This window comes from Lemur catta, chromosome 1, assembly GCF_020740605.2.
Source record: "Lemur catta isolate mLemCat1 chromosome 1, mLemCat1.pri, whole genome shotgun sequence".
Taxonomy (NCBI): domain Eukaryota; kingdom Metazoa; phylum Chordata; class Mammalia; order Primates; family Lemuridae; genus Lemur; species Lemur catta.
Window position 1 is genome coordinate 275,274,846 of NC_059128.1, and position 72,089 is coordinate 275,346,934.

Genomic DNA, 72,089 nt, shown 5'->3' on the forward strand with positions numbered 1-72,089 from the left:
GTCCCCTACGGAGCCCACCGCCCAGAAGCCGTCGCGGTTCTCGCCAAGGCCCGGGTCGCCGGGGATCGAGCGGCTGCTCCGGGCGGCCGCGCCGCTCGGCTCCCAGGTCTCTTCACACGGGAAACGCTCTGGCTCGCTCGGCCCCGGGGCGCTGGGGATTCCCAACGCCGTGCTGCGCGGCGCGTGGTTCAGCGGGCTACGGGGGCCGGAAAGGGCGAGGCCCGAGGCCGCCCAACCACGACGCCGGCGGAGGAGGCGAAGAGGTGGGGCACCCTGGCACCGCGCCGCGCCCCAACCCCCTTCAAGGCCGCCTGGTGGACGCCGTCTTCCCGAAGGGAGGGGGCGGGCCGCGCCTGCGCAGTCACTAGGCGGAAGGAGGGGGCGCCAGGAGGAGGCCAGGCGGCGTGCGGACGCCCAAGGCGCGTACGCACGCCCAAGGCGCGTACGCACGCCCAAGGCGCGTACGCACGGCAGGCACGGCGCGTGCGCGGATGGCGTGCGCGTGCGCGGCGGCGCAGACGTGCGTCCCGGTCCCGCCGCGCAACAAGACTATCTGAGGATGTGACTGGCGGGGCCCGCGGCGGCTGGCGGACGATGCTCGCTCTCCTGGGTGCGACAGCCCTGGTGCTGGTCGCCGGGACGCCATGGGTGTTGCCCGCAGCCGCAGGTAAGACACGCGGGGAAGGGCTGCGGCGCGGCTTCGGAAACCTCGCCAGCTGGGAGGTGGCGGGGAGGAGGACGGACGTCCTCTCTGGGACACCTCCGGCCCTCTGTGCCCTGGGGGTTTGAGGTCCGTAGCTGCGGCGCTTAGATTAAAACCGACTTGGGCTCGGAAATCAAGCTGGAGAAAGTGGCGTTCAGCCTCCCTCCACGCCGCTTGCGTGGGAGCCGGCGCACCCGTCCCCGGGCTGGGGGCATCCTCCCGGCCGAGGGTCCTCGGGCCCGCCCCGGGCCCCCACCCCCGGCCAGCGATGCGAGAGCGCCCCGGGTCTTGAGTTTGCTGATTTCTGGGAAAAAATCTAGCACCTCCGCTCACGTGTTTGATAACAAACAAGGCAGTTCCTGAAACGCATTTCCTCAATTTAGTAAACAGTTGCCCAGTCCTACGTGGGAATGAGGTAAGTGTTGCAAGAATTTCTCCGCCCTCAGGATTCTTACGGTCTAATAAAAACTAATAATAAAGGAAAAATACGAAGGCCACCAGGCTAGTTTGCTGCAATTCTTAATACTCAGCCAGGATGCGTAGGGAATGGCAACTATAATAAGGTGGAAAGAGTGAGAGGTACTTTTATAGTGAGGAGGTATATGTACCCAAAGACAGAGCTAGCATCTCAGTGCGGCAGTGCAGGAGGTCCGCGAGGCTGCTGATTGGTTCAAAATACTTAACTGTTTGCTTAGAAAATGTTAGACCTATGTGTTTATGTGGTACATGATACCCTATTTCTCAAACTTTTCCACAAACATAGTATGTAGTTTGTGGATACTAGGGTCCTGTTGCAACCGACAGTGATTTCCTTGAAGTCTTTTGTTAATGAAAAATTTGCATTAAACTCATGTTTGCTTTGATGTAAAGAGAATTTCCCCAGAATTTTCGTGTAAAGTTGATATTCCAGGAGGGTATGCATTAAGAAATTAATTTTAAATTAGGTTAGAAGAGAGCTGCTAAAATATAATTCATAGGCATTTAGCATTTACTGAGCTATGTGCCAGGCACTAATCAAAGTGTTTTAAAGGTATAAACTCAGATAGCTTTCAGAACTATGTAGATTCTATTATCATTTTACAAATGGGGAAACTGAGACACTGAGAGATTAAGTAACTTGCCTAAGGCCATACAGCCAGCCAGTGGCTGAGTGGGAAATCAAACCCTCAGAGTCTGGCCTGATACCCCTGGGGCTAGACTGTTTTCCTAAAGGCCAAATAATTTAAATTCCTGATTATCCTCCTATATATATATTAAGGGTCTAATTATCAGTATCTTTCAATGACCTAATCTACTTTTTCCCCAAAGAAATAATGTTAAAGACTAAGTGAAATGTTAACTCAAACTTGAGATCGTAATGTTGCTCTGTCTTTTGGGAGTTATAAAAATATTCATACTTTTTAACCTAGTAAATGCAATTCTGGGACCCGAGACTAAGAAAACTATCTGAAATATATATTTTATTTATATTTGAATGGATGTGTGTATTTGGATTTTAAAAAATAGTAAATCATTCTGGTCATCAAAGTGAAATGTTGAAGCAACTAAAATATAAATATATGCATATATATACACATATTTATGATTAAATACCCATTTATACCTTTTACATGCTGAAAGGGTGAAATAAATTATTATGAAAAGGAGATTGCTAATACTACTAGAGTGAAATCTGTGAAAGCTAAAATCCTGTTAAATAACTTTATTTCCAAGTCCGTATCCATTTACCAGTCAGTTATTTCTTAGTCTCCCAAATGCCAAGATGCCTCTAACTCCAGGGTCTCCTTCCTTCCTTCCTTTAGCAGTAAAAGAAATTTTTTTCCCTAAGAAAATTCCCAGCTCTACCCCATCAGATCGTCCATTCCCATCTCGAGGCCCAGAATCACCAGAATTAGAATATTCTGGACAGGATACTGTAAATTCTACAAATGCCATCAGATCTTTTGTTAATCCCTATAAACTCAATCGCTGCCCTTTGGCTGCATAGAATCTATAAATTCCAACAAATAGGACAGGAATCAAGAAGAGTGGGATAAGGGGATGTATTCTGTTCAGGGATGAAGTTTCAGAGAATCTGAGTGTGAATCAGAAAATTGAGGGTGGTGAGACCTCCTTAAATTAAAATTTTTTTTTTCGGAAAGTGTTTTCTCTGATGTCTCTCCTTTTGACCCCATATTATAGTATTTAAGTGGAAAGTAGAGGAAGCAGTCCCAATTAAGAAAGTTCTATACAAAGACCCCCATGGTAGAAAAAGTCTGCAAGGAGATAACATGATTGCCCAAAGGCAGAAGTAAAAGCTAGAAATATTGTAGGAACCAGAAGTAAATTTAAAAGCTGGTCTTTAAAAAATTATAGCTCAGCAAAATGATAGATTAGTCCTTTGTGATATTTAAGGAGTTCCTGTGAACCCACCATTATGCTGAGTACTCTGAAAAATGCAAATTAAGTATGAAGTTATGCAGACTCTGCCTTTGAGGAACTTGCACTCTGATTGGAGATTTGTGTTTAATACAAAGAAGCAGTTTTTAAAAATATGTCTTTTGAAGATTCTGAAAAGATGGCAGAGGAGAAAGCACCCGGAATCTGTCTCCCCACCTAGGTAACAATTGCATTGGCAGAATCTGTCTGATGTAACTATTCTGAAACTCTGGAGTCTATTGAAAGTTTGTAACTTCAGGGGGTAAGTTTGGATGGTAAATTGCAGTTAATTTTGGTTAATTTCAGCTCTTAGCACAGTAGCAGCTACCCATCTCCCACATCCCAGCCCTTGCCTGGCAGCTGGGCACATGTTACTGGAGCAACCTGCACACAACTTACAGGAGCCAAGTGGGCAAAAAGAAACCCATCACCAAATATCAGATATCTGAGCTCTGATTGCTGCTTCTGATCACAAAAGTGTGCAGGCCAAGAAGTGGGCAGTCATTGTTTTTACACCTTCCCCCACTGTCACATGCCCTCCCCCATCACGTCATGTTCCTCTTTTTTCACTTTTGGGAGCCAAACATTGAAGACTAGTACATTGAAAAACAACTGCATATATGGGGAAAATTAGAGAGCAGCCACACATACCCAGGGAAAGGCTCAGAAAAGACTTTAAGTTTATACCTCAGGATGATCTTTGGTACAGAAACAGCCTACAACAATAAAAAAAACAAAAACAACATAGTCTGGGAGAGTGATGTCAGCAAGATAGCCAACTAGAAGCCACTAGTGTTTGTCCCTCTCACAAAGAGAGCCAGAACAACTAATAACAACTGCATTTTAACAAAAATAACAGAAAGAGTGCCAGAGTGCATCAGAGGAGTAACAAAAACCCTGGTGAACAGAAAAATGTGAGATGGCCATCTAAAGAACTGAAGGAACCACCAGGTCTCCACCACCCCATGCCCCCACTGGGATCAGCTGGGAACCAGGAGTAACTTCCTCCCTATGGTGAGGAGGTAAGCAAGAGGATCCCAGCAACCCCTGTCAATACCTTGGGCACCTACAGATCTCACCACTGGGGTTCCCTGCAGTCCTCACAGGCACTAAGCCCAGCTGAGGGAGCTGCCTGGAGTCTACATAACTGTGATCCTCCCAGAGAAGAGTGAGCACTGTGCCCCACCCTCTGTGGGCCACCCAGCTATTGTGCTATGCCATCTTGGAATTGGAACTATTGCTGGAGAGTTTCTTGCTTCCAGGTCTTGTAGCCACAGCTCCTCTTCATCCCTAAGGCTAAGCCACCACCAAACCACCCCACATCCCAAAGCTGAGCTACGAGCAGCTGTTATACCCTTCCCTGTAGGGCCAATCAGAAGTAGAGCCACTCTGCCTACCAACCTCCCTACCCCTGGGCTGGAACTGTAGCAGTACCCTGTCTCCTGGAAAAACAGCACCTTGGCCACCTAAAGCAATCATGCACCCCAGTGCCTAAGATGAAGTGGCACCCTGTATTCCAGGGAAACAATGCCTGGGCCGCCCCAAAACAGTCATGCCTCTTCCCAGGTCTGAGCTAAAGGAGCACATTGCCCCCTGGGGAATAAGTGCCCTGGCCAAGCTGAGCAGCTGTGTATTCCAGGGCTGAGTTGATGTAGTACCCCAAGTCCCAGGGAAGCAGAGCAGTGGCTGAGTTGAGACATTCTAGTCTATAGCCCCAAAATCTCTAGTATCCTCCTTCCCTATAGCTGGACTAGTGTCCTAAAGTCTGAGCTGCTGAGACACTCCTCTCCCTGGGGAGTGAAGTCATCACTGTGCTGCTCCTTCTCCCCCCTCCCCTGACCTAAACTAAAGTTGTGCTTCACCATCCTGGAGTACTTGCTGTCACTGCACATGGCCTCACAGTCCGGGATATTGCTGAGCCCCTCTATCCCATGGTCTATAGTCACTATTACTTGGTTTTTCATCCCCTGGGATCTGAGTTGCCACTAAGCCCTATTGGCTCAGGGTACCACATACAAGTGTAGCCTGCTCTTCAGGTCCAAACCTCCAGAGTGCCCTTTCTTCCCTGGAGTCAGGCCAGTGCTATGCCCTAACCCCAGGGGTGGAATCACAGCTACAGCCTGGACCCCTGGGTCTGAGCTACAGAGGGTGCATCAGAGTCACAGATCCTGGCTCTGTGGGCAACCAACATCTAACCCTGCCACAGAGAGCAAATTTGCACCTCAAGAACCAGGTGCCACAATAAGTTTGTGAGACCCTGAGCCTAGGATCCCAGCCTTATAGGCACTCCAAGCACCTGCCCCTGGAATCCAGAGCCACTGCAACTGCTTATAGCCAGTGTCAGATCTAATACCAAGAGAGATCCCTTTGGCTAAGTCTCCTTATTGTGGGGAAAATTAGAATAGGAGGACCCCAAAAGCCGTTGACACTGAGGACATTAACAGCTTATGCCACGGCTGCCACAAACTTCTACAGCCTAGGCAACTGAGGTGCCCATTTACTACTGACATTGAATGCAACTGAAGAAGCTATGTGGCTACTATACCACTGCACATGTTGGGAAATGTCACCATACCCTTCAAAAATCACACTAAAACCTAACTGCCAGTAAAAGTCTTCTCTTTGAAACCCACTCCATATAGTCAGGAAGAGGTGATTGGTCCACTAGATAGATGCACAGACATCAATGCAGAGACACAAGAAACATGAAAAACCAAGGAAATATGACACCACCAAAGGAAGCATAAGAACTCTCTGGTAACAGACCCCAATGAAAAGGAAATCAATGAATTGCTGAAAAAGGAATTCAAACTAGTGATCTTAAGGAAATTCAACAAGATACAAGAAAATACGTACAGATAATTCAACAAAATCAGGAAAATAATTTACAATATGAATGAAAAATTAAGCTGATAAAAACGGAACAGGAATCCTGCAGCTGAATTCGATGAATGAATGAATGCAATGAATAAAATTTAAAAAATGTAACTGAGAGCTTCAACAGCAGACTTGCTCAAGCAGAAGAAAGAATCTCTGAACTTGAAGATAGGTCATTTGAAATTACCCAGTTCCAAACCACAGTAGAGTCCATAAAACAAAATAATAACATAATAACATAGAATATAAAATTAAAATAAAAAAATAAATTACCTACAGAAAAAAATGAAAAAGAGGAAAGAAGGCCTACAAGACTTATGGGACACCATTAAGCGAACAAATGTTAATATTTTGGAAGTTACAGAAAGAGAAGAGAAGGTAAAAGGCACAGAAACCTATTTAATGAGTAATAGCTGAAAACCCCCCAAGGCTAGGGAGAGATGTGGGCATCTAGATCCTGAAAGCTCAATGGTCCCCGTATAGATTTAACCCAAAAAGGTCCTCCTCGAGGCACATTATAGTCAATTGTCAAAGGTCAAAGAATTCTAAAAACAGCAAGAGAAAAGTGTGAAGTCACATATAAGGAATCCCTATTAGCTTAACAGCACATTTCTCCAGAGAAACGTTACAGGTTAGAAGAGAATGTGATTATGTAGTCAAAGTATTCAGAAAAAAAATTGTCAGCCAAGAATACTATACCCAGCAGAGATATCCTTCAGAAATGAGGGAGAAATAATCCCAGGTAAACAAAAACTGAGGGAATTCATCACCACTAGACTGGCCTTACAAGAAATGCTTAAGGGAGTTCTATATCCAGAAATGAAAAGACAATAGTCACTACCATGAAAACATGCAAAAATATAAAACTCACTGGTACAGCAGATACACAAAGGAGAAAGAGAAAAGAATTAAACCTTACCACTACAGAAAACCACCAAACTACAATGATAAACAATGAGAGGAAGAAAGAAACAAAGGATATACAAAATAACCAGAAAACAATTAACAAGGTAACAGGAGTAAGTCATCATCTATCGATAATAACCTTGAATGTAAACAGATTATATTCCAGTTAAAAGATACAGACTGGCTGAATGGATTTTTTTAAAATGACCCAACTATATGCTACCTGCAGGAAACCCACTTCAGCTGCAAAGACAAATACAGACTGAAAGTGAAGGGATGGAAAAAGTTATTCCATGCAAATGGAAACCAAAAGCTAGCACTAGTCATATTTATATCAGATAAAACAGACTTTAAGTTAAAAACTGTAAAAAAAAGACAAAGAAGGTGATTATATAATGATAAAGGAATCAATTCACCAAGAGGATATAACAATTCTAAACATTATATATGCAGCCAACACTGGAGCACCCATATATATACGGCAAATATTATGATATCTAAAAGGAGAGATAGACTTCAATACATAGATAGTTGGGGACTTCAGCGCCTAGCTGTCAGCATTGGACAGATCAACAAACTCCAAGTAAAATGAGCTCAGAAACAACCACACCAAGACACATTATAATCAAACTTATGAAAGCCAAAGACAGAGAAGTGACTTATCACATACAAGAGATCCTCAATAAGATAATCAACAGATTTCTCATCAGCAACTTTGGAGACCAGAAGACAGTGAGTTGATATATTCAGTGTTCTAAAAGAAAAAATAACTGTCAACCAAAAATCTCATATCCAGCAGAATTGTCCTCCAAAACTGAAGAGAAGTTAAGATGTTCCCGTTTAAACAAAAGCTGAGGAAGTTCATTACCGCTAGACCTACCTTGCAAGAACTGCTTGAAGGAGTTCTGAAAGGGGAAGTGAAAGGACACTAGACAGTAATTCAAGGCCATATGAAGAAATAAAAATCTCAATACAGGTAAATACGTGGGCAATTATAAAAACTGGTATCATTGTAACAACAGTTTGTAGCTCCACTTTTTTGCTTTGTACATGCTTTAAGAGAATAATACATTTAAAAAGAGCAATTATTAGTTTAAAAGCTAGTATTGTAGCATTGGCTTGTAATTCCACATTTTTTCTCCGTAATTTAAGAGACTAATTCATTTAATTATGTTTCAGGGCATACAATATATAAAGATATGATTCTGGGACATCAACTGAAAAGGGTGGGTACAGCTGTAAAGGAGCAGAGTTTTTGGATATTGTTGAAGTTAAGCTGGTATAAATTCAAATTAGAGTGTGAAAACTTTAGGGTGTTGAATGTAATACCTATGGCAACCACAAAGAAAATAGCTATGGAATATACACAGAGAAAATGACAAAGAAATTCAAACATTTTACTACAAAAAAATCAGCTGAACACAAAAGAAGATAGTAATCAGCAAATGAGGGGTAAAAAAGCTATAAGGTATATAGAGAGTAGCAAAATGACAGAAGTAAGTCGCTCATTATCAGCAATTACTTTAAATGGATTAAACTCCAGTCAAGAGACAGATTGGCAAGATAAGTAAAAGCACATGGTCCAACTATATTCTCTCTACAAGAAATTCATTTTCAATCCAGAGACACAGCTTGAAAGTGAAAGGATGGAAGAAGGTATTCTATGCAAATAGTAATGATATGATAGCAGGGGTGTCTATACTAACATTAGACAAAATAGACTTTAAATCAAAAAAGGTTATAAGAAACACAGAAGGATGTTATATATTAATAGAAGTTTCAATACAGCAAGAAGTTACAACAGTTATAAACATTTATGCTCCTAATGGCAAATTATCAAAACATGTAAAGCTAAAACTAACAAAATTAAACGGAGAAATAGTTCTATAACAATTGGAGACTTCAATGACCTCTCTCAAAAATGAACAACTAAACAGAAGATAAGGAAATAGAGGATACTGTCAACAAAATAAAAAGGCAACCATAGAATGGGAGAAAATATCTGCAAATCATGTATCTGATAAGATATTAATGTTTGGAATATATACATAACTCCTAAAGGTTAACAATTTTTAAAAATCCTGATTCAAAAATAGGCAAAGAACTTGAATAGACTTTTTCCAAAGAATATATACAAATAACCAGAAAGTACATGAAAACATGCTCAACATTGCTAATCATTAGAGAAATGCAAATTAAAACTATAATGTGGTACCACCTCACTCCCATTAGAATGGCTACTATCAGAAAAAATAAGTGCTGATGAGGATGTAGAGAAATTGGAACCCTTGTGTATTGTTAGTAGAAATGTAAAAGAGTATAGCTGCTGTGGAAAGTGGTATAGTGGTTCCTCAGAAAATTAAACAGAATTACTATGTGATCCAGCAATTCCACTTCTGGGTTTGTACCCAAAATAATTGAAAATGGAGTCTCAAAGAGATATTTGGACATCTACGTTCATAGCAACTTTATTCACAATAGCTAAAATACAGAAGCAACCCACATGTCCATGGACCAATGAATGAGCAAAATTTGGTATATATAGACAATGAAATATTATTCAGCCTTAAAAAGGAAGGAAATTCTGACATTTGCTACAATATAAATGAACCATGAGAAATTATGCTAAGTGAAATAAGCCAGTCCCAAGAAGATTGTATGATTCCACTTTTGTGAAGTAGTTAATACAGTCAAAATCATACAAATAGAAAGTACAGGGTGTCCCAAAAGTCTCCATATGAAGGAAAAATTTTGTAAAATTTTGTAATGAATATTTTGTAAATCAAGGTACGTTTAGCTACAATTTCCCATTTTCCCTGTGTGGCGACTTTTGGGATACCCTGTAGAATAGTGGTTGCCCAGGGCTAGAGGGAGGAAGGAAGGAATGGGGAGTTATTGTTTTAATGAGTATAGAGTTTCAGTTTGACAAGATAAAAAGAGTTATGAAGATAAGATGGCGGTGATGGTTGCACAACATTATTACTATATTTAATAGCACTGAACTGTACACTTAAAAATGGTTAAGATGGTAAATTTTGTGTTTTGTATATTTTATCACGAAACACATAAAAAATGAAAAACATCTTGAGGGAGCCGACGTCAGGTGGAGCCGCGGGAGGCCAGCCTTGACCAGCCACCAGCAGCTTCTACAGGCTGCCTGCACTCCTTGGCTTGAGGCCCCTTCCGCCATCTCCAAAATCAGTGAATAGAGTCTTCGTCACATCACATGGCTCTGATTTCTTCAGTAGTCACGTCTCCCTCTGAATCTTCTATTCCTCTTTCACTCTTGAAGACCTTTGTGATTATGCTGAGCCCATCCAAGTAATCCAGGATAATTTCCTGAGCTGCAGAGTCCCTTTGTCCTGTAAGGTCACACAGGCAGTCCTTCTTAGATTGGCTACCTGACTCCATTTTGGAGCCCTGAACCAGAGTGATGCCATTTTGCATATCATGTTTCACATTTCCATCTCTTGACATGAGGAAGCACTGATGATCAATCATCAGTTGGTCAGCCACAGATGTGGTTGCACTGCCGTGATCCATCACCTTCCAAAGATGCATCCTGACTTATCTCCACACTTGCACACTGAAGAATGCAACATCTTGATTAACTTGCTTAAGGAATGTCACAAAAATCACAACATTCTGAAATTTTTTGGTCATTGCAACGATCTTGATCGGAAGATGAGAAAATGCTTGAACAAAGAGTACATGGAAAAGAGGACCAAGAGCAGGGAGCTTGGTGAAGCGATGCGAAAGAGACTTGTTAAGCCTCCAGAGGAATCTGAAAAATAAATTATATTTCCATTGGATGCCTTGGCTAAGAGAAGATTCTTGGTTGATAGCTGAAAGAATCCTGTCTTATTTGGTCTCTAGAATCCTTTGAATGGAAAGTGACCCATGAGAAACTGGACTATGGAGAAATATGAAAACCCTGGATTCTGAATATCTGTTGGGAAGAGCCTTTAGTACCATCCCTCCTCTGCCAGCAAACCTGACTTCTACCATGTTTCTTCCCTTTGTTTACAACCAGTTAACATTTAAGTAACTTATCTCCCTCAATAAAATAATTTATTTAAATATTTTTTTCCCTTTTCTCTTAGACTCTTTTGGAATTAGGGCAAAATGGTGCCTTTTGGCTTCCCTTTTTGACAATGTGATGATTCTAAAGCTTAGACATTGAAGACATACACTAGGGCAAAAAAGATTTCTGGGGAAATCCCAGGAGTATTAATTAACTATATGAAAATGTTCTAATGTTACTGTTTTTAAGGAATGATTTTCTAAAAGATTAAATATTTAATATTGATAAAAAAAAAAAAAAAAGAAAAACATCTTGCATTCAGTAAGTATTGGAGAGCTGAGTGCATCTACTTAAGTGTGAAATTGAGCGGTACAGATTACATGATACAGAGTGTAAGAGAACAGGATCAACATGAGCTGCAGTATTCAGGGAAGGTTTTCCATAGGGGGTCAAACTTCAGCTGGATCTTGGGAGGATTTGGGTGGTCAGAGAGGAAGAGGAGTGCATTGCAGGTTGGAGGGGCCAGAAAAGAAAAATGAGAAGGGAAGTAATTTAACTGGTAGAAGATTTGTGTTAGTAGTAGTAGTAAGAAATAAGGTAGGTACATAAATGGAAGTCCTTAAAAATAAACAGAAGGGTCCAGACTTGGTACGTTTGGCAATCAAGATCTTTTTAGGTTCCTAAAGGGCTTGGCTGACACAAATATTTATACATCTGTGTCTCTATTTTGTTATGTGAATATTCCATTCCTGTAAACAGCTGTCACCTTTGAAATCACATCTGTTCAGTTCTCCATCAGAGTATATGAAGTATAGATGGTCCCCAGTTGATGATGGTTCAACTTAACAGTTTTTGACTTTACAATGGATTTATTGGGGTATTAAATGGATTTTTGATTTGTGATTTTTTTTCTTATGATAGGTTTATTGGTATGTAACACCTCGTAAGTCAAGGAGCACCTATTTCTGTCTCTGAAGGTAGAGTGTGAAACCAAATTGAGGCTGTTAAACTGTTGAACCTAATATCCTTTACACCAGTATCACTTCTGAGACTAAAGAAAAATTGTATTTTTATACAGAGAGACAGTTTGGTTTTCAGATAAAAGACAACTCTTTTTATAGATGAAAAAACTCAACCTTTCTTCCAGCTCTCTCAGATGCAGAAACATAGTTAGCATCCTCCCTGTGCTGATCATTACATTTTTTGGATTTTAAAATATACTTCATTATATTTGAATGTATTCATTCTTTAATCGGGGATATATGAGGAAGTATAACATTTTTTTTTTTTTTTTGAGACAGAGTCTCGCTCTGTTGCCCAGGCTAGAGTGAGTGCCGTGGCGTCAGCCTAGCTCACAGCAACCTCAAACTCCTGGGCTTAAGCGATCCTACTGCCTCAACCTCCCAAGTAGCTGGGACTACAGGCATGCGCCACCATGCCCGGCTTATTTTTTCTATATATATTTTTAGTTGTCCAGATAATTTCTTTCTATTTTTAGTAGAGACGGGGTCTCGCTCTTGCTCAGGCTGGTCTCGAACTCCTGAGCTCCAGCGATCTGCCCGTCTCGGCCTCCCAGAGTGCTAGGATTACAGGCGTGAGCCACTGCGCCCGGCCAACATTTTTTAAAATATCTATACAGTGTTTATATAATTATCTTTTTTGTTGCCTTTATAGGTGGAAAAAATCTAAACTCTTCTCGAAATGTAGAGATCGACATCATAGATGACAATTTTATCCTAAGGTGGAACAGGAACAGTGAGTCTATGGGGAACATGACTTATTCAGCAGATTATCAAAGGTATGTGACTTTGCTTATTGATTTGCCAGAATAACCTAAATGATTTTTATAATTTTAACACCATAATTTCTTTTTAGATTTGGGGAGCATTTGGTTTTTCCATTTTTTAGACGTTTTATGTCTACTTTATATAACATTAGTAACTTTATTTCTTTAAACAGAGAATCAAATTCATCTTTGGGTGTTGAAGCAAAAGTGATTTGCGGATGAGGGTGATACACAGCTCTAATCCACAGCCATACCTTCTCTGCTCTGGATATTCCAGCTTCATTAAATATAAATTGGGAATCGGGATCTGAACTAGAGCATATCTTTTTTTTTTTTTTTTTGAGACAGGGTCTCTCTCACTCTGTTGACTGAGCTAGAGTGCAGTGGTGTCATCATAGCTCACTGCAGCCTCAAACCCCTGGGCTCAAGAGATCCACGTGCCTTAGCCTCCCAAGTAGCTGGGACTACAGGCACGCACCTCTACAGCCAGCTAATTTTCCTATTTTTTTGTAGAAACAGGATCTCGTTATGTTGTTCAGGCTGGTCTCCAACTCCTGGCCTCAAACAATCCTCCCTGCCTCAGCCTCCCAAAGTGTTGGGATTACAGACATGAGCCACCATGCCCAGCCCTGAGCATAACTTAAAGATATGGGAAAGTATCCCAAAAGCCCTATCCAAGGTCTTGGAATAGGCCACCAGGCCTCCTGTGCTTGAGCTTTCCTATTATCTCCATCACAGGAAACATTTTAATTTTAGATACAATTTATAAACATCAATATATTGGACCCTGCATTTCCACACACTCAGTCAATGTTTCTAGAGTTTCAATGCCTCCTCCTTAGTACTAACTTAGTAGTTAATAGTTCAAGAAGATAGGCAGGCAGGGGGGTTCCAGATGAATATGGAAGAGAACACAGCCCAGGAAGTATACTACTTTACCTCCTAGTAGGGTGTTGGGGCTTTATCTGCTAACTGCGTTCTGTCCAAGAAAAAGCAGGCAGTGAAGGAATAGGGTGTTAGGACCTCTGGAACCAGGATCCCAGCACTTTGATCACAGTCAATGACACTCTTGTTCTCTAGTTAACTAAAACTGGGATATTAATCTCACACCTTCAGTGATTGTGTGCATATGCATGTATGTGTGTATATATATATGTATGTATACACACTGTATACACACATACTGCTTTTCTCAGAATTGGTAATTTAAAATTTTTTATCTCTAGAGATTTTCTTTAAATTGGATTTTGAGTTTTGTTACCAGTTTTGTTCTTTGCCTTAGTTTGAAATTTTCTTATGAACAACTGTTTTAGGTGTGGCAGGAATTATTTCAGAGACCCTTATTTAAAGTTACCCTTATAATAAAGAATAAAAACCCACAGTGTTCTTACACTCTTGTTCCTTCACACATTATTGCTTATGCTAAATTCTTCAGTTCATCCTAATTTTTTACCTTTTCATTCTGACTTTAGCATTAAACGCATTTCAGTGTGTTCCTTATTTTGTTCTGCTAGCTTTATAAACAATTACCTTGCAGAAATATGGCAGATTACAAGTTTGTAGCATTTGTAACGTAGTATGGCCTTGAACCAGGCTGCTCGTATTTAAATCCATCCTCTGCTAATTACTCTCCATGTCTTAGTTTCTGTATTTATTGAATGGAGATGATAACTGCTATGACTGTATATAATTTGTCATTCAAACCAGGATACTTTTTTTTTTTTTTTTTTGAGACAGAGTCTCACTTTGTTGCCCAGGCTAGAGTGAGTGCCGTGGCGTCAGCCTAGCTCACAGCAACCTCACACTCCTGGGCTTAAGCGATCCTACTGCCTCAGCCTCCCGAGTAGCTGGGACTACAGGCATGTGCCACCATGCCCGGCTAATTTTTTTTTGCTATATATATTTTTAGTTGGCCAGATAATTTCTTTCTATTTTTAGTAGAGACGGGGTCTCACTCAGGCTGGTCTCGAACTCCTGACCTCGAGTGATCCACCCGCCTCGGCCTCCCAGAGTGCTAGGATTACAGGCGTGAGCCACCGCGCCCGGCCTGAAACCAGGATACTTTTGAGAGTAAAAAGAGGCACTTAATTGTAGATAAGCTGGAATAACAGACTTAAACGAGGACTGCCCCAGCAAAGTGGGATAGGGCACCCCAAGAATAAAGTAACTCAGAAGGTTGTTCTGAGTGTTGAATAGTTGTATATAAAGTGCTCAGGAGAGTGACACAGAGTAAGTGATCAATCGAAGTGGGATTAATATCAGCAGTAGACAGGTATTTTTTAATACTTCTCAGAACATAGGACATATACCACTGATATTGAGTGAAATACAGATGAATAAATGTACTATCATGATTCCAGAGCCTATAGAACATATGCGACCTAAAATGTCAGTGTTTAAGTTGTATCTAAAATTTATTATAATGTTTGTAATGTGTAGCATTCTTTGATTCAACAAATAGGGAGTATCTTTCATGCCAAACACTCTTCTGGGTGCTTAGATACCTCAGTGAACAGGAAAGACAAAGATGACATGAAGTTGTATTATGAAACTGACTTTATGAAATGAATATTATATTGGTTACATATTGATATTTCAAATTGTATTCTGTTCTGAGCTAATGTGAAACAGTTTTTTAAGTTTTGGGGTTTTTTTTAAGAAAATATAAAAGTAGCTACCACTGCAGTAGCTTCATTATGTACAAAAGCTGTTTGAATGGCACATGCGTCTGCATCTCCTGGAACAGGACAAATAGAAGGGTGAGTTTGGGTTGAAACCATATTAAGTTTTAAATTTTTGATAAGGATTTCTGTTTAGAATAAGAGTTTCTAGATTTTTAAAAATAAATTGTGATACGGAAGAGTTTTTCAGGATTGTTTATTTAAATTAAGGTATTTTTAATGCCAGCTCCAATTTAAGACCTCAGATAGGTAAAGTGGAAAAGGAAACTGGCCAGGAATGAAGTGTTTCGTATGCTACTGTATATTTTTGGGAATTTAAAAAAAATGTTTCCTTTTTGAAAAATACGGTAGACTTATATTTGGGTCAGCACAAAATTATTTTAATGTCGTCTCTGGTGTCTAATATCTTAAATCATCTTTAAAATGACATCAACAATATTATAAAAAATAAATAAATCAGCTAATGAATTAGGCTTGACAAAAATGCCTTCTCAGAGGACAGCTTCTCTGCCGGGTTTAAGGTCGATGGGCTTGACATAGACAAAAATTTTGAAATCTGAATCATCAAATCCAGTTCCCAGGTTTTCAATAAGGAATGTAACATCCAGAAACACAAAATAGTTTGCCAGAAGTCACACAACTATTTTTAACAAAGCCAACACTAAATCCGCTTTTGTCTTATGGGTCATTTATTTCTTTGCTTCCTTGAAATCCTAGTGTAACCACCCACAAATTATATATAGAACTGTATTTAAAAATTAACTATATGCCTGAATTACTCTATTTTATAAATAAAAACTTGGTTTATATGATTAAAAAGACTGGAGGGGTATACACTAAAATGTTTACAGGACATTAACTCAATAGAAGAAATAACAACTTAAATTCGCTTTATAATATTAGTAAATAGAAAACATATTTGACATTCTTTTGTATTTATACATTTGCCCATTCACTCATTTGCTTTTTTACTTTAAAGACCTGGGATGGATAATTGGATAAAATTGCCTGGGTGTCAATATATCACTAGTACCAAATGCAGCTTTTCTTCACCCAAGTTGGATATTTATGAAGAAATCAAATTGCGTTTAAGAGCAGAACAAGGAAACACTTCGTGGTATGAGGTTATCTCATTTATGCCATTTGAAAAAGGTAAGAAAAAATTGCTAGCTGAATTAAATTCTTTAGTAAATATTACCAGAACAGTTCACTTTCCAAGCCCATTCATTTTCACAATGTGAAATCTTCCATCTTAAAAATAAATAAATAAACCCACAAAGCTTCCCTTAAACACATCTTCCTCCTACTATGGCCCCATTTTTCTGCTTTCCCTATATACTGGTTCTCAGAGAGTAGTCTCCAAGACCCTTTCAGAAGATTCATAAAGAAAAGACTATTTTCATAATAATATTAAGATTTATTTGCCTTTTTTATTTTCACTCTCTCTTGTATACATAGTGGAGTTGTGTGATGTGGTGATGTGACTGATTTAATCCAGAAGTAGAAATGAGAGCCATCCATCTTCTTTGTTAATGTAGACATTAAAGAGATTTGAAAAAAATGTAAAACAGTGCCAGTCTTCTCACTAACATTTTTGTTGTTTTGGAAAAATATGCGTCTTATAACAAATGTTTGTTACCATGTAATGGGTTTATCATAGTTATTTTTAATGGATTAATTAATTAAAATGGATTAATTTTTTAACAATTTTGTCAGTTTTAATGTCTAATACGCTAAATATCAAAAGACATAACTCATTAACAAAAGCTCTTTGGGAATCTCAATAATTTCTTTAAGAGTATAAAGGGTTCCTGACACCAAAAAGTTTCAGAACCACTGCCCTTTACCAAAACTCAAAAAAGAATTATCAGTCCTTTTTTTCTATACTTCTTTTTTTCCCATTTTCTCTTCAACCTTTTCCATTCAAACTTCATTCCTCATCACTATACTAAAACCACTCTTCTCAAGGTCACCAGCAGCCTCCACGATGCCAGGTGAATTCCCAGTCCTCTCTAGCTCACTCCTTCTGTAGCACAGATGTGGCATCATTGCCTTTTTATAGCGACACTTCCGTTACTGAATCCCTAGGGCACTGCTCTTTCCTGGGTCTCCTCTTGCTTATTGGTTACTGCAATGCCAATTCCTCCTCCTCATCTGCCAGACTTTTCAGTGTTGGACTGCTGCAGGGTTCCCTCGCTGAACCTCTTCTCTTGTCATTCTGTGCTCACTCCACTGGTAATCTTACAGCTTTGCCTGCTTGACTCCCAGAAGTGACAGGCGCATATTAAGTGCTCAGAATTATTTGTTGAATGAATGTTTTGGCATTGTATTAATAAAGTTACATAGTAATTGTTTTTATTTTTCTAGCTCAAATCGGTCCTCCAGACGTACATTTGGAAGCTGAAGATAAAGCAATAATAGTAAACATCTCTCCTCCTGGAACAAAAGATAGTATCATGTGGGCTTTGGCTGGTCCAAGCTTTATATATAGCATAGTTATCTGGAAAAATTCTTCAACTATAGAAGTAAGCATTTTTATTTTTACCTTTGATGTAAAAGAAAAATTAGGTGAATTAATCCTAAAATTTGACTTTATCCTTTTTTAAAGAACTGGCTTCAATTTTTTTTTATTATAGAAAATGAGTGAAACTGATTATCTCAGAGATAAAATTGATAAACTCTCACCAGAGACTACCTATTGTTTAAAAGTTAAGGCAAGACTACGCACACCAAGGAAAGTTGGTATCTATAGTCCAGTGTATTGTATAAATACCACAGGTAAGGAGGACGTTTTGCTTTAGAGTCAATAACTGTATATATAGATTGGGAATATATTAATTTTGGAACTATTCTCATAGTGCGGAAGTTTATATGGTGGTTTAATATTAGGTTATTAACTGTGAAATGTTCAATTTCCTTAAGTACTAAGTTTGACAGTTGATACCACTGACATTTCACTTTGACACTTCTTGTTTTATTTTTATTGTGAAGGTACATCTTCAGTCTTGCAAATGCATATTTTGGCTTGTGATTATCATTCAGAATTTTTTTAGAGCTATTTTTGTGAAACCAAAGATAAGTCAAAAATTCATGTTATTTTCGAATATGAAAATTTCGAATTGGTTCCATCATGGAACCAATGCAGCGCAGACACCTTGAAATATCGATGAAGTGTTTGGGAAGGATGTCGCTAATGAATACACGGTACATAGATGGTTTGAGAAGTTCTGTGATTTTAATCTTGAAAATGAGGCATATGGGGCATCCTGAGACCAAGGTAGATAATGATGAGCTGAAAGCTGTAGTGGAAACGAATCCATCTCAACCTATGCATGAATTAGCAGCAAGGTTTGATGTTACTATTTCAACACTATTGGACCATTTGAAACAAATGGGCAAGGTAAAGAAGCTGGATAGATGGGTTCCATGTGAATTAAACAAGCATCAGAAGAGAAATCATCTCGAAGCTTGCCTTTCTTTGCTGTCACGACATGAAGGCAAACCATGTCTACACCATATTGTTACATGTGATGAGAAATGGATTCTTTTTGACAATCACAAGCATTCAGCACAACGGTTGGATAAAAATGAAGTGCTGAAACACAGTCCAAAACCGAATATTCATCAAAAAAAGCTAATGATGTCTAGTGGTCCAGCACTGGTGTTATCCACTACAGCTTCATGAAACTTGGTCAATCCATTACAGCAGATGTGTACTGCTCCCACTTCGATGAAATCATGAGGATGCGTGTGATTAAGCAGCTGAGATTGGTCAACAGAGACAGGCCAATCCTCTTGCAAGACAATGTTTGGCCACATGTCACACAAACAGTGTTGCTCAAACTACAGAAGCTGGCTTGGAAACTCTGTCATCCACCATATTCACCAGACCTTGCACCAACTGACTACCATGCCGTTCAGGCTTTGGACCACTTGCAAGGAAAACTATTCCATTCTCAACAAGCTGTGGAAAACGCCTTCGGCGATTTCATCCTACTTGCTGTCCAGGCTTCTTTGCTGCTGGCATAAACAAGCGACCGTTAAGATGACAAAACTATATTGATAGTTTGCATGCATACTTTCATTAATTGTACTGCTGCTTGTTTGAGGTATAATCTACACTTTTGATTCAAAATCAGACATTTCATAGTTAATGACCTAATAGATATTAAAACAAAGCAAGATAATAGCATTTACATAAAGCAAAAAAAATGTCATTTGGGATTTTTGTCTGAAGTAAATAGTAATGAAAATTCTTCTTAAAAGTCCAACTATTTTGTAATGACAAAAACTGATTTGTTCAGAATCCACAAAAAGGGGGAGGTAGCTAGTCTGTGAGTTCTGCAAGGAACAAAAAGAGTGGGGAGGAGGAGTTGCTAGTAGACTGGTCAGTCTTCCAAAAAGTATAGCTTTGTAAGTGAAATATTAAAATACTAAAGCATCCTGATATATTTAGTCAGTGACATCTTGCTAATAATTAAGGCCAAGGGTAGGAGGTGTGATTTGGTTATTATTTTAACTATGAATTTAGTATACTGTATTTTTTAAATCAAACAATACAGAAGGGTTTAAAGTCCTCCTGCCCTATTGTCCCCAATTCTGTTGACTAGAGAGATAAGCATTGCCTAGCAGTTTGTGTATATCCTTTCATACTTATTTCAGGGCTTATATAAGTATATACACGGGCCTTCAGTTTTTTGGTTTTTAAACTAAAAAATTAGATCCTGCTAGATGTATTTTATGTCTTGCTTATTTAAGCCAATATATTGAGGCTATCATTCTGTATCTGTATGTACAGATCTAGCACATTCTTTTAAATGGATGCATAATACTACATTGTGTGAATATACATTATAACTTATGCATGTATTACCTTATGTAATAAAATGTAAGCCTTTATCTTGTGGCCCATGCTGTTAAGAATTCTTGACACATACTATCTCACTAAAGTAAAAACTTATGCTTTTTTATGTATTCTTTGGCTTCCAGCTGAAAATAAACTGCCTCCACCTGAAAATTTAGAAGTTGATGTTAAAAATCAGAGCTATGTTCTTAAGTGGGATTATGCATATGCAAATGTGACCTTTCAAGTTCAGTGGCTCCCGTAAGTTCTATTCCATAAAGTTCCTTTTGCCCAGTCTGTTTGGATTATGCTGCTTTTCACTCTACTTCAGCCACTTGCACACACAATGACTGGGAGGTGGGTGTGGCATATTAGAAAACTGGGAAATTCAACTCTAGCCTCTGTTCTGCCAGTAACTAGCTGGATGACATTGAGCTAATCACTTAACTTCTGTGAGCCTCAGTTTCTTCACTTGTTTTAAAAGAGGTGTATTCTAATAGCTAGGTTTCTTACTGGCTGTTTTTTTTTTAAAGATGTGACTTAGTTTGCATATATTATTTCCTTAATCTGAAATACTTGACACTTGAAGCTGAGTTTTCTTCAGAACTCGCTTCTTCCATGAGTCTTTGAAATGATCTCATTTCATTCACTCTGACTTACTCATTTCAAAAAGTTAGCCTTCCCATTTTCTTTATTATTTTAGTGGTTTTGACAACTTTTTTAGTGGTTACTTCAGTGGGGAATTAAAGAGAGTTGGAGAGAATTGTTTTCTGTGTGGCTAAGTAGACCCTAGCCAAATATGAATGAAGTGTAAACACCACATAAATGAGAGAAATGCATAGAGTTTATAGTGACTGGAAAATTGTAGGGAATAAATAGAAGAGATTGGGAAAATCAAGTGGTAGGAAAAGTGAGTTGTGAGGAGAAAAGCGATGGAAAGAAAGATTCAGAGGAATAGAGGGACCAAAGGAAAGTATAGCTAAGACAGGAAAGGAAGAATGAGAAGAAACTAGAAGGAAACAGAAAAAATGAGGGAGAAGTCAATACTGCTGTGACCAACTTCTCTCTATCCTTTAGTGTTGACTTTGAACCAAGGGTGGCTGATAGAATGGAAACACATTCATGTGCCTATTACCCCACAGTACATAGGAAACTGTTCAGTAATCTCTTATGTATACTTCACTGTCAGAACCATGTTAAATAGTAGGGCCACAGAATAGAGAAGGATGGTATTTCTAATGGCTGGTCTCTAAGTTTCTTTTGAGTACTTAGCTCACTGTGTAAAGCACTGAAGAGATGTAAAGATACAACAGGGTAGAACATGGTTCTAGAAATCTAAAGTTAGCTGACATTGCATAGCGATGTGTGATTTAGGACTGAGGGGTACACAAATTGTAAGTGTCATAGAAATCAAAAATATAAACATGAATGAGGCCAGAGAGACCAAAGAAGCCATTTGGAAGGAGATGAGCTATGAACAAGCCCTTGATTGTTAATTCAGATTTTTTTTTAAGTATACAGGTATTAGTTTTCTATTTCTCTCTAACAAATTACCACAGACTTAGCAGCTTAAAAAACAGCTGTTTATTATCTCAGTGTCTCTGTTGAGTCAGGAGTCCAGGCATGGCTTAGCTGGGGTCCTCTGCAAAGCAATCAGGGTATCAGTGTCATACAAGACTCGAGGTCCTCTCCCAAGTGCACGTGGTCACTGGCAGGATTTATTTCCTGTAATGTTAGAGCTCATGGTGGCCTGCTTCTCAGAGCCCATCAGGAGGGAGAGCCTGGCCTCTAGACCCTCTTTTAAGGGGCTCATGTGATTAGCTCAGACTCACCCAGGATAGTATCTCGTTTGATTAACTCAGAATCAGCTGCTTTGGGGCTTTAATTACATCTGTAAAATCCCTTCCCCTCTGCCATATAATGTAACCTAATCATGGGAGGAGGGGTGGCCACCATACTTACAAGTCCTGCCCACGATCGAGAGAGGGGATGTGTCCACCAGGAGGTGAGAGTCTTGGGGCCATCTTTGAATTTTGCTGACCCCAGTGGGGAGAACGCCCTTCTAGAGGAGCAGAACGTTTGGGCATGAGGAAGCAATGAGAAAGAAAGTTGAATAAGTAGGACAGAACAAGAATTAGGTTCAGCCTCAGGCTATCCTATAGGCATTTAGATACTTTTGGGAATTTTATGTTGGGGGATAGGTAACTGGATATCTGTATTTGAGGAAGATATAAATGGTGACAATTGCACGTGGGGCAGTCGGCTAAAGACAAGGAAACCAGTTAGGAGGCTGTTATAGTTCTGGGCTTGAACTGAGATGCTTTTAGCTGTTGGTTTCTGAGCAAGTTACTTAAACTCTCTGGTCTCAGGTGCATGTGCTTTGTTTAGACTTGCTCTTCTACCCCTGGGGTGTATTTCTCTGTTTTAGCACTTATCCATTGGTGTGCTGGCACACGGTTAGCAGCTGGCTTTCCAGAAAGGCAAAGTCCTATTTGTAGTGTTTGCTGATTTTTGTGATATAAATATTCCCACCATGGCCACTTTCAGGCTACCAGCATGATATACCCTGAACATGGAGTTGGGAAGATAAGCACAGAAATGCACCGTTATATAGTATATCCACCACATAGATACAACAGACATGCACAGCCTCAAGAGCATAGGTAGTAAAATATACTAAGATAGGACAAGATAAGTTTTGAGTATTTATTACCTTTGTCTTTAATGTAATCTTTATTTGAAAATTTTTATAATTTAATAATTAATAGTGGCTTTATTTAAAAACCAGCTTGTGGCCGGGCACAGTGGCTCACTCCTCTAATCCTAGCACTTTGGGAAGCCAAGGAGGGAGGATTGCTTGAGGCCTGGATTTCGAGGCCAGCCTGAGCAAGAGTGAGACCCCATCTCTACAAAAAATAGAAAAATTAGCCGGACCTGGTGGTGCACACCTGTTCGTCCCAGCTACTCAGGAGGCTAAGGCAGGAGGATCGCTTGAGCCCAGGAGTTGGAGATTACAGGGAGCTGTGATGATGCCACTGCACTCCAGCCTGAGAGACAAAGCAAGACCCTGTCTCTAAAAACTAAAATAAAATAACCAGCTTGCAGTGTTCCTGAAAATTTTGCACATTGGTAAGAACCACCTCTAGCATCCCACTACTTTGTCAGAATCTGGAGCAATCTTTGGTTTCCTTTTGTTTTAGATACTTACTGTTTACTGTATTGTGAGTTTCCTGAGGATGGGCGTTGTTCATTTCGGTAACCTCAGCCCCTAACAGCAGCGTCTGGCATGTTGTAAATACTTAATAAATATTTATTGAATTAATATATTTAAATTTTAAAAATGCATTTTGTCTTAATAGCGCCTATGTAAGGAAGAATCCTGGGAAACATTCACGTAACTGGAAACAAATGCTTGACTGTGAAAATGTCAAAACTACCCAGTGTGTCTTTGGTCAAAATGTTCTCCCAGAAGGGGTTTACTATGTCCGTGTGCAAGCATCTGATGGAAATAACACATCTCTTTGGTCTAAAGAGAAAAAATTTAACTCTGACATACAAAGTAAGGCAATAGTTTTTACTTGAGATTGTAATTCTCCAGTTTGGCACAAGTTCTTAAAATTGTTTTTCTAATTGAATATCACGTCTTTACACATTTTTTCCAGCTATCGTACTTCCTCCAGTCATTAACATGAAATCCATTAGCGATTCACTGCGTGTCTACGTAGGCTCTCCCAAAGAGGCTGGAAATAAGCCTGTGAACCAGCCTTACCCACTAAGCTATGAAATTATTTTTTGGAAAAACGCTTCAAATGCTGAGGTAAAAAGACTATATAGTGTAATTTTGTGACTTAGAGTTATAAGTATGATTTGGGTAAGTAAAACTTAAATTTAAAATTCTGGGGAAATTTTTAAGCTTTAAGACTGTGTGATTAACTCAGATATTTGCAACATGGATAGTATTAGCATTTTCCCTGTTTTGCACTGTAGAGTTATGGATGACCTGCATCTGGGCACCAGTTTGCTTTTAAAATACAGATCGCTGAGCCCATTGCTACTGAACCAGAACCTCTGGGGGTAGACCTCAGAAATTTGTGTTTTTAACATGATTCCCAGATACTTGTCTAGCAGGGTTTCTCAGCACTGTTGACGTTTGGGCTGGATAATTCCTTGTGGTGGGGGCTGTCCTGTGCGTTGCAGGATGCTTAGCAACATCTCTGGCCTCTACCCACTTGATGCCAGTAGCACTCCCTCCCAATTGTGACAGCCCAGAATGTCTCTAGATATTGTCAAATGTCCCCTACTGGCACCCCCAAGGGGACAAAAATTTGTTCTTATGGAGCAAAAGTATCTTAGCTATTACAATGGTTTGTGGCCTCCCAGGAGGAAAGTATGTCTTCACAGTTCAACATTGCCCAACAGAGTGTTATTCCTTGGTATTTAATTTCATGGTGGGGGAGCGATTAGAAAAAAATCTGTCTAAAAAGCCTTTCTAGGGGGGTAGTAGTGAAAAAGGGTTGAGAAACACTGGTCTAACCACTAAAATTCAGAAACCCCTGGCAAAAATAATGCAACATCAGCTAATCTACATGATTCCGAGATCACTTTTCCCCTGTGGAATTACAGTCAACATTTAAGAATTTCATGCAGTCAGGTTGGTAAATTCTATAACTTCATTCCCTGTTGGAAATCTAAGCAAATGCGAATGAGTTGGCTGCTTTCATTTTAACTGACAACTGTTACCCCTGCATACTTAGCCCATTGAGAATTATGGTCAGTTTTCTCTTGTCCCTAGATAAGACAGATCTAAATGTGTGTGTCACTACCAAAGTGTGTAACCATAGGCAAGGTGCTTTTCCTCTTTGAGATTTTGTTTCCTCTTCTCTAAAGTGGTGGTAGTCACAGCAACTAAATCTTTCAAAAGAATGTTTATAGTTTTAAAATGAGGAAACAGGCCAGGCACAGTGGCTCACGCCTGTAATCTAGCACTCTGGGAGTTGGAGGTAGGAGGATTGCTTGAGGTCAAGAGTTTGAGACCAGCCCAAGCAAGAGCGAAACCCCCAACTCGACAAAGAATAGAAAAATCAGCTGGGCATGGGGGTGCTCGCCTGTAGTCCCAGCTATCCGGAAGGCTAAGGCAGGAAGATCACTTGAGCACAGGAGCTTGAGGTTGCAGTGAGCTGTGATGACGCACCTTTACTCTACCCTGGGTGACAGAGTGAGACCCTGTCAGAAAAAAAGAAAAAAGACCTTGGGTAGAAAGACCCAGGAATGAAGATGCTGGGGCTAGGGACACAGGTGTGTGTAAGAGCACAGGCACCCTGGGGCCTGAGGCCTTGACCGCAGCTTTCTCCAGGGACTGCAGCCTCCTGGCTCTGCCAAGTCTGGTGTGGGGAGGGCAATATCCCCGTGAGCTGTGATGATGCACTGCAGTCTAGCCTGGGTGACAGGGGGAGACTCTGTCTCAAAAAAAATAAAATGAGGAAACATCAAAATACCTAGCACATTGCTGGACAAATAGCAAAGATTTAATAAATTTTGGTTGCTATCCTATCCTATACTGGATAGTGCTCCAATATTACTATAATAGCAGCTCTTTTACTGAATATGTATTATATATCGGGTACTGTGCTAAGTATTTTACATGAATTTTCTCAATTACTCTTCAGAACAAGCCTGCCAAGATGGTATGATCAGTTAAATCGCTGCCTGGCAAGCACTTGGGACAGAGTCTTCACCGCTGCCTCGCTGATGCGGGGCTTCCAGTGGTGGAGCCTGAGTGATATGCTGTGAGCAGAAGCCGTAGTGTGCTGGCAGGGCTGCCTGGCTCTTGTGCGCCCCTGTTTGCGGGGAGGAAAGCATATTGCCGGTAGTCTCTGGCCCAAGGCGAATGAGACTGGTGGAGCGGACCTAAACCTGATGCACAGCCTGATGGGGGAAGCTCCCCAGCCAATCCGTAGACTTGGGAGTGAGAGACAGGATTAGGTTTTGAGCCACTGAGTGTTGAGATGGTTTTGTTACACAAGAGCGTAGCAACCGCTGACTAGTGCAGATAGGAGCAGTCATTGTCCTTGTTTTACAGATGAGGAAATAAGGTGCTGAGAAATTAATTAACTTGCGCAAGGCCACACGGCTGTAAGTGATACCTCTTAATGCAGGCAATTTGAGGCCAAAACCCCTACTCTTAAGCATTTTGTCACGAATCAGAGGTAATATCATACAATGACAATTAAACCAAACCAGCAGTACTTATAAATTAGAGTTGCGTTAGAAATATATCATGTGCTTTTTGAGCAGTGGCATTTTTAACTTTCTGATTTGGTTATAATGGTTATAATTTGATTATAATTCTAAAATGAATTTGTATTTCTTAAACACATACCAACTGTTTGGAGGAGGCCAATCTTGGATTATTTATAAAAGAATTGAGAAAATAGAAATTTACTATCTGATTTCATAAGGTGACTAAATTTTATCAATGATTTAATTATTTTTATAGAGAAAATTTCTAGAGAAAAAAACTGATTTTACTGTTCCTGATTTGCAACCGCTGACTGTATATTGTGCCAAAGCCAGAGCACACCTTGTGGATGGAAAATGGAATAAAAGCAGTGTTTTTAGTGATACTGTGTGTGAGAAAACAAAACCAGGTCAGAATCTTTTACATCTTTTTTAAATGTAACTGGATTTAATAAAAATAATTCAATACTGTATGTTGAAAATTATAAAATATTTTCTCTTTACTGCAAAAGATAAATAGAATATTTTCTTCATGAACTATGTGAATCAAATGTAGACCCTTAAGCTAAGTCTTTCCGTTTTAGAAAATATTTTTAATGCTTAATTCAGTGTTTTTTGAATGCCTTCTATTTCATTCAGTATCCATACAATTAATTTCCTTAATTTATTGCTCTTTGACATTTAATAAGACTATTGGTTTTTAATTTTTTATATAATCCTTAACATAATTATCATGTGGAAATCACTTAATTCATTCAACTATGAATTTTTTTTATGTAGGAATGATTTAGTCTTACTTTGTATTTTACAATTTCTAGAGGTGACTGGTAGAGGCTTAGTTACAGAGTATTTTTTAAATTTCACTAGTTGTAGAGTGCTGAAGAATACTTGCATGTTTGGGTCTATATGTCAATATCATATTCTTCCTTAAGCATCTTCCAGGCCCATCATTAAATATAAATGTCATTGCCCACAGTTGTTTTGGATTCACTGCTACCAGAAATATTTTTAAGGGTATTATTTAATAGATTTTATATCCTTTCATATAGCTAGTCTTTCACACAAGCTGTCAGCACTATTAAAGTATTTGTGTGCCAAACCATATATTAATGCTAAACATGATTTATGTCGCTTTAGGAAATACTTCCAAGAGCTGGCTTATAGCTGGAATTTGCACTGCATTATTTGCTGTCCTAGTTGTCATTTATGCTGTGAAAGTCCTCTGGAAAGGCATCAATTATGTGTTCTTTCCATCACTTAAACCTTCTTCCAGTATAGATGAGGTATGTTACTTTTCTTTGTCAACAGCTAGGAAATGAACAGAAAATGTTTGATTTCAAAAGAATATATAGGTTTTCTTGATATCCAGAAAAAAATACAGACTGATTTGGGTATTTTCTTCTAAGATTTAGTAAATTAACTTTAGACACCATCATTTAATGTAATAACATAGCTTGGGGTGGTAAGGTTTGTCCTTAATCTCGTATTTTTCTGGCAATTTATAGATTCATTGTGGCATTTGTTTTACAACTTAAAGTCTTTGTGATTTCTTCACAGTACAGACAATCCCTGACTTACAATGATTTGACTTACAATTTTTCACTTTATGATGGGTTTTTAGGAGTATTAAATGCATTTTCAGCCTACTACATCTTCAACTTCAACTATGGATTCATTGAGACATAGCCCTGTCATAAGTCCAGGAACATCTATATATATACAAAAGACGGAAATATTCTGTCAGTGGATGAAATCACTAATAGCATGAAGGTTTTTTTATGACACATCACAGTTTTTGTGTGGCACTCCTGTGAAGTTAAGCATATTTAATGAAAGTACTAAATGTTGAAGGCTAAGCACAGAATCTGTGCCTGGGGAATGATATGCCACCTAGAGTGAGTTTCTGACTTACTTTGAGCAAATCACCTAAGGGTTGTTGAGCACCTACCCTCAGACTATAAAATGGAGCCAATAATACTGCCCCATTAGGATGTGGAAATCTTAGGAGGAATTAAAAATAATAATAATAATATTACTCCATGGAGTTGTACAGAACAAAGGAGATAAACCATAAAAATTTTTACACTCTAACAATTATAGCTATTAACTATTTTACTGTTATACCTCTGAATTTTTAAATATCATTCCTATATGCTCTAATATTAATAGCTATTGTTTAAAAAATAGACTTAAAACTAGCTAGTTCCAACAGCTAATTATTCTTAGTTAAACGTGAAAAAATTAATTTCTCACTTGTGTTTCTCCCAGATATCTGTGGATTGGATAAAAATTTATTATTATTCCAAATAAAATTTTCATAATCCCCAGTGCTGTCCCCCTTTAGTCTTCTCTCATGCTCTTCCACCCCTACTCCTGAGAGCACAGTGTGCCTTTCTTAGGTGTTCTTCATAGATTCACCAAAAAAGGTACTCAGATATGAGTGATCTTACTAATGATTTTATTCTAAACATTACAATGCATCTGGTATGTTCTTGGTTGACTTTAATATGCATGCTAAAAGATAGGTTTCTAAATAATGGACATAGAAACTAAAGCTATTTTAATTAGAAAAAATTTTTATTATTTTAAATAATCCATTTCTGTTCTTTCCCTGTTTTAAATTAGTATGTCTCTGAACAGCCATTAAAGAATCTTCTGCTTTCAACTTCTGAGGAACAAACTGAAAAATGTTTTATAATTGAAAATGTAAACACAATTACTCCGGTAGAAGAAATTAATCAAATTGATGAAGATCACAAAAAATATAGTTCCCAAACTAGTGAAGATTCAGGAAACTATTCTAATGAAGATGAAAATAGTGGAAGTAAAACAAGTGAAGAACTTCTAGAACAGGAAATGGTACGACCAGAAACAAACTCTATAAGGTATTAGGTGGTTCTGCGGGAGCTCACTGGAAGCCTGAGCTCCTTGCTCCTCTCAGTAACTATGAAGGAGGATATTTGCTCATTGGGGAAGAAAAAACATCTTCGGATCATAGGTCCTAACAATACAGGCAAGCACTTAACTACTTAAAAATGAAATTACAGGAGTTGAAAGAAAAGTTCCCTACATTCTTTCCCATGTGTAAAATCTCGAAAGACCTGTCGTGGGTCTTGTCTTGATGAGATGAGTCAGGTCAAGAAGATGACCACCCATCTTTCTCGTGACAGCGCAAATACCACAGTGCTCGCTGTGCTCTGTGGCGAAGGATGGTATTTGTGTTCCTGTCACTTGCCGTCACGGGTGCTGCAGCCTACTGCATGTGTCAGCTGTTTGTCCTTCATTCCCAGGATTACATGTCGTTCTTTTTCGAGAGATATTTAGAACACTTGATCTTTTCTTTTAATACTGCTATAGGCCCTGAGGAAGCGTAGATAGGCAAGCCTGGACACTGTTATCACTTGGTTTTCTGAAGAGTAGCTTAACCTAGAAAACAGCCACAGATGCTAGAAAGATGATCCTTAAAAATGTTTGGGGAATTCTATCCATTTATCCCAGAACGTTGGCTTCTACACCACAGTTACCTATCCCTCACATGGCCTGGGATGAAAACCGAGTCATCTTTTACTGTGCATTAGGACTTCCTGATCCATAACTTATTAGAACAACAGCTTCTGATTAGAATTTGCAATAAGTGAAGTCATAAAAAATGGATAACTATCTGATTAGAGAAGTCATTGTTTTATTTTAAGATCTGAGGGTATGTACTAGTCAAAGTATATGCAAGAAATCTTGGGACCAGAAAATGCCAGTGATAGAAGAGACAGAAAGAAGTAGACTAATTCAGTAGGAAAAAAGTGACTTTGGTGAAAAAAATAAGAATATATAATCAACTTTTAATTATTAGCCCACTATGTATGTTTGTTCTTATAGCTCATCTGGTCATTTTTAATACTGGGTCGGCTTCTCTATACTGTCTAGCAGTATTCAGGTACCCCTTCTACTCAGCCTTCATGCACTCAAGGAAATACAAATTATTGAATAGCAAGGTGAGAGAAAAATGTAACTAAGAACAAAAACCTAATTTTAAAAATTATATAATGCTTTCCAAAGGCACCTATAACTTATTTTTAAGTTACTTGATATTTGGGATTCTCCCTGGATATTCTTTATAGGCAGGAAGTCTGATGGCCCCTAGGGCAGAATTCTCCCTTCAGTTGTCGCAGCAGGGACCAGTGACAGAGAAAGAAGATGAAGTTACAGAGCATGCTGAGGAGTGTCCATCGCTGAGGCCAGTCTCATGTATGCAGTCGTCTCTGCTGAGGTAGCAGGGTCATCCTGATGGGAGGAAAGGCTGAATGCAGCAGCCCTAGAGAGGCTGGGACGCTCAGCACATCCTGGGCACATACACAGGTGTACAGACCACACCATGCGTGTTCCTGGACCTGCCGCCCCAGCATCCTGAGTCGTTATAGCAGAGCACAGTGGGCCACCAAGGAGGCCCAGGGATCCTCTCTGAGACACAGCTCTCAGCTGGAGAGCCTGCAGTGACACCTTTTCATCTTTGTCACCAGAGGCGTTTGGTGTGAAGCACATCTGCTGGGTTGGCTTTACATTTGGAAAGGCCCTGTCACTTTGCAAGTTTGCCTCTTTAAAGAGAAGATTGGAAACATGCCATGACTCCCTGCCACTGCTGCCTTTCAGACCAGACCAGTTCGGTGATCCTGTCTAGCACTTCCAGGCCTGTGTTCATCACAGGGAAAAGCTGCTTCAGACTGGACATCCGGAAAAGAAACAATGCCACTGTAGGATGTGGAGAAAGGAAAAGGCAGGCATTGACATTGAAAGACACCAGTGAAGTCTTTAGGCCCCTAAGATATATGAACACCGGTCTCGAAGTTCTGAAACCATCTGTGGTTTTCAGCAAGCAAGCACCTGGGCAGCAGCAAAAAAAAAAAAAAAAAGACTTCATTTTTGCCTTGTCTTCTAGACATGAAAAGGCAGTTGCATTCCATCCTTCACTGTGTTCTACGTGTTGCTTAATCAGGATGTGCTTAGTCGTGAGATAAATATTTTTTCTGAACAACAGTTTACTTAGAAAACACCATGCACTTGGGGGCACCAATAAACTGCTTCAAAATTATAATATTGGTAGTTCTTAGACTAGATATAATCTAAGAATGTATGTGACTGACTTACATCGTTAGAGCCACAAATGTTATATTATTTTATACATATATTATTTTATATGTATATTATATACATAACATAATATGTATGTTAATACATATTAACATGTATGCATTAATATGCATGTGTATATGTAAATAGTGACATGGGCCTATAAGCACACACAGATGTCTATATCTGTATATGTACAATATGTACACCTACACACACACACACACACGGGCGCGCACGTGCACACACACACAATGTGGGCCTTATTCCGTTAATATGGCAATAAAGTACTCACCAGTATACATTCTAATTAGAAATGCTGCTCAAAAGTATGAACTTTAAGAGTCTGGCCAGAAATTTGCAACCTCCAAAAAAGTTACTTTAAAAATATAATTTAGAGTTTGTATCTTTCCCCCCAAAAGAGCCTATGACACTTAAAGCAGCCTCAAATTGCTCCTAAGGAGTTGAGGGTGGACGGAAGCTTCCCTCCTCTCCATACCCTCCCCTGGTAATCCTGTGACTGTCAGACATGTTGTGATGTGTATTTGTCTTGTTTGGTGTCTGTCTTCCCCCATGCCAGAGTCAGAGGCTCCATGAGAGCAGGGACTTAATTTTATTCATTGCTGTGTCCCCAGCACCCATCAGTGCAGGGCCGTGCACATGGAAGGTGCTCAGAAAATAATCATTGAATGAATGAAATCTAAAATGTGAAGAAGGGAGTGTTTCTGACAATGTTTGTATGTTTTGTGGGTTGTATGATAGAAGGACATAACCATGTTGTCAGTGTTTCTATGCAACAAACTTGTATGTTTTATTTCATTTGTGTTTTTGTCTTAAACCCTCCTGCTGTTAATATAAACAATTTTATATAATAAACACTGGGCCTGAAAGTCTTTGGTTTTTGTTGGGGGTTTTTTGTACTTGAATTTAATAAATTTTTATGCAGCAAAGACGCTGCAGCGGATGCCTTTAAAAGGTATCATGACAGAGGGGACCATGGCCTGTGCCAGCTGTTCCAGGGCCCAGTGCTGAGGACTCTGAAGGAGGTAGAGCGTGTTTGCTTTTTCTTCACACTCGAGAGACTGGACAGGAGCACGGTCTTTCCGTGAAAGTTTGCGGCGGCAATGCATCTCCTTGCTTTCTGGAACTCAACCGCTTTCCCCATTCCAATGTTAATACTAATTCTCTCAGGGTAAGTTCACTCCAAAGAGGCTCCGCAGCCCCCCAAGGTAAATGTCCATCCCCTGCCATCTAGACACATTTGCCCTGGAAGTTGAACACAATTTGTATTCATGCTGGGATGAATTCTGTTTTTGTGTTTCTAAGCTTCCTTAAATTCTTTTTCACAATGGATAGGGAAGCAAATATGAATTAAATACATCATCTCTGATGCCCAAGAAATGCCATTACTTAGCGTGATAAAATACCAGGAACTTCCAGTTTTTGCTCATTACCTTTTTTCTTGGGCTTAGGCTGATTACAGAATTATAAGTCTTAAGGGCAACATAAATATAAGTGGATATTTGTGGTGTGATATCTATATTGATGGAAAATAGCAATATCTTTTCCTTCCCCTGAGGGGAGCAAAGGCAAGAAGAGAGAATTTGATAGTGTCTTCCATACGAAGAATATAGAAGTTTCCCACCGTTTCTGTGATCTGTCCCTACTTGGAACTCTGTTCTAGCAGGAGATGTTTTGTAAATTAAGAAATGATGAGGGTGAAGAAAACAAAGTTGACAGTAGATATTCTGGCTTAGGGGGAAAACAAAGCTTGGGAAGAGAGAGGGAATTGAAAAGTTACAGTACTCGATAGCTTAAGTTAAACATTTCTTCTCACAGTGACTCGCCACCCCTGCCTTTCCCCAAAGTTTTCTGGATCCTTCATCAAGGAAGAAGCTGAGGGAGAATTGAATTTTAAAAATCCCTGTTTTCCTATCTTTCCAGTAGAAAGCCCATTTTCCCAAAAGTTGTCCTTAAATATATAATAGCATAATTCATTTTGTGCACTTGACTCTATTATCGTTACCAAATTTTATAATGCTTTTAATACTCTGAAATTTTACTTATAGAAAAATTATTATGAGTTGTTTTAGTATAAAGGTACATCATGCACTCAAATCTTCCCAAAAGATCTCTGTACACACATAGAAGTCATCTTTGTGCCCCACCTGTACCTGTATGTGTGTCTAGCATGGTCCCTAGGAAGAGATTTCTTTTTCTTTAACCTTTGTAGCTGACACTTGGTAATTAAGTGTTTAATAGTGATTTAGTGGGGGCATTGAAGGCACAGACATTGACCAGATTCACCACTAGGGGGCAACAAGCCCCCCGGGTCAGGCTCACAACTGGCTGCTATTAAGAAACATTCTTACATGGCCGTCGTCAGGAAATATTCAGGCAGTGTGTGTAGCTGAGGAGTGCGTCTATCATTTCAGGTTGCTAGATGTAGCAAATAAACATGCAGAACACCCAGTTAAATTTGAATTAAGTTTGAATATCAGGTAAACTATTTTCTCAGTATATCTCAAATATTGCATGGGACTTAACACTAACATTTTTTTATTGCTGTAGAATGCTTTGAATATGCTGGCATTTTACTTATAGAAAGAGATGTTCATGAATTTTTTAGTATAAGATCATATCATTCCCTCTTTGAAATCTTCTAAATTACTTCTACCACATAAACATAGAAGTCATCTTTGTGCTGCATCTGTAATTTCAGATGAACAATTTTTTAGTATAGGTATGTCCCATACAATAATATTTGGGACTTAGTCTTATACTAAAATAGTATTCCCTCATTATCTGAAATTCACACTCACCTGGGTGTCTTATCTTCTATCTGGCAACCCTAGTAATGTTAAGCCTCAAAAGTACTACTGGGCCCTCCAAGCTGCCAAACCAGTATAAATAATGCCTTATACAGAAATTTATATTGACTACATTGTGCATAACAGGTTGTATTTACAATTTTAAAGTGGTTAAGAAAGTTAATATTGTAAACATTATATAGTCGAAAAATAAATCCATTGCAATATAGTTCTATCCTAAGGACAATGAGTTCAGAGAAGCATCTCCACCCTGTGGGCGCACAGGCCTTTCCGAGAAGCCGGACCTCTCATCCCCTCACTTGCTCTGATCACAGGTTGGTTCATATTTCAATCACTTTTCTGCTTGTCTTCTCTTTCACAATGGGCGTGAGCTCCATGAGGTCAGGAATTGTGTTTATTCATTTTGGGTTCCTCAAGCCAGTTGGTGCCTGGTGTACTGTGAGTAGTTGCTCACTAAAGGGTCTGTTGAATTGAAATGGATTCTGGCCAGTGCAGGGGTTCACGCCTGTAATCCTAGCACTCTGGGAGGCCAAGGTGGGAGGATCGATTAAGGTCAGGAGTTTGAGACCAGCCTGAGCAAGAACAAAACCCTGTCTACTAAAAATAGAAAAAATTAGCCAGCTGATTAAAAATAGGGGAAATTAGCCAGGCATGGTGGCTCACACCTGTGGTCCCAGCTACTCTGGAGGCTGAGGCAGGAAGATCATTTGAGCCCAGGAGTTTGAGGCTGCAGTGAGCTATGATGACGCCACTGTACTCTAACCCAGGTGACAGAGTGAGACTCTGTCTCAAAAAAAAAAAAAAAAATGGATTCCTTTGAGTTCTTTCCTTCAGATAACTCTAGGAGTAGGATTACTTTTTGACGTCTGATCCTGCTGTATTGCATTTATTTGTGTCCATTTCTACTTTGCCTACTAGACTGTGCCCTCTTGAGTCACTTCTTTACCCACCTCAGCACATACAGTTCTTGATCTCCTACTAAGAAATCAACATGTTGAGCTGAGCAAATGAACCTCCAAACTCCCCTCCCCTTCAGGTAAATGGACCCATGGTGCATCTTTTTGCTCAAACTGGAAACCTCTGAGGTGTCCTTGGCTGCTGCTTCCTCACTCCTGATCCAGTCCTTCAGGTCCTGTTCGTCTCACCTTCTAGAAAGTTCTTGGACTCTTTCACTCCACCCCATACCCCCACCTTGCTCAAGCCTCCATGCTTCTTCACCCGGTGACCACACGCTAGCTTCCTCTTGTCCTTTTCCATGCCATTCTCCTCTCAGAGTAGAGGGATCCTCGAAAGGCCAGGTGCTGAACACACCAGGTGCCTCCCCCCACCCTCAGGATACGCCCCAGATCCCTTCCATGCTGTCCCACCTGACAAGGTCCCCAGCCTGGCCACCCTGACCTGCTCCGTTCCTGGAGTGTTTCACGCTCTTCGCCATCTCGAATTCATGGCATATTCTTCCTGCCTGGAAGCCTCCTCCTTCCTTTCTCCTGGCCAAGTTCTCAACCTCAATATCTATGCTTCCCTGCCCCTGGGGACAGCCATCGCCCTCTGACTGGGCTCAGTCCTCCGCCAGCTGCTGCAGCAGCCCCTGCCTCTATGTCACCCTGGAAATGTTTGTTTAGTGGCCTTGGGCCTCCTAGACTGTCAGCTTTAAGAAGGCAGGGACTGGGACGGTCCCAAGACTCAGCAGGGTGCCTGGCGTGAAGTAGGTGCTCAGCGCATGTTTTTAAATGAATGAATGTCACATGCCTTTACTTGTTCCTGCAAGTGCACCCCAGCAAATGCTTGGAGCCTGGAGTGAGAGAAATTGGAAAATTAGAACAAAGAGGTACATGAGTGGCCCTGTGGGATAGTCACGGTGTGCAGGTCTCTGCACCTTGTGACAGTGCCGCCAGACAGGATCAGCCAGGGCAGGCGCTGACCACCAGGTGGACAGGTTAGCGCACCCGGGAGTCTTCAGCCTCGTCATTTACACACTGACCCGGACTGGGACAGCCAGAACAGAGGCTCTGCACGGGCCCAGCAGGACAGGCTGCCTCTCACCAAGACTGAGTGACAACTTCACAGCAGCTGACAAGGCTGAGCCCTGTGCAGGAACATCCTTCGCCCACCCATGTGGCAATCATCGGCCCCGTTCCACCCTGCTGGGGCAGCAATTCATTTTTCCTGGGATTAACAGTATTTCCTGCATGCCTGGCAGGGCCTCCACCCCCACCACCACCCAAGGGGTCGCAGAGTAGTACACGGTGGTGTCAGCTTAGCTAAACTGAAGCGCCATTTCCCAGAATGTCCTCCAGTATGGGTCCAAGTTAGCAATCATCTCGAGAGCAATGTGTCCAGGGATGGAGGGTGTGGGTGCAGCTCTGCCATCATGGCTCGCCCGAGGCCTTGGTGGCGTGGCACAGCCGCTGGGCTGTGGCTCCCCCAGGTCCCGGGCTGAGTGCAGTTGCATGGAAGAGTGGTGAGACGACGTGGGTTCTCACCTGCCTGGGGGTTCAGTTTGTTCCCACCCCTTCCACTGGGTCCTCGCTGTCCCCGACTTGTGCTCAGTTCTGCGTTCCCGGCCCACTGCCCTGCACCGGCGGCACCAGCGACAGTCCCCCTTGTGCTCTCACCACCCAGATAACTGCTCTCGGTCTAATCCTCATAATAAATATCTCTGTTAGTTTTCTGCCGCTTCTCTCACCAATTACCACAAACAGCAGCTTAAAACAGCACACACTGTATTAGAGATCTGTGAGTTCTGCAGCTGAGAAGTTCAATATGGGTCTCAGCGGGCTAAAATCAGGCTGTCAGCAGGGCTGTTCCATCCGGAAACTCTCAGGGAAAACCGGTTTCCTTTCTTCTTCCAGCTTCCCAAGGTCACCTGCATTCCTTGGCTGTGGCCCCCTCCTCCCTGTCCAAAGCCAGCAGCTGCGGGTCAGACTGTCACAGGGCATCACTCTGACCTCACTGCCTCTCTCTTCTGCATTGAAGGCCCCTGTGGCTGCGCTGGGCCCCCCGACATCCAGGATGATCTCCCTGTCTTAAGGTCAGCTCATCAGCAGCCTTCACTCCATCTGCCACCCAATTCTCCCTTTGCCATCTAAGCTAACACATTCACAGGCTCCAGGGACTGGGACGTGGGCATCCTTGGGGGAGAGGGTATCATTCTGCCGACCGTAATACCTTATTCTGCCTCACTCAAAGTGGCACCACTTCTCTAATTGAACCCTCGCTGGTACATTGCCTCAGACCAAGGGACCCGTTTTTTTTGTCAAAGGAGATGCAACACTGGGCTCAGGACCATGGGACCCAGCAGTCCTACTGTGTGTCACATCACCCAGAAGCTCCTGGCCTGATAGAACACAGGAATGACCTGAAACACCATAGCTCAGTCACCAGCTGGAGAGTGAACCTGGGGCCGCGGTGCTGGGTTTCCGAGGACGGGTAGAATACAAGGATCTGGGACACAAGGCAGGGAAGTCCAGTGGCTCCGCTCGACACCCCTCCTAGGGTCCCCCTGGGGAATTTGCACTTTCTGTCCCTCAACTGTAGGTTTGGCGGGACTAGAGCTGATTTCCTGATATGGCGGCACAAGGGGATGCTTTGCCAAAGGACACCTTAGGGGCCTCTCCAGCCCTAAAGCTGTGTGACTTTGAGTTCCTCGTGCCAGTAGACCAGCAGGCAGAGAAAGGAGGGGCTGTACACGCAGGGGAAATTCATGCCAATGATTCTGAGGTGATACAACTGCATAATGCAGCCAGGAGGAGCAGATCTGGAACCCGAGAATTCACGGGCACGTCCAGGTGCTCCCATGCCAGGTGTGACTGTGAACAGGTAATTACAGCCACAGAGACCGACAGAGGCACAGTGATGGGGCACAGACCCCTCAGGGATAAAGGTCCGTGCTGTCCTACCAGGCAAGAAAGGCTGGAGAAGAGGGAGATGACTGTTTATTATGGATTTGAGACCATCTGCAGAACAGGTGCTGGAGCTGTTCCACTGATCTCCCTGTCATCAGGGTTTTTAGTTCTTTTTTCATTGTGACCATCCGCCAACTGGAAGAATCAGCATGGAGCGAATTCACATGGGACACTATGTCTCTGAGTGGCACCAGGGTGGACGGATGCTCTCGGTGCTTCGTGATTTCTCCTTGGCATTTACTATTTCTGAGCACAAGGGAACTTCCAAATCCAGCACCTGTGACTGCTCACCTGAGGGCCTTTGCTGGCTTCCAAACCCCATTTTACCCAGGGGTTTATGAGATTGGCATCCAGCGGGCAGAGGCCAGGGATGCTGCTGAACATCCTCTGGTGCAAGGACAGCCCCCAGTAACAAAGAATGGATTTTCAAATCAGCTTGTCGATTTCTGAAAAAAAGCCAGATGGGACTTGATAGGGATTGCACTGAATCTGTAGATGCATTTGAGGAATATTGCCAGACTAACAACTTTAAGTCTTCCAACCCATGAATACTGGCTATTTTTCCATTTATTTAGTTTCTTTCAATGATGTTTTTTAATTTTCAGTGTATAAGACTTGTACTTCTTAGGTTAAATTTATTCCTAAGTATTTTATTCTTTTTGATGCTATTAAAAGTGGAATTGTTTTCTTAATTTCATTTTTAGGTTGTTCATTGCTAGTATAGAGAAACAAAATTTTTTAGTATATCTTGTATCCTGCAACTATTTAACTTATTGGCTGTAATAGTTTGGGATGTGGTGTGTGTGTGTGTGTATTCCTTAGGATTTTCTATATACAAGATATCATCTGTAAATGGAGATAGTTTTACTTCTTCCCTTCTAATCTTGGTGCCTTTTATTTGTTCTTCTTGCCTAATTGCTCCAATTAGTACCTCCAATACGATGTCCAATAGAAGTGAATAGAGTATCTTATCCCTGATCTTTCACCATTAACTATGAGGTTAGCTGTTAGGGGTTTTTGCAGATGCCCTTTGTCAGATTGAGGAATTTCTCTTCTATTCCTCTAAGTTGTTTTTTTTTAATCACAAAAAACAAATGTTGGATTTTTGTCAAATGCTTTTTCTGTGTCTACTGAGATAATCTTTTTTTTTTTTTGGTCTTTTATTTGATTAAAACAGTGTACCACATCAATTGGTTTTTGTATGTTAGAACAACCTACATTCCTGGGATAAACCTCACTTGGTCATAGTGTATAATCCTTTTCATATGTTTGCTAATATTTTGTTGAGGATTTTTGCATTTATATCCATAAGGCATGTTGGTCTGTGGTTTTCTTCTGATGTCTTTGTCTGGTTTTGGTATCAGGGTAATGCTGGCCTCTGTTTTGTATTCTTTTATGTGATGGTCAGTCAGGGGTGGCCACAAGAGGAGACACAGGAGAGGCCCAGGTCCTGGAGGCCCACGTCCCATAGACAGGAGGCATGGCACACCACCCAGGGCCGTACAGGTAAGACACCAGGGTGGTCAGGAAGCGGAAGACAGGTGCAAGGGAAAAGTTTAAGCCACTGCCTTTATTTCTGCAGGTTTCTGCAGGAAAGGTAAGGCAGGGCAGGAGGAACTGTTTAGAATTGGCTAGTTTGAATAATTTCAGTGGGCTTTGGGCTATAGGGATGGTCCCTATTGCCTGGAACCTGGCCCTGGGATGATCAAGGCAGAGGAATATTGCCTCCTGGGTGTACAGGCCAGATAGAAAAGGTATGTCTCCCATTTATTAGCTTCTATATGAAAGACTAACTCCCAGAAGGCCCTTTGCTATCCTAATGATCAACTAGCCCTGAGGGGCAGTGTCTCCCCAGCCAGAAAGTTTTCTAAAGATGTAAAAACATCATAATACACACAAAAATTTTTTAAATGACAATAAAGACTTATAGAATGAATTGGGAAGAGTACCCTTCTCTATTTTCTGAAAGAGTGTGCAGAGAATTGACATTAATTTTTCTTTAAATGTTTCGTAGGATTTACCAGTGAAGTCATCCTGACCTGGGCTTTTCTTTGCAGGAAGTTGGATTGTAATTGGATTGGATTACCAATTCCATCTATATTTGGAGTCTAGTCAGATTTTCTATTTCTTCTTGAGTCAGTTTTGGTAGTGTGAGTCTTTCCAGGAATTTCTCTCTTTCATCTAGGTTATCTAATTTTTTGGCATGAAATTGTTTTTCTGTTTGTTTGTTTGTTTTTTTTTTTTTTTGAGACAGAGTCTCACTCTGTTGCCCAGGCTACAGTGAGTGCCGTGGCATCAGCCTAGCTCACAGCAACCTCAAACTCCCGGGCTCAAGCAATCCTCCTGCCTCAGCCTCCCGAGTAGCTGGGACTACAGGCATGTGCCACCATGCCCGGCTAATTTTTTCTATATATATTTTTAGCTGTCCATATAATTTCTTTCTATTTTTAGTAGAGACGGGGTCTCACTCTTGCTCAGACTGGTCTGGAACTCCTGACCTTGAGCTATCCTCCCGCCTCAGCCTCCCAGAGTGCTAGGATTACAGGCATGAGCCACTGCACCCGGCCTGGCATGCAATTTTTTTTAGTAAGGAACCCTTTTCCTTCCCCTAAGGTTGATAGGAATGTCCCCTGTGTCACTCCTGATTTTAGTCATGTCAGTCTTCTTTCTTTTTTTTCTTGATCAGCCTAGCCAAAGATTTGTCAATTTTGTTGATCTTTTCAAAGAACCAAATTTTGATTTTGTTGACTTTCTCTATTGTTTTTCTATTTTCTATCTCATTTGTTTTTCATTCTAATATTTGTTATTTACTTCCTTCTGCTTGTTTTCAGTTTACTTTACTCTTCTTTTTGTAGTTTCTTTCTTTTTCTTCCTTTCTTCCTTCCTTCCTTTCATTTTTGGTTTTTTGAGACAGGGTTTCTCCATATCACCCAGACTGGAGTACAGTGGTACAATCACAGCTCAACTGTAGCCTCAAACTCCTGGGTTCAAGCAATCCTGCTGCCTCAGCCTCCCAAGTAGCTGGGACGACAGGCATGCGCCACAGCAGTTGGCTAATTTTTTTTTTTTTTAATTTTTTTTAGAGATGAGTTGGAGAGAATCTTGCTATTGCCCAGGCTGGTCTTGAACTCCTGGCCTCAAGCAATCCTCCTGCATTAGCCTCCCAAAGTGTTTTTCTAGTTTCTTAAGGTGGAAGTTTAGATTATTGATTTGAGACCCTTCTTTCTTAACTAAGGATTTACAGCTATAAATTGCCCTCTGAGCACTGCTTTCACTGCATCCTATAAATTTTGGTATGTTGTATTTTCATTTTCACTTATTTCTAGGTATTTTCTAATTTCCCTTGTGATTTCTTCTTTGACCCACTGGTTGTTTAAGAGTATGCTGTTTAATTTCCACATATTCGTGAATGTCTCAAATTTCCTTCTGTTATTGATGTCTAATTTCATTCCATTGGGCTCAGAGAACATACTTTGGTGATTTTGATCATTTTAAATTTATTGAGACTTTTTGCATGGCCTGACATACGGTCTATCCTGGAGAATTCCATGCACTTGAGAAGAATGTGTATCCAGCTGTTATTGGTGATTGTGTTCTATGATGTCTGTTGGGTCTATTTGTTTATGGTTGCTCAAGTCTGTTATTTCCTCCTTGGCCTTCTGCCCAGTTGTTCCATCCATCATTGAAAGTGGAACATTGACACTCCAACTATTGTTGTTGAATTATCTATTTCTCCTGCCAATTCTGTTTGTTTACTTTAGATATTTTGGGGCTCTGTTGGTAGATGCATATGTTTATAATTTTTATTTCTCCTGATCAGTTGATCCTTTTATCATTATAAAATGTCATTCTTTGTCTCTAGTCACAATTTTTGTCTTAAAAGTATATTTTGTCTGGTATTAGTAAAGCTACTGAAGCTCTCCTTTGGTGGTTGTTTGCGTGGTATGTCCTTTCCTATGCTCTTAGGGTAGGTATTTTTTTCAAGCTTCTCAATTGACCCTGAAGTACAGTTGGGGTCAAGAACTATCAGAACACACTCCTTCAGCTAGGTGAACAAGAAGAACAATCTTCCACCATCAGATGTGTTTATTTAGCAGAGTGTTTCTCAAACCTGAGAAATGTTTGGTCCCCTTTGAAAGAAAAAAAAATTTCTTTGGCACCTCCTAGTGTTGACAAATTATTTTTATTATAATATTACTGATACTTAGATATGTGTGAATTTAAAACTAAATATAACTTTCCATTTGCAGCTCTGATACAACCACAAAACCAAATCTAATTTATAAATTAATTATAAGCAAACTGCAAAACAATACAATTAAAGCAAAAAAGTGAATTTGATGTTTATAATAATGTTATTTTATTGAAATCAAATGGCCACTGGCACAAAGAACCTGGTCAGTGTAAAGGTTCTTTTGAGTTCAGCATGGCTTGTCTACCACATGCCCTGCAATGAACCAATTCAGCCACTACTTTTTTTATTAAACTATGATGAATTCCTTATTGTACAGTACACAATTAACATCATTTGGCTACATTTGACTGGAACAGATTATATTAAGGTGGCCTCTGTTTATGTCTCAATACCTGGAAATGATCAAAATAGGGCTTCTGTGCCCCAAGAAGATCCTAAACACAAACACACTGTAGGTTCATTCTAATGAATGAATATATGTATATTAATTTTTTAAGATTACCATCAAAGTGAAAGCAAATTTTTAGATTACTGTAAGGAGCCCACACGTAAGTCTGCAGTTTGCAAAACACTGGCTTGGAATTTTCTTTGATGGTGTTCCTCAACCCTTTCCAAAGGGCTCTGTGTGAATCCTTAGGTTCTGTTACCCTCAGAAGATATTCAAAGTGTGTTTATGCAGGGAGTTTCCTAAAGTTCCCTTTGTGATTATCTCATCTTGTGCAATGAGGAAAGGAAAATAACAGTAAGAATCTTGTGCTGGTCACCATGACCTGACCCACGAATGGTTTGGTGGTTGGTTTCACTAAGTAAGATAAAGCAATTGAGCAAATACTTAGCCACCATCTCCTCTATTACCACCTTTGTCTTTTAATAAATAGGCCCTTGTAGTAAGTGAGTTGTTGAGAAGGAAGCTCCACATCCTTAGTAGCAGACTTGGAGAGGGTGGGAAGAAGTAGGCTTTGCTGCAGAGTGAGGACAGACCTGAAAGGAGACAGCCCTGGCCACAGGGTATGATAAGTGCACTACACACCCTGCTGTGTGGGATGACTTATTAAGCTATGACTCACCCTGTTAATCTCACCTGTTGAACAAGCAGCTGAAGGCAGGATACAGAACAGTCTGAGCCACAGCCCAAAAGAGATGACTAATACATCACTGTCACCTGCCCTGTCCACCTCCAGGAAGAGGCCAGACCAGGCAAAGTATCAACTGGAGGCTATGGCTAGGGTGGAGTGTAGGGACAACGTTTAGTGTCACTATTTCCTTCTTTGTCCACTGTACTCAACAGATAGCCTATCCTAAGTGGTCTATGTAGCCTCCTCTTTCCACAGAGCACCATGTAGTGTTTAGTTCAGTTAACTCATATAGGAAGGTTTTGCAAGGGCTGGGCTGAAATGTTTTCATCTTAATTAGTTAACTCAGGGACCATATAAAACAATGGTGAATGCCACTTTTAGAACATGCAAGAGAGTAAATACAACTTTTCCCAAAATGATAGGCAAATTAGCTTGTTAGGTATACTCTAAAATTCTCTTCCAAATTTCTTCTCAACAAACCATGAAATGGTAATCTCCATACATTTTACTTGTAGGGTTTATCTTAGGCCCAACTTTTATGCTACTGAAAATGCTCTCATTGCATCTCACTGGCAATCTGCTCAGAGTTATGTTAAGGCTTTTTGCAAGGTTTATGACCCTTCTGACTGCACGCGTGACAGGAAGAATGTGAGGTAGGTTTTCAAAAGAGGAAGAACGTGAGTCAGGTCCTTCATTTTCACCATCTGGCATCTCTTTCCTCCCACGTATACAGTCCAGCTACTGTTTAGACACTCCCCAGAGAGTTTAACCGGAGAACTGCTCCATTTTGTCTAAGCCTGGTTGAGAGCACTGCAGAGTCAGAGAGAGCTCACTTAACTCTCATTCACTTCTCTGAACAGAGCACATTGGCTTTGACATGCCCTATGAACGTTCCTTTGCTAAACCAATTCAATATTATTGTGCAGGCTGTTCAAGGAGCATGATCTGGCCTCCACCTGCCTCTCCCACCTTCCCCTCTTGCCTTTTTTCTCCTTAACTGCGGCACTTTAGCCAGATTGGCCTCCTTTTTGTTTCTTGAAGCTCTTTCCCTCCTTAGGGCCTGCACAGACAGGGACCTCTGCCCCCAGTGGTAGCCCCACCACCCCTCCCTATCCATTGTCACCTTGCAGTCTCCTCTCAGGTCTCAGCTTTCATGTCACCTCCCCAAAGAGACTTCTCTGTTAATCCCTGATCTGACTTCCAGATCATTTTCTTCATAATTCTTATCACAATTTGTCATTATTTTTATTTATTTGGTTACTAGTTTTTCAGTTTCCCCCACTAGAATTTAAACTCAAGGAGGTAGATATCAAGTGTGCTTTACCCACCAGTATATACCAAGATCTAAGCCTAGTTCCTGGAATATGCAAGCACTCAATTCATACCTGTTAATAGAAGAATACATTTTTAAGAAATGACTAAAAATGTTTCTTTATTTTCTACAAAATCATTATATTATCCAATGATGTTCCAGCAAGGATTAATAAAATAAAATTCTTTTGAAATTTTTTTTTAATTTCACAATATTGTGGGGGTACAAACATTTTGGTTACATAAATTGGTTTTGTACAGTTTGATTCAAAGTTATTGTACCGTTAGGTTTGAATTTACCCATCCCCTCCTCCCCACTCTCACCTGCTTGATTTCCAATGAATGTTATTTCCTTATGTGTACATAAGTGTTGATCAATTAGTTCCTATTTAATGGTAAGTACCTGTGGTGTTTGTTTTTCCATTCTTGTGAAACTTCACTGTGAAGAATGGTCTCTAGTTCCATCCAGGTTAATTTAAGAGGTATGAGTTCACCATATTTTTTATGGCTGAGTAGTACTCCATGGTATACACATACCACATTTTATTAATCCACTCATGTATCGATGGGCATTTGGGTTGTTTCCACATCTTTGCAATTGTGAATTGTGCTGCTATAAACATTCGGGTGCAGGTGTTTTTTTTATAAAATGTCTTTTTTTCCTTTGGGTAAATATCCAGTAGTAGGATTGCTGGATCAAATGGTAGGTCTATTTTTAATTCTTTGAGGTATCTCCATACTACTTTCCATAGAGGCTGTACTAGTTTACAGTCCCACCAACAGTGTATAAGTATTCCTATCTCTCCGCATCCACGCCAGCATTTGTTGTTTTATGACTTTTTGATAAAAGCCATTCTTACTGGAGTTAGGTTATATCTCATTGTGGTTTTGATTTGCATTTCCCTGATGATTAGAGATGTTGAGCATTTTTTCATATGTTTCTTGGCCATTAGTATATCTTATTTTGAAAAGTTTCTGTTAATGTCTTTTTCTCACTTTTTAATGGGGTCGTTTGGAATAGCTCTAGTTCTTTGTAGATTCTGGTGATCAGCCCTTTATCGGATGTATAGCATGCAAATATTTTCTCTCATTCTTTAGGTTGTCTCTCTGCTCTATTGATTGTTTCCTTGGCTGTGCAGAAGCTTTTTAATTTGATCAAGTCCCATTTATTTATTTTTGTTGTTGCTGTGATTCCTTTTGGGGTCTTCTTCATAAGTCTTTGCCTAGGCTGATGTCTATAAAAGTTTTTCCAACATCTTCTTATAGAATTCTTATGGTTTCATGCCTTAGATTTAAGTCTGTTATCCATCATGAATTAATTTTTGTGACAGGTGAGAGGTGCAGATCCTGTTTCAATCTTCTACATGTGGCTATCCGATTTTCCCAACACCATTTATTGAATAGGGATTCTTTTTCCCAGTGTATATGGCTGTCTACTTTGTCAAAGATCAGATGGCAATATGAGGATAGTTTTATATCTGGGTTCTCTGTTCTGATTCCATTGGTCTATGTCTCTGTTCTTCTGCCAGTTCCATGCTGTTTTGGTTACTATGGCCTTGTAGTATAGCTTGAAGTCTGGTACAGTGATGCCGCCTGATTTGTTCTTTTTGCTTAAGGTTGCTTTGACTATACAGGGTCTTTTCTAGTTCTATAGGAAGAGTAGAATAATTTTTTTCTAGATCTGCAAAAAATGACATTGGTACTTTAATGGGAATTGCATTGAGTCTGTAAATCACTTTGAGTAGTATAGACATTTTAATAATGTTGATTCTGCTGAACCATGAGCATAATATGTTTTTCCATTTGTTTACATCATCTGCAGTTTTCTTCCTCAGTGTTTCATAGTTCTCCCTGTAAAGGTCTTTCACCTCCTTGGTTAAATATATTCCTAGGTATTTTATTTTCTTTGCTGCTATTGTGAAAGGTATTGAGTCTTTGATTTGATTCTCAGCTTGACTGTTGTTGGCATATAGGAATGCTACTGATTTGTGCACATTGATTTTGTAACCCAAAACTTGGCTGAATTTATTTATCAATTCCAGGAATCTTTTGGCAGAATCTGTGGGGTTTTCTAGACATAAGATCATATCATCAGCAAAGAGCGATAGTTTGACCTCTTCTTTCCCCATTTGGATACTCTTCATTTCCTTTTCTTGCCTGATTGCTCTTGCTAGGACTTCCAGCACTATGTTGAATAGAAGTGGTGACAGTGGGCAACCTTGTCTGGTTCCAGTTCTAAGCAGGAATGCTCTCAATTTTACCCCATTCAGTATGATATTGGCTGTGGGTTTGTCATGTATGGCTTTTATAATTTTGAGGTGTGTTCTATCTATGCCTATTTTGTTAAGAGTTCTTATCATAAAAAGGTGCTGAATTTTGTCAAATGCTTTTTCTCTGTCTATTGAGAAGATCATATGGTCTTTGGTTTTGCTTCTATTTATGTGGTGAATCACATTTATAGATTTGCATATTTTGAACCATCCTTGTATCTCTGGGATAAAGCACACCTGGTCATGGTGGATTGCTTTTTTTGATGTGCAGCTGGATTCAGTTTGCTAGGATTTTATTGAGAATTTTTGCATTTATAATCATAAGGGATATTGGCCTGTAGTTTTTTTGTTTTTGTTGTGTCCTTTCCTGACTTTGGTGTTAAGGTAATATTGGCTTTGTAGAATCAGTTGGGAAGAATTTCTTCCTTCTCAATGTTATGAAATAATTTCTGCAGTACCAGTTCTTCTTTGTAGGTCTGGTAAGATTCAGCTGTGAAACCATCTGGTCTGGGACCTTTTTTTTTTGTTAGAAGATTTTTTATTGCAGCTTCAATTTCCTTACTTGACCCTGGTCTATTCAGGAGTTCTATTTCTTCCTGATTGAGCCCAGGGAGGTTGTGTGTTTCCAAGAATTTGTCCATTGCCTCAATGTTTTCAAGTTTATGTGCATAGAGATTTTTATAGTATTCAAAGATGATATTTTGTATTTCTAGGGTATCAGTTGTACTATCCCCTTTTTCATTTCTGATTGAGCTTATTAGGGTCCTTTCTTTTCTGTTTCTGGTTAATCTAGTGAGAGGACTGTTGATTTTGTTTATCTTTTCAAAGAACCAACTTTTTGTTTTATTAGTTTTCCATATAATTCTTTTGGAATTGGTTTCATTTAGCTCTCCTGTGACCTTAGTTATTTCTTTTCTTCTGCTGGGTTTGGGATTGGTTTGGTCTTCCTTTTCCAATTCCTTGAGATGATTCATTAGATTGTTGATTTGTGATCTTTCTGTCTTTTGGACATAGGTACTCAGGAGGCTAAGGCAGAAGGATCACTTAAGCCCAGGAATTGGAGATTGTGGTGAGCTAGATGCTGCCACTGCACTCTACCCAGGGCAACAGATGAGACTCTGTCTCAGAAAAAAAAAAAAAAAAAAAGCTGTCTAAGTAAGGGTAAAGGATCAGTAATAAATGAGTACCTCAAAAAGTCAAAAGTTACACTAAATGTCAAACCAAAAGAGACTCATTCTCTGACAGGGAATCGAACCCAGGCTGTTGGGATGAAAGCACAGAATTTTAATCATTAGGCCACAAGGTGAATTAGCTTTATTATCATTCCTGCAGGGGCAGCTATTCCTGAGGGGGAGCATGCAAAGGATTTTATCTTGTAGGTTAGATTTTTCCTTTTTAATTTTATCAAGAGAATTTTTAAAGCTAGCCATGACACTATTATGTGCCTTTAAAAAAAAATATTGGACATTGGTACTTTGAGGCATGAGTCTGCCAACCTCCTCATTTGCCAGCAAATTGATAAACTTCTCTTTCCTTCTCCTCAAACCACTTGTCCTTGTTCTTCTGATGGGACCTCGGGGACAAGTGCTGAACTTTCAGTAACAGAATTTGGTGTCCCTGGGTGGGGCCCATGAGTGCCCCAGTGAAATAGCACCCCATAATTGCTTGAAGAGGCAGGGAGCAGCCCTGGGTCAAAATCATGGATCTTCATGGGTAGGAGCAAACTTCTTTTCAAAGTGAGAGAGCAAGGGATGGCCCCAGCAGCTGCCAGAGCCTGTTTTAGCTCCAGGAAACTCTTGTCTCTATCTCTCCCAACTGGACGCAGCTCCCCACAACCTGAACTGAGTTGAGAAGAGGGAAATGGAACTAGAAACATCTGGACAGCCTCGGCCATTTATTTGGTAAGTTCCCTGGCATGCACACCAAGACCCTGATTCCACCCATTTGGGGCTTTTCAGATCTTCCTGTTGGTTTTGTCCATTTTGAGGCACCTTTTGGGTGTAGAAGTCAGGACATTGAGTGGAGCTAGTAACCTTGTTTGAATTAGGAGCTCATGTGCAGTTTCCAGGGAATGGGGGGACTAGGGACTTGGCCACCATTTGGGGAGGATTTCCCAGGAAATGGGGGGACAAGACCACCCATTTAGGGAGGTTTTGAACCTTCCAGATGGGGTGGCATTTATCCCCTTTGGATTCCCATTTGTGAACCTTCCAGCCCTATAGCAGGGCATTTGAGGCACCATCTGAAGTGCCATTTGGGGCAGCATTTGTCCCCTCTGGAGTCCCATTTGTTTGATAGGGCCTGGCATTTTTGTGTTAAGAATCCCCTGTATTATCTGTTTGTTATTTGTGAGTTTTGTTACACCATAGGAAAGAACTTATAGCTACAAACCTATAAAGAGAGTGGTGTAAAGAGAGTGGTGTTATTGTAATCCAGTATACATGGTGGAGTGTGAAAAGAGGCTGTTAAGTGAAAATTCACATTTGATTGACACGCCATGACATTTTAGATTGTTTGTTGGGAAATCCCTATATTATTCCTGTTTAATTGCTTGTGAGCTTTTGTACCATTTGCCTGGTGAGTTTTGGTATTGTGGTACTGCTTATATGAAGTGTGAGGAAAAGTGGTGGTTGATGGTCCTTGGGTTTATTCTGAGCTGTTCGTTCTTTTCCCAGGAATTTGTTATTTGGATTCTAATTTTGATTTGGAGGTGCATTCTGAAGGGTCTTCTGCATTGCCTCTTAAATCCTTTAAAAATAAAAAAAGACAAGGAGAATGACACCCTTCACGTATCCCAGTTGAATTATGGTGGCTCTACTTACAAGTATTTGTATAAGGTTCAAAGACATGCCAGATTTTCTAGAATGGCCAATTCTTGTGCTCAGGTTTTTACTAAAGGGCAAATTATATCAAGGAAAATTCAGAGCTCAAATGGTCAACCTGCCACTACAGATTTAAAATATTGAGTCTCAGGCCGGGCGCAGTGGCTCACGTCTGTAATCCCAGCACTCTGGGAGGCCGAGGCGGGTGGATCGCTCGAGGTCAGGAGTTCAAGACGAGCCTGAGCAAGAGCGAGACCCCCGTCTCTACTAAAATAGAAAGAAATTATCTGGCCAACTAAAAATATATACAGAAAAAATTAGCCAGTCATGGTGGCACATGCCTGTAGTCCCAGCTACTCGGGAGGCTGAGGCAGTAGGATCTCTTAAGCCCAGGAGTTTGAGGTTGCTGTGAGCTAGGCTGATGCCACGGCACTCACTCTAGCCCGAGCAACAGAGTGAGACTCTGTCTCAAAAAAAAAATAAATAAAAATGTTGAGTATTAAGCTCGCTGCTTGAGATAAACTCATTGTTTATGGTCTACAAAATAATCTGCATTTGTAGGATTTTTCATAAATGAGGTTCTCCTACCCCCACCGGACCTTTACAGCCAGCGGAGCAAGGTGCTAGGTGGAGCCACAGCCTGGGAGCAGACCTGGCAGGAGGGAGAACTGCCACACGTGGCCTGCCACTGCCACCATCTTGACACCATGGAAGGGGCCAGGGAGGGCACTGCCTGAACTAACTCTTCAGACTCACGCCCAGTAAATTATAACTCGGGGTTTGGAATGGTCTCCCTGGAAGCAAACTCAGTTTGGGCCAGAGAGAACCCAGAGCCAGAGAGAGTAATTTACAGCAATATCAGATTGGGGGGCTTGAATGTGCAAAAACAGCTGAAGGGTTTTTTGAGACAGTCAAAGAGAATGGGCAAAAAAGCTGTCCCAGACTGACTTTTTGTAAAAAAAGAGGGACCTTGAAAGGAACATTGCCCAAAATTGTAAGACTCACAGTGACAGGAAGCCCCCAGGAAAGCAAATCATTTTTTTAAAGTCCAGGACTCAGAGAGTAAAGGAGGGGGCCCAGAAGCCTCTGCCTCCAAATATCCCCGCAGGAGCCCTGGTCAAAATTGACAGTGGAGATTCGATTGACACTAGCCATGTAAACAGAAGTGGTTTGGGGTGGCCTCCTCCACCCTCCCACCCGCCGCCACCCCCCACACCCCCACACCCCCACGCCCCCTGCCACTCCGCCAATCCCTGCACCAGCGGCAAGCCAGGCAGGGGGTGGCGGGGGAGGAGCCAGGTGGCAGTGAGGCAGCCACAGACAAGCAGTGGCTGAGAAACTCATCACAGCAGGCCCAGGAGGCAGACCTGGGCGAGCAGCAGGAGCACCAGGGGTTGTTTCAGAAGCGACACAGGCTCACCTCTGGAGGGGGCACCACCAAGCTCCTGCTGGATGAATACCAGGGACTGGTGAGGTATACAGGAGACTGCATTGCTCTTTGAAGTTCGGGCTTCAGCAAGCCTGCGCATCGTTCAGTCCAGGGAAAGAGGCCAAGCAGGTAGAGAATGGCATGCTGGGGATGGTTGCCGTGGACAGACAGCTACAGAGATGGTGTGGCAGCTCCTCCTCCTACAGCAAGGACGTCAGCAGGCACCCCATTGTCAACAGGACCCAGGAGCACACTCCAAGGAGCCCTGGACATTTCATAAGAGTGATAATGGACCCACCTCTGTAGCAGAGGTAAACCAAAGCCCTACACCTAGAGTACAAATTGCATGCATCCGGCCGGGTGAGGTGGCTCATACCTGTACTCTTAGCACTCTGGGAGGCCAAGGTGGGAGGATCGCTTGGGGTCAGGGGTTCAAAACCAGCCTGAGCAACAGTGAGACCCCGTCTCTACTAAAAATAGAAAAAATTAGCTGGGCATGGTGGTGCATGCCTATAGTCCCAGCTACTTGGGAGGCTAAGGCAGGAGGATCACTTGAGCCCAGGAGTTTGAGGTTGCTGTGAGCTAGGCTGACACCACAGCACTCTAGCCCGGGCAACAGAGCAAGCTTCAGTCTCATAAAAAAGAAAAGAAGAAAGAAAGAAAGAAAAAGAAAGAAAGAAAGAAATTGCATGCATCCTGGAATTGATGCTGGAAACCCACCTAAAGTGGGATAAGATATTGCTGCTTGCCCTCCTCCAGATAAGGATAGCCCTTTAGAAACAAACTTAAGCCCCTAAAAAAATAGTTTATGAGAGACCCTTGCATCCTAAGGTAGGTATGGTAATATAACCATTAGTAAAAGAGAATAGAGTAAAACAATATGTCAGACAAGTGGGGCAGGTGCTAACCACTATACATGAGTTTTCCTCTTTCAGGTCCCTGCCCCAGTTGGAAACAGAGAAGCGGAAGGAACCTTATGAAGTGTATCTAGCAACTCACACCTCGTTAAAATGGTCAGAAGTGAAACTTTAGATCCATCATACCAAAGTAAAGAGGTGTAGCACCCAGTGGAAGGGCCAGCCTTAGGCGATCTAAAGTATGTGTTTCAAAAAAAGGAAAACAATGAAAATGTTGACATTTTCACTAATGTTTTTTGGGTCTGTCTATAGCTGCAGTCCGAAACCCCGGGCCGCAGCCTGGTACTGGTCCGTAGCCTGTTAGGAACCAGGTCTCGCAGCACTGCCTGAACTCTGCCACCCTCCAACCCATGTCCCTGCAAAAATTGTCTTCCATGAAACCAGTCCCTGGTGCCAAAAAGGTTGGGGACTGCTGGTCTATAGGATAGAGGGACAACTCCTCAGTGAGGATCTCCTGGGGCTGTTGCCTCTTCTGCTGATCTGTCTTGCTGCTGGGTGTGTTATCCTAAACCTCGTTTGGTGCAAGTATTTCTGTACATGATTTCTGAATTTGGAGAAGCCGGTCTCTCGGCTCACCTACAAGGTACAACTGGTAGCTCTGCACTCAGAGGCCCCATGTTTCTTTTCTAACCGTGTCCTGCATCACACATTGTGTGCAAGGCGACAGTCCATTTCACCTTGTCAATCCTCATGGTTGCAGTTTTGCTTAGGCCATTTTTCACCTTATAATCTGTACCTTCCATCTATAACATCACCCCAATTCGTCAGGAAGTAGCTCGATGACTGCGTCGCCCCTCCTCCCATAGATATGGAAGAGTAGAATCGACAGTGGGGAACATGTAACAGAGAGGATGGCCTGAAAAGGGGTAAAAATGTTTTCTGCCTCTTCAAAATCCGCTCACCTTCGTTGAGAACTAAAATCTACATCTCTGCCTCAGGATAGCAGTCGAGAGGGGCAGGAGAGGGTCCTTTGTTCCTTGTGCCACAGGAGATGGCTCAGGGGAATTGCCCAGGTGGAGGTCAAGATTGTCTTAGCAGAAGATGAGACTATGGGATTAATCAGAACCTTTAAAAGCTCTGTACTTCGGCTCAGAGGAGGACATCGGTGCTTTGACAGGAGTCTGCCAACCTCATTTGCCAGCAAATTGATAAACTTCTCTTTCCTTCTCCTCAAAAAAAAAATTTGATCTTCCCATAAATACAAATAAAGCAATTGTTTAGAATAAGAGATCTCTAAAACATAATCTTTAAAAAAATTAGGAGTATTTCTAATTTAAAGGATCTATCTTTAGGCCATTAATTTTTAATGTTGTATTTATTCCAAAGAAACTTAATCCAAACAGCCTCTTTAGAGAAGCAGCAATCCCAAAGATCCCCTCATTTTGCAGAAATAGACTAAGAAAACAAAAGACTCTTGCTGCCACAGACAGGTGAGGATGAATAGTGGGGGTTTTTTGTTTGTTTGTTTGTTTTTTGAGACAGAGTCTTGCTCTTTTGCCCTGGCTAGAGTGCCGTGGTGTCAGCCTAGCTCACAGCAACCTCAAACTCCTGGGCTCAAGCAATCCTACTGCCTCAGCCTCCCGAATAGCTGGGATTACAGGCATGTGCCACCATGCCCAGCTAATTTTTTTCTATATATATTTTTAGCTGTCCAGATCATTTCTTTCTATTTTTAATAGAGAGGGGGTCTTGCTCTTGCTCAGGCTCATCTCGAACTCCTGATCTCAAGTGATCTTCCCGCCTCAGCTTCCCAGAGTGCTAGGATTACAGGCGTGAGCCACCACGCCTGGCCCCAGTATCTTCTCCATCAGGGCTTGCTCCACCTTGGGACAGCTCTGAGGCCATTTCCTAGAGCTCCCTCTCCCCAGTCCTGCGTCCTTCCCTCCCTTGCGCAGAGTTGGTCCTGGGAGCTCTCCCTATTAAACTTCCTGCAAGCTAACCTCCGTGTTGGAGCCTGCTCCCAGGGAAACCATTGTGCAACGAGTTGAAACGAGGTTGGCTGTGGGTTGATCATTCTTGAAGCTGGGTGTTGTAGGCAGAATTCAAAGATGATCTCCAAGATCCCCACCCTTGGCGTGAACACCATATAATCTCCGGGACTGTCAATGGGGTGGATTTTGCTCCTGTGATTAGATTATATCATTTAGCACAGTTGACCTCCAGATGGGGAGGTCATCCTGGTGGCTCTGACCTATATCACATGAGCCCTCTAAAAGCAGAGTTTTCTCTGGCTCCTCACAGAAGAGGAAGCCAGAATTTCAAAGTACAGAGATTCTGCTGGCTTGACGATGGAGGGAGCCACATGGCCAGGGATGAGAGTGGCCTGTAGGAGCTAAGGGCAGCCACTGTGGACAGTCAGCTGGAAACGGGGTGCTCAGTCCTACGACTGCAAGGAACTGAATTCTGCCAACAACAAAAGCGAGCTTCAGGGAGGATTTTCCTCCTATGGTCCCCCCCATACACATTGATAAATTTATATGCTTTCTCTCCAATTAATCTGCCTTTCGTCAGTTGATTCTTCAGCGAAGCTTCAGAAGGTGAAGAGGAAGTTTTCCCTTGGTCCCTACAATAGGCATCAGGAAAGATTAAAATGTTGATTTTAACGTTGCTAATCTAAGTGATGGACACTGTCTACCCAAGCAAATGACTGAGGCAAAAATCTCAATCAATGGAGGCTTATTAAGCCAAGATTTTGAGGACATGCCCAGGAAAAACAGACACGCTGTGGCTGTTTATCCAAAGGGGAAGTTGGAACTTTCAGCATTTTTTTTTTTTTTGAGACAGAATCTCACTCTGTTGCCTGGGCTAGAGTGCCATGGCATCAGCTTAGTTCACAGCAGTCTCAAACTTCTGAGCTCAAGCAATCCTCCTGCCTCAGCCTCCCAAGTAGCTGGGACTACAGGCATGTGCCACCATGCCCGGCTAATTTTTCTGTATATATTTTTAGCTGTCCATATAATTTCTTTCTATTTTTAGTAGAGACGGGGTCTCGCTCTTGCTCAGGCTGGTCTGGAACTCCTGACCTCAAGTGATCCTCCCACCTCGGCTTCCCAGAGTGCTAGGATTACAGGTGTGAGCCACCGCGCCTGGCCGAACCTTTAGCATTTTAAAGGCAACAGAGAGAAGGAAAAAGACAGGGGGCAGAGGGGTGCTCACAGGTGGAGAGACTGTGCCTTAAAAGCATCTGTCCCTGGCACTTTCTGGAAAACCACCAGGAACCCCCAGAAGTGTGCATACCCCTGACTTTGTTGCTTCTTTGAGAGAAATATTTAGAGTTTTCTGTTATTAAAAATTATTGCTTATTCTTGGAGGTCCAACAAGTGTGTGGCGTTGCATTTGGTCACTGCAGATAGAGGCCAGCAGCTGGACATTCAGGCCCAGCCCTCACTTCGTGCTAAAGGAGACCCTTTGAGTCATCCCCGAGGGCACCGCCCAGGTGTGTGGGTGTGGTAGGACTGTTTCAGGGGAGCCCTGTGGGTGGGGTATTGAGGCTTCTCCTGAAAGAAATGAGAATGAGCCTCAGTCCTCCTGGGGAACAATGAACCTCAGGCCAGAGAATGAGGACCTGAGGGACAGCCATAAAGCCTGATTCAGAAGGACTTTTCTCTGATCACAGGATATGTGAGCACCTGCCACCCAGGTGAGAAGATTTGCCTAAGGGCACTGTGATTCTGAAGAGGTCGGCAGGCCCCTTGGAGAAGGCTGGAGGCTGGGAGCAGACAGGAGGCCCTTCAAGGCCCTCCACCGGTTTCTGTGGGTCCCAAGAGTGGCCCCATGGGGCAGCATTAACCAATGACTCCCTTCCTCTACCTCGAACCTTCAGGGACGTCATATAAAAGCTGTAATCTTGTCTCTGCTTTCTCCTTGGAAAAGGAAGGTAGGGCTCTGTGCCCATATTTGACTGAACTGGCAAAGGGGAGTGAAAAGGGCAGGAAGCACCCACAGGGGGCAGATAGCAGCTCTGTAGCCAGGTGACCAGTTGCGTAGAAATTAGGAGAATTCATTGGAAATGATTATGGAGTTCAAGTATCTATTTGCCCTGTGCAAAAATAGTTCATTTGATTTCATTAAAATCATAACTGAAAGGAAAACAATAAATGAGTTTTGATTTTGTTTTTTTAAAGAGAGAAGTTTGTAAAATAAAGCATTTGCCTTGGCCAGGCATGGTGGCTCACGCCTGTAATCCTAGCACTCTGGGAGGCCGAGGCGGGCGGATTGTTTGAGCTCAGGAGTTCGAGACCAGCCTGAGCAAGAGTGAAATCCTGTCTCTACTGAAAATAGAAAGAAATGATCTGGACAGCTAAAAATATATAGAAAAATTAGCCGGGCATGGTGGCACATGCCTGTAGTCCCAGCTACTTGGGAGGCTGAGGTAGGATCGCTTGAGCCCAGGAGTTTGAAGTTGCTGTGAGCTAGGCTGATGCCACGGCACTCTAGTCCGGGCGACAGAGTGAAACTCTGTCTCAAAAAAAAAAAAAAAAGGAGAAAAGAAAAAAAAGCATTTGCCTTGCATATTTGTTTCCCTATAAAATTAAACTGGGGTTTTACTCTAAAGCCTCCTTCTCTAAACTGGCCCTGCACCAGCTTTAGCTACTATCCTCTTCCTGCAACTCACATCTTTACGATGATAGTCATCAAGAATAAATACACGAACCAAAGCCTGGGTCTTCCTAGTTCTGTTGCTGTTTGTCATTTCAGGGAAAGGAAGTTGAGAGAAAGAAGAAGACCACGCGCATCTACTAACCCTGTGCGTGTACTGTCTGCCCCACCTCACGCACGGCTCTTCCTTACCATGTTCAAGGCTCATCAGCTTGGACAAAGTACAAATGTAGGATGAATGCTGCTTTTGTGTTGTTCCTTCCATTTTAAACAATTATCATGAAGAAGTGCACATTTCTCTGATTCTTTGTTGGCCTGTTGGCCTGTTGACCCACTTCCTCAAATGGGTAATGCTTTTTATTTTGAAATTTTCCCCTTGACTAAGCAAAGCGTGCAGTGTCTAGTTACACTTCCTCTTCAGTGTGGGAAAGCTTATTGTTTCCATTTGTGGAACTTAAAAAACAAATACTCAACTGCCATAAGAAAAAATAAATTACTGAGTTCACTATCCTAGAGTGTGGGGATGGATAATTTCGAATCATTATCAAGCATTTCTTTCTGAGACTGCACAACATTTAGTTTTGCAATTAGGCACAAAACAGCATCTTGAAGGGATAGGGGCTCCAGGGTCGCGCAGCCCACTTTGAATCCCAGCTCTGCTCTCTACTGGCTGTGCAAGCTTGGGCAAACAACTTCACCTCTCTGTGCCTAAAACCCAAGTGCTCAGTATTACATAATGCATTCAGTAGTAAATATAAAATTGGCACTCTAGCACCAGTGTCACAGGGACATTGTGAGGACAAGTGGTGATGGTCATGCAGCTTCTAACATGATTCGTGGTCGCAGTATTATCTAGAAGATTCTAGAATCATGTGCTTCATACACATTTTCTTAAAAGAGAAAATCTTCCATTATAAAATGAGGGATCCTATGCTTACTGGAAACCAGATCAGACCGTCCCTCTCCTCAGTCTTTCCCCATCACAACAAAAAGCAACTCTTTTCTTCCAGTTGCTAAGGCCAAAAACCTTGTGCCACCCCTGACTCCTCCCTCTCTCGTGCCCAACATTCTCTCTGTCAGGAAGTTATGTCAGTGCTGCCTCCACGATATCCCAGATCAGACCGCTTTACTACCTCCCCCGCTACTATCTAGGCTGAGCCACCACCCACAAAACTGGGACAATCCATAAAACACTTCCACAGAAACATCTGGAACAGAGTAGTCGCCCCTCCTCCCACAGATATGGAAGGGAAATATTGAGAGTGGGGAATATGTAACAGTAACAGGGAATGGAAAAATAAAAGGGCAAAAAGATTTTCTGTCTCTTTAAAACTTCCCCACTCTTTGGGGAACTGCAGCCTGGCCTGCATTCCTAGGGCAGATTAAGTCTTTTGTTAAAACTCCCAGGTGGGGACAATACCCACAGGTGGCTGTTCTGGAGTGGAGTGGAGTTCACAGGCTTTGTCTTTGGCAGAGATGGGATGATTAGAATAGTTAACCACAGTAACTGCCCGAAGTTGAGCACCCACTCTTTAAAAGCTCTGGCTTTCTGCCCAATTTCAGGAAATTTGGGATTTTGAGACAAGAAGGTCTACTATTTTTCCTCCTTTGCAAGTAAACTCTCTTTTCTTCCTCCTCAAACCGCTTGTCCTCATTCTTCTGATTCGGCCCATGGACAAGTGGCCAAGTTTTCAGTGACACATCTAGAATAATGTTTGACCAAATATCTGAGTACTGTAGTGTAGCCAAATTGACACACAAAATTAACATCACGTGATGCTCAAAAAATGATTGAATAGTTAATTGATTCATTAAATAGGAATTCAAATGGCTTAGTTGAAGCTACTGCCATTGAAAGAAAAAAATACACTACTTTTAAAATACTTTCAAATTTCAGGGTTTTTTTTAATAGACATATATTTCTTTTCTCTAACCCTAATTGTATTTAAGGTGTTTTTAAGAGTTAAAAGAAAAATATTCTAAAACTAGATTATGGTAATAGTTACAACAACTCTGTAAAGTTACTAAGAATTACAATTCAATAATTCTTAGTGGCATGTAAATTATACCTAAAGCTTTTTTCAAAAAGTTGGGCAATAAATGAGCAGTTTATCATGTAAAAACATTTATATTTCATGAAAAACATTCAAACAAGAGAGAATTCCAGGGCTGAGACAAAACTAGACTCCACAGTATGCCATCATAAGTAGGATAAAATCTGGGAACACCTGAAAAATAGTGTTACAGGCAAAATCCTGAGTAGACATAAGAAAATACCATTTTAAAAAATAACTTTGTTTCTGTTTACAAAGGTAACACTTTCTTGTAAATTTGGATGACACCAAAATTGTTGACTACTTTGGGAAGAAAAGACTAAACAGCACCCTTTGGATTTAGACACAAAGAAGTATTTTAAAATGCGGTGACAGCGACAGTCTCCCTTCATACTCCATACTCGGAAGGGCATCAGCACTGGGCTTCTAGAGGCGCCTGGAGGAAGGAGCTTCCTTCTCGCTTTGTCTTTCTCCAGCCCAACTTGTCCTGCCTAGAGGAAAAACCTTCCCGAAGTGGGCACTGCCTGCCCGGCTCTGGGTCCCTTGTTTTCTCCCAACAATCACATCATTCTTGATGTGATTTCTTTATTTATTCTTCTTTCTACTTGTCCCAGCCTCCTTCTCTACCTTCTCCAGCTTTGCCAATTTTTCTTATTGTCTTTAGAGTAAGTGGGATCTTCCCCCGCCCCTATTCTATCAAAAATCTTCCATCCTCAAGTCAGTGAGCTGAGTCATCACAATATTTTAACAGGTATGAGATGAGACTCATCTCATCTCAGCCACTGTATGCTGAAGGACCTCAGGAAATTTCACCCCAAAATAGGACTCTTTGGTGTAAAGAGTATTTTGAATTAAAGGCCCTTAGAGTTCAACAGGGCTTGGAAGAGGCTTGTCCTCTATCAGCATAAACCAGATGGACTCATCAAAAAGAACAATTGACTTCCCTTCCACTCCCTGTTATCTCAATACATTACAGGAAAGAAGATCAAGAATGCAACCAGACCTGGCCCAAATCATTTCAAATATAATTCCTGTCTCTCAAGTTAATTTACAAGTCAATCTGTTTCCCCCATCCATGCCTTCTCCCAAGTATCTATTCATCCTTTCTAACAGCCACTTACTGCCTCTAAACAGAATTACCTATATCCTTTATCTCACCCTCCCCTCTAAAAAGAGAGTATAGGCCGGGCGTGGGGGCTCACGCCAGTAATCCTAGCACTCTGGGAGGCCGAGGTGGGTGGATCGTTTGAGCTCAGGAGTTCGAGACCAGCCTGAGCAAGAGCGAGACCCCGTCTCTACTAAAAATAGAAAGAAATTATATGGACACCTAAAAATATATATAGAAAAAATTAGCCAGGCATGGTGGTGCGTGCCTGTAGTCCCAGTTACTTGGGAGGCTGAGGCAGGAGGATCGCTTGAGCCCAGGAGTTTGAGGTTACTGTGAGCTGGGCTGATGCCATGGCACTCTAGTCTGAGCAATAGAGTGAGACTCTGTCTCAAAAAAAAAATTTTTTTTAAATAAATAAATAGATAAATAAAAGGAGGGTATACAAATTTCTGGACTACATTGGGATATTTGGTGATCACTCTGTGACTCTCCCTGTGTGCACAGTGAATAAACCTATTTCTCTTAATAATCTAGCTTGACTGTGAGTTGATCTTTCAGCAAACTTTCAGGGGAAAGGTGAAGTTTCCCCTCACGCCCACGATGCTCACCTGCCCTTCTGAAAGCCCCTGGACTCTGTGAGTTCACAGACACATAAGCCCAGTCACCCTTCTCACTTGCACGAAGACGAGGGACCCATCTGTACAGACTCCACCCTCAGATGGCAGTTCCTGCCAGGGAACTTAACTAGAGGGAGAGAAAGCAGAGCCGCTTTGATAAATGCTTCATGAACGCAGAGTTCCAGTGAGCCAGCCAGGATGATAGAGAGGGTGGCAGATTTTGGAGACTATGAGAACCTTCTCCACCTAATTACCCGTTGGCCCAACCTCTGTCAGTCACCTGCTTGCCCCAGTGCCCAGGAGCCATGGCAATGTCAAGGCAATGCTGAAAGAACTGTGGGAACTGTCTGAAGGGCCAGAGGTCTGGAGCAGTCAGCAGCAGCGTGAGCAGCACAGTGGGGAATGGGCCAACAGGACACAGGAGAGCAGCAGGTGCAGCTCTGAGGATGTGTGTGAGCCCTCCTCCTCCGCCTACACGTCCCGTCTGCCCTTCTTTCCCCATCCAGGAGCCCTTCAAAGGAATGGCTGGGGAGAAGGATCTCTTGAAAAGCCTGAACTCCCAGCAACATGAACTAAGAGACATCTGGGTTACTGAGGTTTGAGATTTTCTAGAAAGGTGACACAGTATACGCACAGACACTGAGTGGAGCTTGGGACATTCCAGAGATGTTGGTATATGGAAAAGCAATTTATTTTCATACATTTATCATTTATCCAGCCACTTCATCAAGCTAACTGATACTAGTAAGACTTTTAGCTGAGTCTCTTGAATGTTCCAGAGCAATAGTTCTCAAAGTTTAGTCCAGAAATCCTTTCAGGGAGTTTGCAAGGTCAAGAGGTGACCTGCGTTTTTCACTCTCATTCTGTCAGTGAAATGTTGAATTTCCGGAGGCTGCATCACGTGTGATGTTGTACCTACCGACAGCAGAGCAGACATAAGGACCCAGCTTCCTCCCACTAGGCCAGAAAGTGAAGATTTTTAAAATGTCTTTTAAAAGAATACCAATTTTATCACCAAATAATTTTTGCTTTGGAAAATATAATTATTTTCATGAAAAATATGTGTTTTGTGTTAACATGTAATTGATTTGTTACTTTTGAATGAATAAGTAAATACTAAAATTTTTTTTCTCAGTCTTAATTTCTAATGTGGTAAAGATATAGATATAGACATAGATATATAGATATAGATGTAGATATAGATATAAAACCCACATAAACAAAAGTCCTTTTGGGGCCCTCAGTAAATTTTAAGAAAGTAAAGGATTCCTGAAACTGAAAGATTTAGGAACTGCTATTCTAAAAAGAGTATCAGACTATATGCAAATAGTGGTAAATTTGTATCCTCATTTCTGATAATTATACCTCATGTTTATTTCTTACCTTATTTTGTTACCCAGCACTTTCAGAGCCACGTTAAATAATGCAGTGAGAGAACGGGGGAGGGCGGCAGAATTTAATTTCTGGCTGAAACAGAAAGCTTTCTAGGGCAGGCACGGTGGCTCACCACACCTGTAATCCTAGCACTCTGGGAGGCCGAGGAGGGAGGATCGCTTGAGGTCAGGGGTTCGAGACCAGCCTGAGCAAGAGCAAGACCCCGTCTCTACTAAAAATAGAAAAAATTAGCTGGGCCTGGTGGTGTGTGCCTGTAGTCCCAGCTACTTGGGAGGCTGAGGCAGGAGGATTGCTTGAGCCCAGGAGTTGGAGGTTGCTGTGAGCTAGGCTGTAAGCTGGGCCACTGCATTCTAGCTGAGGCGACTGAGCGAGACTTTTTCTCAACAAGAAAAAAAAAAGCTTTCTAATGTTTCCTGAACCCTGGCCGTGTTTCCCAAGCTGTGTCCTGTTCGAGGAAATGTTGACAGGTATTTTAAAAGAAGTTTGGATTCAGTGCTCTGGTATTTCAGTGTTGTTTCAAGGTAAAGATTTTTTAAATAATTTTTTATGGATACATAATAGTTGTACATATTTATGGGCTAGGTGTGTGATATATTGACACAAGCATACAGTGTATAGTGATCAAATAAGGGTAACTGGGCACCATCACCTCAAGGATTTAGCATTTCTTTGTGCTGGGAACAATCCAGTTCCTGTTATTTTGAAATATCAAGATGCAGATTTTTCTTTTGATATTAAAAACAGTCTTACTTCCAGTTACTGTGTGATTTTGAGCAAATCTTTTTACCTACCTGAACCTCAGTATTTCTCATTTGTGAACGAGGCTGTTGGACTAACTCAGTGCTTCTAAATTGTGGTTGCTTGACATTGAAATCACTTGTGAACTTGATGGAGAGTATTTTGCTTGTTTGTTTTATTTCCATGTTTTAACACAGGCGAGGGAGAGTTTTCTCCACGAGGAATTCCAGCCGATAGAGGCAAAATTAATGAGAGAATCATAAAGGCGGCATTTTGCAATAATTGATCCAGAGAAGGCTCACCAATAGATATTAAAATCATCCAGGAAAAATTTTGGGGGGAACAGATTTGCATGGTGACAATATCCCACACCATCGACCGCTCACCAACTGCAGTGGGGAAGATGGACCTTTACAATGAGCAGATCTGTCTGTTCCTACCAGAACCAGTGGGCTCGAAACGTGAGACACCCAGACATTATGGGAGTACAGACGCATCACTGTGAAGTATTCTTGCTAAAATGTTTACCCTGAACTTAAGTGAGCCCTTAGCCAAGGGACAGATCCAAGTTTTGCGGGGCCTAAAGCGTATACAATGTTGGGAGTCCCTCTGTAAGAAAAACAATACAAAACCAGGTACAAAAGTGAATATGTAGAATAAGAAAATAAAATTACAAGTTATAAATCTCAAAAAAGGGTCAAATAGGAAACATCACAAAATCTAGGAAAATGGCAATATTTGTGTTAACTGACTGCCTGACACATGTCTGTGATACTCTTTACTCTCCATTTCTGGCTGCATGCGTTTTGATTTATTGTGTCCTGTCATTTTCTACAGAAGACGACTCTGGCTGCAGCTGCATGCCCAAGGCGAGGGTCCTCACCTCCCACTCCAATCGAATCGGAGATGATGGGGATGAGTGTGGGCATTCGCTAGTGCTGGGGCTCAGGACAAACCAGGAACTCCAAAATATGACTATAGGAGACCAGAATGCTCTGCCCCAAAATATATTTCTTTGAGACATTTTTAGGGGTTTTGGTTTTTCTGGTTTTTTTCTTTTATTTTTAATTGGTCCTCGTGCACTATCTTTGGGACATTTTGAGCTGATTATTTTGAGAAACTGCAGACGGAGGAGTAGCTCTGAAAAGTTGTCCTCTTGTAAAGGAAATTGACATCTGCAAAGGAAACCTGCCTTAGTAAAAGTGTAAACGTGAGTAAAAGTGTAAAAGTGTCTGTATCACGAAGAGGGCTACTTTGAGATAGCTTCTGCTACCAGGGAGACTTTGCACACAGGACAGCCTCTGCTCACCATGCACTGACTCCCCTCACCCTGCCCAGCTTGTCACCACACCACCACCCCCCCCACCCCCAGAAGCTGCAAGCCCTGCTCCTCTCTGTAGCTCAGAATGCTGTATAGACTTCAATCATCTGTCCCGATTTTGTGGGACTCCTGCGCATACACACATAATTAAAAATGGCTTTTCTCCTGCTAATCTGTGTACTGACAGTTTATTTCATAGACTCAATTACCGAACCTTCAGAGGGTAGAGAGAAAGTTTCACTTGCCATGATGCTCGTCTTTAGACGTAAGCCAGGTGTCTCTAAAGTGCAACCAGAGCTCTGAGAACACAGCGGGGCTGTCTCTAGGCCTCCCACGCCCTCAGCTGTGACTTGCTCTGACTCACCCAGCAGGGTGGCAGACAGAGGCTTAGCAAGAGACAGGAAGCCAAAGCCCCAGGGCAACAACCAGCTCTGTGATCCAGAAAACCCACATTTGGTCAGAGGGGGCACGTATGGGTGCTGAGAGCACTGGGGCTGCTGGGTCCTCCCTCTGGCTGAGTTGGCCTGGTTTCTCCCACCCTCCTCCCCATGCGTCAGGGACTCCTCCACACAGAGCTGGTCTTAAAGCAGAAACAAAGCCCTTGGGTGATGGGCACACAGAAGCTAAACAGCATGACCCCACAGAACGTTCTGGTGGAATGTGTAACCCCAAAAGTAAGCCCAGCATCTGTGAGCTGGACATTCTGTTCCCATTAGTAGTCACTCCCCTCTGCCCCTCCTGCCAGCCTCTGGCATTATTCATTAATGTGCTTGCTGTCACTGTGAATGTGCCTATTTGGCCATTTCAAATAAAGAGAATCTTGCAATATGTGACCTTTTGTGACTTGCATCTTTCACTTGGCAACACATCTTCGAGGTTCACGGATGTTATCGTGTACATGTATCAATACTTCATTTTTTAAATTACTGAATAATTGCATGATATGAATACACCACATATTGTTTATCCATTCAAACGTTGATGGAGACTTGGGTTGTTTCCATTTGGGGGCTGTTATGAATAGTGCATTGGCTACCACTTTCAGGAAGGCCCCCATAGCAAGTTGGCCGCCATGTCGCTCAGGGGCTGACCCAGCCCAGCGCTGCTCCCAAGTGACTTATGCTGCAGGCCCATAGTCAGACTCCCCTCAGCCCTGACCCTCCAGGCACACAGCCCTTGGGGGAACCCGGGCCTCTGCTTCTTTCTTCCGTCAGTCTCAGCCAAGCTCTCCCCACCCCCATCCCTCAGACCTGCTCCAGTAACACCGAACTTCAAAGCAAAACAGTAGAGAATCCCAGTCACTCCTTCTCAGAGTCTCCTTTTGGTCTCTTTAGTCCCCAGTTAGTCTATTTGCATCACCCAGGTTGAGGCGTCACCTAATTTCACCCACCGACTGCACCTAAGCCCAGGCCAAAAGCGTCCTGCCAAGTTCCTGCCACCACCATGGGCATAATCCTTGGGTAGCTGTCAGTCATCTGTGTAACTGGAGGGCCACTCATGACCTTCGCCTCAAAGTGGACCTCAAACGAAATTCCAATTTCCACTCCAAAAGGAGGAACTAGGCACAGCCCGTAGTCTAGGACTGTGCCAGCCCCTCCCCGGCGTGCACATCTCTGGCTGTGCTGACCGTAAGGGACACAGGGCCTGGGATTGGTCCCCAGGACTGGAGAGGCTGCAGCCTTGACTTCTGTCGGTCTTACTTACTCAGAGCACAGGATAGGGCCATGAGCTCCTTCTGATTTACCCTGGACTTTCCCAGTTTCTGCACCGAAAGTCTCACTTCTGGGGAAACCCGCAGTCCCTGACAACCAGATAGTTGCTCACCATGCAAAGCATGGTGCACTTTAGCCACAATGTTGAGTAATGTCCAAGCCCCAGGGAGGCTCTAGGAAGTGCCCCGTGATCCAAGCTTTGAGGAAGACAACAGGAAAACCACCCCTGCTCTGTTGTGCCTGGTGGTTAACCCGCCCCACAAGCACTAGGGTTGCCGTTTAGAGATCAGCAAACTGTAGCCCACTCGTACTTGTCCACGGCTGCAAGGCTAGTGAGTAATAATTTCTCAAAGGAAGGATGCAGAATTGAGCAGGGGGTAGAGCCCATCATCATTGTGGTTTTTTTTAATTATTAAGGTAAAATTCATATAACATAAACAACCATTTTAAAGTGTACAATTCAGGGGCATTTAGTATATTCACAATGCTGTACACCCACCGCCTGTACTAGTTCCAAGATATTTTCATCCCCCCAAAAGGAAACCCTGTGCCTACTGAGCAGTCACTCCCCACTCCCCCTCCCCCAGCCTCTGGCAATCACCAATCTACTTTCAGTCTCTGTGGATTTGCCTATTCTGAACATTTTTTATAAATGGAATCATGCAATATGTAGTTCTTTGCGACTGGCATCTTTAACTCAGCATAACGTTTTTGAGGTTCATCAAAGCTGTAGCATGTATCAGTACTTGGTTCTTTTTCATGGCTGAATAATATTTCTTTGCATGGATCAATCACATCTTGTTTATCCATAGTTATGGTTTTTGAAGGTTTGAGCCAAGCTCAAAATGCCCTGAGCCCCTCCAGGAAACAAGGTTGTTCTTGCTGTTGTTTTCAACTTTGCAAATAAAATATTAATGTATTCTCATTGTAAAACAAACAGCTCCAGCCGCAGTGGCAGCTCATGCCTCTAGTCCTAGATACTGCGGAAAATCCCTTCAGCCCAGGAGTTCGAGGCTGCAGTGAGCTATGATCACACCACTGCACTCCAGCCTGGGTGACAGAGCGAGACCCTGTCTCTTAGAAGAACAAACAAACAAAACCCCAGCAATACTCATCAAGCAACACGACATGCGTGATCTGAATGTGCTAAAGCAGCACGGCGGGATCCGCACATCTTACACACACTCAGGGAGCTCTGAGACCTCCCACCTCCACGGGCACCTTCCCCTCTGCCCGTGAACGCACTCACGTCACCCTCAACTTAACGGAATAGGCACAGATTTTCATTGCCTCCCCCACCACCACCACTTCCTTGGCTCGCCACCAGCTTCATCACCACACCGTTCCCTCACGCCCACTTATCACTTACTCTCTTCTGCTTGGCTTCCCCGATGGCTGCTGTACCAACTCTGCTCTCTGAAAGTCACTGCTGGCCCCAGCAGCCACAGGGGGCCTCTGGTCCAAGCTCCTTTTCTGCAGGGTTTGAGCACCCCTTCCTTCGGAGAACACCCTTTGCCTCCCTCCTCCTGGCCTCGTCTTGGCCTCGTCTGCATTCCCACCTTATTCTCCTATTTGACTGCAAGATCCTGCAGGCAGTGAGTCTGAGGCCACTGCACTCCAGCCAGGGCAACAGAGCGAGACTCAGTCTCCAAAAAAAAAAAAAAAATACCTGCAGGCGGAGTCTGTGCTATCATCTCACATCCTTTGCGATGAAACTCGCCTTATCAGTTCTCGATAAACTTCTGTTGGAGAGAAGCCAGCTGCGCTGTTGGTGCACACTTGTTTCCAGGAGACGGGGTGCACGTAGACCACGCTGGATCCCGGGGAAAGGCTCTCTTCCCTTCCATTAAATGACCAAGAACCTCTAACTGCTCGTCTACCAACCTCGGAACGTACCAGGAAGATTTATTCTCCACAGTCTTATTTCTGGCACCCTGAGCGCATGACCTCGAGCCGAGAGGACCTACGTGACTTTCACGCAGTGCTTCACATCATCAGAAGGCTTCGAGGAATCGTTTCCTGAGTTTCCTTGATGTTTTCGTAGCACTTGCCGTTACTTTCACACTTAGCTAAGTAACCTTTGATACTGTGTGGTTATAACATAATAACCACACGTCCTTTGTCTTCTCTGTCAAGGGTGAAGAATTCGAAGGACTTTAACCACTGGTAAAAGTGTCTTCTCACATAAACCGCACAGCAGCAAGTATTGTGTAAACCAGGTGGTTATTCTCACGAAGTGGGTTGAGCACAAATTAAAAGTTGATGGTAAAGTTGCTGGGGCTGGGATGAGTGTAGGTTTGCCAAAAGACATTACTTTGAGGAGCTAAATCTCCGGTACCACCTCTTTCTTGTCGGTTTTAAGCCAGCCTCAGGGCTGACTCCAGCTTCCGAAGTCTCTCTGATGATGGCGTCATGCTGTCCAAGCTATTGCCTTGTGTGCATCGGGCCATCCCAAGCAGCAGTCGTGTCATCCTTTGCCCTCTGGCCTTTCCCCAGCTTAGTGGAACTGCTTCCAGCAGGGGAGGTCCTGCCCTGTTGGGAGCTGGGGGCAGGGACTGGCCACCAGCAGCAAGTGTCCACGGAGGAAGCTCCCTCTCCTCTCCAAGGAAGATTCTGGACCCTCCCTATCCTGAAGGTCTACCTTCCCCAAATGACCCATCAGCCAGGCCACCTCATGCCCCACAAACCCACCTCTGGGTCTCAGGATGACCTTTGGAGCTGGGCTGGGAAACTCATTCCCTTCTTTTTCTGGCCCCAGCTGGGGTGATTCCCCTGAGTGAACCTCCATGTCCTTGGCCACCAGCTGAGACCCAGGATGTGCTCCTTTAGGAGTTGTTCCTCTCAGCTGACTCCTTCTCTCTCCTGGTGGGGGAATTGTTGAACTCCTTAACAGGATTTCCCACGTTTTTCTGCCATTGTTGATGGTGAAACTGACCCCAGAGTTGCATTGAGAAACATGTCCCAGTGGATTTCCTACTCCCACTGGGCCTCAGCACCTTGCAGGGGCTCCTCCCCTTCCAGGGGACGGTAGGGGCTCTTTGGGGGTCCTATTGCTCACATACCCCACTCTCTGTTGTTGGCCCGCAAGCTCTAAGGGGACTAACCTATGCTGCTAACTGGCGGCAAAGCCACTCACTCTAAGGTCCTTCCAGGCTCTGATATGGAAGCATCTGCTCAGGCTTCCAACCAGCTCCCTGTCCTCCTGGACAAGAACACCAATACCAGTGACCCTGGAGCCTTGTCCCTGATACACCTGCCAACTGATGCAGTCCTGCTGAGTTTACAAATACCAGAGCCTCGTCCTGTGTCCGTGTATTTTTAGGAAGCAACAACACACACCAGAACACAACCTCCATCCACGTAGTACGTGGTGGCAGGCGAACAGGAGGCCAAGTTATTCCCATCTGAAGACGCGTTATGAAAGTAATATATAAGAAGAATCCATTTCCTACACAGAAACAAAAATCAGTTAAATTAGATATAATGAAAGAAAAGATCCCTTTTACAATAGTGCAACAACACTTCAAAAGATGAAATGTTAAGGAGTAAATTTAGTAAAAAAGTATAAGGGGATTGTTTTGAGCAATATAAAAGAAGTCTTGGATAAATGGAGAGATATACTTCGTTCTTATAAAGTATCTCAATTCTCACCAAATTACTTTTTAGATTTAGTAATATCCCAATTAAAATTCCAACACTTTTAAATGTTGACATTTTAAAATGTTTAAAAAGACTAAACCTTCAATCTTTGAAAACAAAGAGACTCGGGTCCTAACTTTATTCTTTATATGAATATAAATTACAAATTGGTCAAATATGAAACAATAAATGTCCTAGAAGAAAACATAGATGAATCTGTTATAAATATTAAACTACAGAAATCCTTTCTTTCTAAGAAAAAAAAGCATATAGAAGCATAAGGGAAAATAATTATAAATTTAATTATACTAATTAATCCATTCATTAATCTTTTTGAAAAGGTAATACCTCCACATATCACAAAATTCAAAAAGGAACAAAAAGTTTTTCAGTAAAGAGTAAAAAGTAAGTCTCTTTTCTACCTTCTTCCCTGGATGGTGTGTATAAGATGCTGCCATTTGTCTTTTTCAGGAGGATATATACACAAAAAACCATGTGTGTTCATGCATTGAACCACTGTTATTGGGTTTTTGTGTATCTTTACAAATATTCAATGCCTATATAAGCATATTTTTAAAAATACAAATGGGAATAAACTATACACACTCTCATTCTCCTGCAATTTTTCACTTAATTCAACTTGAAGATTCACCTCTATCTGCACATTTGGCATGGACTCATTCATTTCTAGTTGCATAATATTTCAAAAATGTAATTAATGTAAAATTATTACAATTTGTAATTATTATAATAAATACAATATTTCACAAATATAATTTTTATAAAAATTACAATTTTGTACAGGAAAATTACCATAAACCAATTCAAAAGGCAAACTACAATATGAGGGATACGTTTGTAACATCTATGACTGAATAGGGCTAACATCATACATATAAATCAATTTTTAAAAAGAACAATAACCCACTAAAAAAAGGGCAAAAGATGTGATCAGATAGTTCATAGAAAAAGAAATTCAAGTGTCGTTAAACAAACAAAGGATGGTCAACCTCACAGTCAAAAAATGCAAATCAAACAAGAAGGTATCTTTTTTATTTTTTTTGCCTGTTTCACAGGCAAAAATTACTCAGTTTAATCTCCTTGGTACCTCAATCCCTTGAGGTTGCAGGGAAAGAACATGCCCAGTGGAGCCGTCCTGGAGGAGACCTGAGTACTTTTCCTGGCCATGGGGCCTCGGTCTGCTTTCTGAATCTTTCAAGGATTCTACTACCTAATAACCTTCCATAAAATTTGTTTTCTGCTTAAACTAGCTGGGGTGGCTTCTGTTGTTTCCCATTTAGACCCTAACACAAGGCCTCCTGGCCTCAGTTTCCTCCCAGGTAAGAAGGGGACACCGATCTCTTCTTTACAAGTGGGTGGAGAGCATGTCAGAGGTAACAAACAGGAGTACAGGTGTACTTGATGGGAGTGGTGACCCGCACCAGCACACAACCCCTTATCTGCAGCCCTGGGGAGGAGGGGTAGAAATGTCTTGTAATTTGAGGCCTTAAAAATGTTATATGGCCAGCTGGCTTATCTTTGCCTCTTAGCAACCCCAGTAACTTTTGGCCTGAAGGTGGGGTGAGCCCCAGATAGCATATGACATCACCAAGTTGTTGGCATCTCCAAGCCTGAAGTGACATTGGCATTTCCCCAGGCCTTGGCACTACCTCAGAGGACAGAGCCACTAGCACTGAACAGGCATCGTTTATACATATGGGTCCTGGTCCGATTTCCAATGGAGGAAATCCCAGGATTCCCAAGTCAGATTAAAGAGGGGATATCTTCAGAGTTAAAATGCCCTCTTTTTGAGGTTCTCTAAGAGGTAGAATTTGACTCATGGAATATATAGATTGATCTACTGCTATGACAATCATCGACCAAACATTTTCCAACCCTTTACTTAAGGTCTTCACATACAGTTTATTTTTTAGCAGATTGATTGAGGTGTAATTGGTATACATTGTGCCATGCACATTTGAAAGGTACATTTTGATGAGTTTTTACATGCGTGAAACCACCCACACAATAAAATAATAAATATCTGTTACCTCCCAAATTTCCTCATTTTGCACAATTTCAAAATAAACAATTTTAATATTATAAGGTAAAGTAAAAGTTTTTCTCCCTTAGCGAGCTCTTGTTTGTGAGGGGCTAATCCAGTTTGTCTTTTTGATCTGGTTTATTTTTAAAAAGCAAACTAAACTCAAAAGAAGGTCCAGATTCTGTAGTACCAACAGGCTGACTTATAATTAATTCTACCATATTTGTGGTCCTCTGTCACTTCAAAAAGAATCCAAGGTAACATAACGCAGTTGTGGAGGCTAAAGTGACTCTACCTTGGATGCTAACCCATGTGTTGACTTCTGATTAACACCAGTTCTGTGACTGCTTCTAAGATTTCCATTTATGGAGATATGTAATAGCATGAATTTACTGTAAAGCCGGCCTTTAGGCAAAACAACCTTGATGTTATCACGCAAATTACAAGCTATGATGCACATAGCATTCTTGTCTTTTCCTGGAAGGGCGAGCCCCAGGTCTAGGATGGTGG

General features: G+C 41.7%; 2 protein-coding genes and 1 long non-coding RNA gene across 3 annotated transcripts; 2 read left to right on the top strand and 1 right to left on the bottom strand.

The window, feature by feature from the left end:
* The first annotated feature begins 484 nt into the window (after positions 1–484).
* On the top strand, positions 485–32,489 carry IFNAR1 (interferon alpha and beta receptor subunit 1). Its single transcript, XM_045540569.1, has 11 exons — positions 485–667; positions 12,603–12,726; positions 16,375–16,547; positions 17,763–17,920; positions 18,032–18,173; positions 20,385–20,499; positions 23,598–23,797; positions 23,901–24,055; positions 26,735–26,885; positions 27,613–27,758; positions 29,101–32,489. The coding sequence occupies exons 1-11, from the start codon at positions 595–597 to the stop codon at positions 29,365–29,367; spliced, it is 1,704 nt and encodes a 567-aa protein (XP_045396525.1). The 5' UTR covers positions 485–594; the 3' UTR covers positions 29,368–32,489.
* On the top strand, positions 10,079–10,984 carry LOC123630697 (COX assembly mitochondrial protein 2 homolog). The gene has a single exon (XM_045540570.1). The coding sequence runs from the start codon at positions 10,394–10,396 to the stop codon at positions 10,697–10,699; it is 306 nt and encodes a 101-aa protein (XP_045396526.1). The 5' UTR covers positions 10,079–10,393; the 3' UTR covers positions 10,700–10,984.
* Positions 32,490–49,503: 17,014 nt separating the features above from the next.
* LOC123630698 lies at positions 49,504–57,238 on the bottom strand. The gene is made up of 3 exons (XR_006732735.1): positions 57,144–57,238; positions 51,427–51,700; positions 49,504–49,932 (listed from the first exon to the last, which is right to left on the bottom strand). It is a non-coding gene; the product is annotated as an uncharacterized LOC123630698 (long non-coding RNA).
* Between the last annotated feature and the right edge of the window lie 14,851 nt (positions 57,239–72,089).

What these genes read in the sequence shown, in the direction of transcription:
- IFNAR1 (XM_045540569.1), top strand. Translation starts at nt 595, where the DNA reads ATGCTCGCTCTCCTGGGTGCGACAGCCCTGGTGCTGGTCGCCGGGACG. An exon ending in GGTGTTGCCCGCAGCCGCAG is followed by an intron (nt 668 to 12,602) that starts GTAAGACACGCG and finishes TTGCCTTTATAG; the next exon opens with GTGGAAAAAATCTAAACTCT. An exon ending in AAAACGCTTCAAATGCTGAG is followed by an intron (nt 24,056 to 26,734) that starts GTAAAAAGACTA and finishes TTATTTTTATAG; the next exon opens with AGAAAATTTCTAGAGAAAAA.
- LOC123630697 (XM_045540570.1), top strand. Translation starts at nt 10,394, where the DNA reads ATGATCAATCATCAGTTGGTCAGCCACAGATGTGGTTGCACTGCCGTG.